At 48.2% G+C, this 72089-nt stretch overlaps 1 protein-coding gene across 2 annotated transcripts; it reads left to right on the forward strand.

The window, feature by feature from the left end:
• Positions 1–21929: 21929 nt before the first annotated feature.
• On the forward strand, positions 21930–57369 carry LOC142183329 (uncharacterized). 2 transcript variants are annotated; one of them, XM_075258375.1, is made up of 13 exons: positions 21958–22039; positions 26087–26610; positions 26721–26834; positions 27059–27247; positions 27321–27444; positions 27526–27617; positions 30279–30393; positions 32119–33054; positions 36078–36175; positions 36264–36375; positions 38248–39187; positions 40574–40600; positions 55773–57369. In XM_075258375.1, exons 2-13 carry the CDS (start codon positions 26098–26100, stop codon positions 56677–56679), a joined length of 4167 nt encoding a protein of 1388 aa, XP_075114476.1. In that variant the 5' UTR covers positions 21958–22039; positions 26087–26097; the 3' UTR covers positions 56680–57369. The 2 variants fall into 2 exon arrangements, with proteins under 2 accessions (XP_075114475.1, XP_075114476.1); XM_075258374.1 differs by lacking the exons at positions 40574–40600; positions 55773–57369 and having other exon boundaries at positions 21930–21965; positions 38248–39280.
• Positions 57370–72089: the final 14720 nt, after the last annotated feature.

Raw genomic sequence — 72089 nt, forward strand, 5'->3', positions numbered from 1 at the left:
AGAAGCCTTGCGGCCTTTATGGCCCCCTACATAATTTATTAACAAGTTCTCAGATCTCCTGAAAGCGCGTGTGCGCTGAAGGTAAATCTGCAGGTTCCGGACTAAATCTAGGGTATGCCACTTCTCCTCCTCAGGGGAAGTGGGCACGGGAAAAAAGGTTGGCAAGCAAATGAGCTGACTCACATTCGCCCTAGAAGAAACTTTCGGCCTGAATCCTGGCAGAAATCTCAACTGAACACGGTCTTCAAAGAAGGCAATGTAAGGAGCTTCCGATGAGAGTGCTTGAAGCTCCCCTACTCTTTTTGCCGAGGTGATAGCGAGGAGAAAAGATACCTTATAGGTCAGCCACTTTAGATCCACCTCCTCCAGAGGTTCGAATGGAGCAACACAAAGTGCCGTTAGGACCTTGCTGAGGTCCCATTGGTGGACAGGAGCAGAAACTGCTGGTCTCAGCCTAGTTGCCCCTTTGATAAAGGTGCTCACTAAAGGATCCTGAGACAACCGCCTCCCCAGATAGGCGGACAAAGCGGCTACATGTACCTTCAGGGTAGAAGCTGCAAGCCCTCTGTCTAGGCCGTCCTGCAGGAAATCCAGGATCGCCCTCACAGGGGGATCGGAGGAGTCCACTTCGTGTTCCGTGCACCAGGCCTGGAAAATATTACCGATCCTACGGTAATTCTTATTGGTCGAGGTGGCTCTGGCGCTGGCTAAAGTCCTTAGGACGCCTTGAGACAGTCCTCTATTCCTTAATAGGGACTGGTCAACCTCCAGGCTGTCAGATTGAATCTCCTCAGATCGTGGTGTCTCAGCTCTCCTTGTGTCACCAGATCTGGGAGGGGGGGAAGCCTCCAATACCTGCCTTGACTCATCCACATGAGCTGGGCAAACCAAGTCCTTTTCGGCCAGAACGGGATTATGGCAATTCCCGAGACTTGGTCCTGTCTGATTTTCATCAATACCTTGGGTATGATGGAAACTGGAGGGAAAATGTATATCAGCCTGAACCTCCATGGGATGGACAGGGCATCCACTGCCAAGGCATTGTCCTCCTGGTACAGAGAGCAGAAGGTTTCCACCTTGGCGTTGAGTCGGGTTGCCATGAGGTCGACATCCGGAAGGCCCCATGTTTGGACAATCTGATGGAATATGTCTTGATTGAGAGACCATTCTCCTGATACAGGGATACCCCGACTCAACTGATCCGCTACTATGTTCAGGGAGCCCTTGATGTGAACAGCGGATAGGTGGGTCAGATTCTTCTCTGCCCACGTGAAGATCAAGTTCGCCTCTCTCAGTAGGGCTGGAACCCTGGTGCCGCCCTGTTTGCTCAAGTATATTACCGTCGTCATATTGTCTGACCGGACCTTGACTGCCTTCCCTTCGAGAAAGGGGGCGAAGTACTTCAGCGCCAGATACACTGCTTTTAGCTCCTTCAGGTTGGAGGTTCCTACCTCTGGATTCCTCCACAGACCCTGGACAGTCCTGCCGTCCAGGTGGGCTCCCCATCCCGAATGGGACGCATCTGTTGTCAACAGGGTCCAACGAGGTTGAACCGAGGACCTTCCGTCTTTCAGGTGTCTCCACCATCTGAGGGAAAGACGGGTACCGGGAGAAAGGCAGATCTTCCTGTGCAGTCCCCGTGGAGATCCGTTCCAGGCTCTCAACACTTCCATCTGAAGGGGACGCAAGTGCCATAAAGCCCAAGGGACCGCCTTGGCTGAAGAAGACATCAGGCCTAGGACCCGCATGGCGGTGCGAATGGTGATCCATCGGGACCTGAGGAGGCCCCGAACCGAAGCTTCTATTTTTGCTCGCCTTGGACGAGATAGGAAAATCTGCATGCTCTGGGAATCCAGAACAAACCCTAGGAATTTCTTCCGGGTGGATGGCACTATTTCTGACGTCTCCCAATTGATCAGCCAACCTAACTCCTGGAGGAAGGCGATGGCTATCTGGAGGTGGTGATGGAGAATTGAAGTAGACTGAGCTTTTATAAGCCAGTCGTCGAGGTAGGGAACCACGAAGAGGCCTTGAAGTCTGAGAGCGGCGGCAACTGGTGCGACCATCTTGGTGAATACATACGGAGCTGACGATATGCCGAATGGCAGAGCAGTGAACTGTAGGTGCTCTCTGTGACCAGCCATAAGAACGGCTATACGTAGATATTTCCTGTGTGGCGGGAAGATGGGGATATGTAAGTAGGCATCCTTCAGGTCCAGGGTGACCATGACCTCGTTGCGCAATAGGAAACTGGTTACTGAGTCTATGAACTCCATCCTGAAAGGTTTTTTCTTTATGAAGAGGTTGAGGAACCGAAGATCTATAATCATCCGCCACCCTCCTGTGGACTTTGGAACCAAGAACACGGGTGAATAAACTCCTTGACCCACTTCGGGAGGAGGGACCCTTTCCAGGGCCCCCTTTAAGAGATATTCTGCGACGGAAGCCTCCAGGCAGTCTTGTTGTAGGGCTGGTAAGACCCGCGTAGTGATGAAACGATCCACCGGAGGATGGGAGAACTCTATTGCGTATCCTCGCTGAACAACTTGAAAGACCCATGGGTCCAGAATGTGAAGATGCCATGCCACAAGGAAATTCGAAAGGCGCCCTCCTACGGGAGAGCTGGTCACAGAGAGCGGCGTCTCCTCAAAACCCCTTCTTCTTAGGGTCCTCCTTGGGGATCCCGCGACCCGCCCCTTTCGGACGGTATCTGGGGCGTCTCTGGCTTCCTTGTTGAGGCCTGTATTGAGACGTGGAGCCTCGACCCCTAGAAGGGGGAGGCCTTCTTTCTCTGGTTGCTTGTGGTAGTGATCTCCCTCTACCATCAGCCAATCCCTCCATCAGATCGTCCAGCCCTTGGCCGAAAACCTTCCCAGGTTGAAAGGGGAGGGAACACAAAGAAAACTTGGAGGCGACATCAGCCCGCCAAGGTTTGAGCCACAAGGGCCTCCTGGCGGCGGTATTGAGGGCCATGGCCTTGGAAGCCAGCTTCACCTGCTGTCTTGCCGATTCTCTCAGGAAATCCGTAGCGAGACGGATCTCCCCCATGGATGCCAGGATGTCGTCCCTGTTAACCCCGGAGTCGATATCCCGTTCCAGGCGGTCCAGCCGGGCTTGAAGCTTATCAGCTACTTCCGTTGAGGCGATGCCCACCGTCACCTGGGCTGAAGCAGACGAATACGCCTTCTTGAGCGTTGAATCCACTCTTCTATCAAGCAAATCCTGAAGATTTGACCCGTCATCGATGGGCACGACAGTGCGACGGGAAAGCTTAGAGATGGCTAAATCCACCTTGGGTGGCGGACCCCAGCGATCCAGCTGGGAGGGATCAATCGGATACACTGCTTTGAAAGCTCTGGTGGTGACGTAAGCCTTCTCCGGCTGCTTCCATTCTTGTTCCATTAGGCTGGCCATGGAGGCGTCCACTTGGAAAACCCTCCGCTTCCCAGAGGTGGACGCAGAGGCTTCCCCCTCGCCAACCTGGTCCCACGACCGGATGGCCTTCAGCAGTTTATTAGTCTTTTCCCGATGGAAAATTGGTCTGCTGGTACAGGAGGACTGATCGTCCGATGATATGGACACCTCCTCCACCTGGAGGCGCTCCAGGGAGGGCAGTGAAGCAGAACGCCTTTCCACGCGCTGCTTCTTGGTGAGCTGAGCCAGTGAAGTACGGATATCCTTTAAAGAATCATCCTGCAAAAAACACAAGGATACTTAGAAGCCGGAGGGGACCCTTCCCCTCTTTGCGGCAACCGTACTCACCATGTACTCCTTGACCCATGCTACCATATCACTGGTAACGGGTTCCTCCCGCAGAGGTCCCCTGCATTGCTGGCAGCGTGACCAGTCATAGCCTAAAGGCAAAACAATGACATTCAGGATACTCCCACCATTGGGAGAATTAGCAGACGAAAAAACCGCACCTACCATCAGGTAGTGGAACGTCACAATCAATGCAAGCCAGGTGTCTCCTTTTAGAAGACTTCTTCCGTCTTACTTGATCCCCGGGAGGGGTAGAAGAGGAAGACATGACAAATAGAAGCTAGCTTTCAGCGATACCTAAGCATGGAATATGAAACATCAGAGGAGTACATTCAAGGAACCATATGAGGAGACTCACCCAGCTTCTGCAGGCCACTTACCAACCTTCAGCAGAGTTTGCAGTAGAATAAATGCAGATTGAAGCGGTAACCACAAGCCACAGCGGAGAAACCAGCTAGGGATTAGACTAGCAGGCAATGAGGGATGCAACCTGCCCCCTTTTTTACAGCCCCATATCCGGAAGGGGCGTGGCCTTAGTCAAAAGCTCCGTTCCTTTGCCCTTCATAACACTCCTAGCCCTTCAAGTCACGCTCCCCCTTTGAGCCAACTACATTGGCACGTACCTTAATCTCCTGAGGACCTCCAGTGTCCAACGCTGCTGTTCGCGTGGTCCCGGAGCGGCGAATGCCGAAAACCGGAAGTTGCCGGTGTTACACTTCTAAACGACCGGCCGGAACCCTCCTACACAGAGGAAAGGTTCCGCGAAAACCGGAAGTTCCCCTCATGGAGCCGCGCGAACACGCCGGCTGGCTGCGCGCGGCTCCGAAGCCCAGCAGGACTGGATGCCGGGGAACAGGAGGTAGGATTGCGTGAGGGAGGTGGGCAAAATAGGTAACTTTAATCTTACCTATTCTCTTTGCAGGACCGACAGAAGTCCAAAGGGGCAGAGTGCATCATTGAAGACACCTGAACAGGTCTGAGCAGGTAAGTACCTGAAACTTCTTCTTACTCTTTCTCTTTAGGAGGACACAGAGTCCTCCCCACCTGTCCGATCCTTTACACAGGACAGAAAAAAACGCACAGGGGGGAGGTATCTGTGCCCTCTTAAAGGGAACAAGCCATGTGAAATTAATACATGGCTAATTAAAATTCCGCCTGTCCTACCAGCACACAGGGGCACGAAATACCCCACATTGTGCCGCTGGTAGGGACGACAGGGAATCACAGTTTAGCATTCTCAATCCAGTACTTTCCAACTTCATCCTGGCTCTATCACTTTAACAAATCTTTCATATTCTTCTTCTAATCGGCCAGCATTAACATAGATGGTATCCCACATTGGCGTCTGCATTTTCTGGCTACGCAAATGCTTAAAAATGTACTGAATAATAACAGTCCAACAATTGTTAAAGCAAAACCTTCTAGACCGGGAACAAATAATGCATATTAGTGTGTTAGTGGCATGAGTTAATGTTGCTTCGACTTTAAACAGCAAGACATGAAATACAGACACAGACAAGCTGGACTGAGAGGAATCCTCCCCTCTTCTCCCCCTTTGCAGAAGTTAACTCTTCAACAAAGAGGTGAAGGAGACCCAGACAGGTCAGAAAAAGATAAAAACTGAATTTAATCAAAAAACAAATATTGGAGAGTGTTCTTAATGTCTTCGTGGCAAGTTTACCCACAAAATTTTCTTTTGGCCAGATGCCAAGAGACCACACCTAAATTCAGGCACCCACATACGCTCACATAGTCTCATTCAAGGAGTCTTTAATATCCATCAAACAAACAACATACGATCATACAATAAATAGAACAAGAAGTCAAGAAGATACCTTATCTTATACAATAGCAACAACTGATTTGGAGCCTGACTATTCCTACGCACTACTCAACTCAAGTCTGTAAGTAGAATCTTTACACCTTAAATCAAAACAGCAATAGCCAAATCAAACAGTTAACTCCTTCCTGCTGTCAAGACACGTTAATCAATCTACATAACATAACTCTTAAACCACTTCTGATCACATACAGTACATGCAACCACCGACCAGCAGACCTATCCCACAACCAAATAATTCCCCGCACTTCACACACCACTATCGGTAATCAAAATACCAAATCAGGGTAGGAGGAGGAAACAGAGAAGAACAAGGAAAGAGAGGAAACATACAAACCAGAATATAACAATCTATCTGGGTTATAACTGCCTTATAACTCCCCAGGTGAGACTGGCAGGACAAGAGTAATTTCCTGTGATGCAGGGAGTGCACCGTGGGGCATTGCCCTCACTACCTAGGATTATGTGCAGACCCTGCAGACAGAACACCACTCCCACCCCACCTGTACAATGCTCACCTGTACCGAGTTGATAGCGGCAGATCTCGCTGGGGCCTCCAAAAATGTTAGCGTAGAAATAAGTTCTCACCCAATAGATTGTATAATTGGTTATCACCGGTGAAGAAAGACAGAGAAATACAGACACTTGTAGATAAGTATCCGGTCAGATCTGCAAAGACCCACCCAGATTTGGTTTATTTTATAGTAATAATTGTCATTGAAAATTAACCAATAAAAGAGTATATTAGAAATTAACCAATCAGATTAGATCGAAATTCCACCAATCCAGTTATTGTCAACAATCCTAAATTGTCCAATCATAGTACATGTGACTGGTCAGGCGTCATGCATAACCTGGCCAAAAATACATTCTTTTCTCATGTGAAAAAGAAATGGTTGGGACTTTTTCCCTCCATATGGCATCCATCATAGTCTGCTAATTGGCCTGAAAATGATAACCTCTGGCAGCTATCTCCCTCACTTCTGGGAAACTTCTGGGAAGAGCAGAACATCTTGTTGGCCGCCATACGAATGACTAACTTGTTGTCCCTCCATACTTCTGGCAATCTCAACAGTACAAAAGGTTGAGTGCGGGTTAGACATGGATACTAGAAGACAATATGGCTATCTAACCATTACAGACACAAAGTAATATACCATGAGTACATGGGTAAAGAACTACTCTAACAGTCTTATAGTCTGAATGTGGGGGGAGGAGCGGATTTACAGCATGACTGCGCTACTGCCACCGCTGGTTTTCTGCAGCGGCAGGAGCGTGACAATACTGCAGGCCCCGGCAGCTAAGACACTCCCTGGCATCCGCCGGTCTATTACAGCAGATGCTGGGGACTGTCTTAGCTGCCGGGGCCTGCAGATTGCCACGCTCCTGCCGCTGAAGAAAACCAGCGGTGGCAGTAGCGCGGCCATGCTATAAATCCGCTCCTCCTCCGCAGGTCCCGGCAGTTAGTTAGCCTCCCCCCACCGGCCCCATACCTTTAGTGATGCAGCCCGGCTCCTGCACGGCGAGGCCGCAGGAGCCGACCTGTTCCGATGACAGCCGGGAGCCTAATGAAGGCTCCCAGGCCTGTCATAGATATATATTACTATCGCGGCTGGTCTATGACACTCCGCGATAGTAATGTATAGAATCTCCCATAGACGGCAATACACTTGTATTGCCGTCTATGGGACTTGCAATCAAATGATTGCAGGTTCAAGCCCCCTAGGCGGGGGATAATAAAATAGTAAAAAAAAAAAAAAGAAAAACACTTAAAAAAAATAAAATAAAAAATAAAATAAATAAAAGTTCACCTCCTTTCCCTAGAATACATATAAAAGTATAACATTACTGTGAAACATACACATTAGGTATCCCTGTGTCTGAAAATGCCCGGTCTACTAATATTTTTATGTACAGTGAACGTCAAAATCAAAAGTGCTAAACTGCTGGGTTTTTCTCTCTGTTTTGTCTCTGAATTAAATAAAAGGTGATCTAAGCAATAAACATTTCCCAAAATGGTATAACTAAAAAGTACACCTGGCCCCACAAAAAAAACGCCCTATACATCCCCGTACAGCTGCAGGGTCACCTGTCAATGTGGCCTTGCAGCTGTTCCAAAACTACAACTCCCATACATTAAATATTTTACCATTTTTTGCCTGAAATTTTTTTTCCCTATTTTTCTCCTCTAAAACCTGGGTGCGTCTTATAGTCCGAAAAATACGGTAAGCCCCTAAGAATAATCTCATCCAGTAATGATAGCTGACATGTCTGGGGTTGTCTGGTGCAGTCATTGTGAGAAGAGGAACCAGAGCTATAACTAAGACAATAGTGACTATATCTCTGTATATAACCTCTCTGGTTCTTGCTATTCCATCTTTTTTGTTAAGTATGTTTACAAGCGTTTTTGTTAAGCAATACAGAACTGCCATTTTCACTGCAAAAATCCAAGTTGATCTTCACACAGTATGTTTTATTTTAATATTCACTGCCCAGGACACCCTTTGATTTCTTTGATATTTTTTGTTTTTAAATAGAGATTTAAAAAAGAAAAGGTGTCAGTATTGTCATCAGTCATTAGTAAACTGTATAAACAGTGCATTAACATGAAAAAAAACAGGGCAGGGTAAAGGAGAGGGAGGAGGAAACACACATGCTACCATCACACTATCCACAACTGCAAGTACTAACAATAAGAATGTGGGAGGCAACAGCAACACTACCACCAGTGACTGCAGGATTATTGTACTTTCTGAGAATTAAGATGAAGTTTTAGATTATGTAGCTCGCTCATTTCAGTCACAGACAGGACTGTTTTAATCAGGGGGCACCTGGACTAGGCCCCTTTAAGTTGCATCATGTGACCACTTAGTTTGTCTGTTCCCATTACATGGTAGTGAGATCTAGAGTGGATGTGATGTGGGGACGCTATTACCTATGTGGGGGTGGGATGTTGAAAACTGGACTGGATGATATGTGATGTAGGTACTGTTAACTTTGTGAGGGTGGAATACCAAACAGTTCTACTTTAGTTTCTTATGACTATATGACATTCTCCCAATACTCTTCTGGATCATATAAATGCTCTCTAGCAAATTTCAGACAGGCCTGGATATGTACTGGTTTAAGCAGTGGGACACGTCTGGCACTGGAGGATCTGAGTCCCTGGCGGCGTAGTGTGTTACTGATGGTAGGCTTTGTTACATTGGTCCCAGCTCTCTGCAGTTCATTCACTAGGACCCCCGTTTGGTTCTGGGATTTTTGCTCACCGTTCTGGTGATCATTTTGACCCCACGGGGTGAGATTTTGCGTGGAGCCCCAAATCGAGGAGATTATCAGTGGTCTTGTATGTCTTCCATTTTCTAATTATTGCTTCCACGGTTGATTTCTTCAATCCAAGCTGGTTGCCTATTGCAGATTCAGTCTTCCCAGCCTGGTGCAGGGCTACAATTTTGTTTCTGGTGTCCTTCGCCAGCTCTTTGGTCTTCACCATAATGGAGTTTGGGAGTGTGACTGTTTTAGGTTGTGGACAGGTGTCTTTTATACAGGTGCCATTACTACAGGTAATGATTGGAGGACAGAGGAGCCTCTTAAAGAAGAAGTCACAGGTCTGTGAGAGCCAGAAATCTCGCTTGTTTGTAGGTGACCAAATACTTATTTCCCACCATAATTTGCAAATAAATTCTTTCCAAATCAATGTGATTTTCTGGATTTGTTTTCTCATTTTGTCTCTCATAGTTGAGATCTACCCATGATATCAATTACAGGACAACCTCATCTTTTTAAGTCGGAGAACTTGCACAATTGATTGCTGACTAAATACTCCCCCCCCCCCCCACTGTAAGTGATTTATTTATTGGGATACTCTCTCTTGTGTAAAGTGTGGAGTGACAGGTAGCAGTCCTGGGAAAGAAGCTGACCTTAACTTCTGGCTACACCCGCCCTCTGTAAAATATATTTTGCACAGGACTGCTATAGCTAGGAACCTAGACCTCTTTATTTCCTTACATAGGACTGCTGCAACCGGCTCGTCTTCATTCCTTACACATATAAGGGATAAAGAGAGTATGGCAGTCCTATGTAAGAGATAGAAGCGTGCAAATTTTTGACAGTGATGGTTACAAGTGCTGCAGCGGTATCACAGATTCTTAAAAGGGATACAGCTGTAATACCCAAATTGCAAGAATCAAGAATATGATGAGTGAGCAGCGCCTGGCATACAACACTGGGAGCTACGTGCTATGGGAAACAGCTAATCTGCAGGGTTCTAACAGTTTAAGAGATGTAAGTGATCAGTGAGGGTCCAACACCTGGGGCCCCTGCTGATCGATTCTTTGAAGTTACTGTGGTGCTTTTGTGAGCGCCCTAACACCTTCCCTAATTCCATTGCACAGCATCAGTTTTATAATCACCAAACAATGTTATTACAGCCTGTAATAATAGTGTAAAGCTGCTATAAAACAGATGACAGGTGTTATGAATAGTGAAGGGGCCCCACACAGTATTATATGCTCCAGAGTGGTCCTAGGACTATATTGTATTTTCCAGAGTGACCGCCACACAGTATTATATGCTCCAGAGTGGCCCCAGGACATTATTATATGCTCCAGAATGGCCCCCACGCAGTATTATATACAGTACAGTGGCTCCAACACAGTATTACATGCTCCAGAGTGGTCCTAGGACAATACTATATTTTCCAGAGTGACCCCCACACAGTATTATATGCTCCAGAGTGGCCCCCAGGACATTATTATATGATCCAGAGTGCCCCCCCCTAATATTGTATACAGTACAGTGGCTCTCACACAATATTATATGCTCCAGAGTGGCCCCAGGACATTATTATTTACTCCACAGTGGCCCCCACATAATATTATATAATGCACAGTGGTCCCCACACACAGTATTATATACTCCAGAGTGGTTCCCATAACGTATTATATACCCAGCAATAGCCCACACACACAGTATTGTATGCCCAGCAATAGCCCACACACAGTATTATATGCCCAGAAGTGGCCCCCACACAGTATTATATGGCCAGCAGTGGCCCACACACAGTATTATATGCCCAGCAGTGGCCCCCACACACAGTATTAAATGCTCTCAACAGCCACCTTCAGCTCCAGTGCTATGATTATACTCTGGGGTCTCCTCAGACCCCAGACTATAATAATCGGAGGTCCAGGGAAGCTACCGTAAATAGAAATAACAAACCCTGATACTCACCTTGGCTCACCTTTTCTGGGCATCCTCACTTCTTCCTTCTGTCTCCAGCATTTTTGGCCATCTTCAGACGTCCCTGCTGAGGCCTGTGATTGGTCCTCAGCAGTCATTGACGTTATTACACCGCTGCGCCCCATGAGAATGCTGGGGCCTAATCACAGGCCTCATTCCAGTCACGTGACGGAAAAGCACCGGAGAGGCTAGCACCTATTGAAAAGGGGCCCGGCGACATGAGAGTCCCTTTTCATTTACAGTATGTATAGTGTTCGGGGAACCAGGCTTTCCTTGACCGCTATCATAGTGGTCTGAGGCTTCAGCCATGTCCACTTGCCCGTAATCCCCATACCACACTGGGCGCGGTCGCTCCCCGTGCATTAGGCCAGCTTCACAGGGCTGCAATACTGACATACTGATGATGTGTATTACAGCCGTAAGTACTATGATATAACGTCCATTTAGGGAATCTTTCAGTTATTGCACGGCAAACTGACTACCTCATCTTCCATTTTATTTTTTAATTCGCCTTGCTGTACAAAAAGCTTGCCTAGTCCCAGGGCTGGTTTTAGCCAAACTGTGGCCCTGGGCAAAATTAAAAGGAGGCCCCGAATAATCAGTGAATTCAGAAGGCAAATGCAATACTTCCAGTAACAGCCCCCTTAATAAGACCCTCTTTCTGTCCCCATATACTGATAATGGGAGCTATTATTTATGAGAGGGATATTACTTATAAGGGGGGGGGGAGATTATGAGAGGGCTATTACTAATAAGGGAGAACTATACATAAGTGAACACTTATTTGTAAGGGGCTATTAAGGATGAGGGGAACTATTTATAAACAGGGACTATTATTTATAGGGAGGCGCTACAGCAGGGTTGGGCAATTAATTTTCCCATGGGGCCGCATAAGAAATTGAAGCTATGCTAGAGGGCCGCGCCATGGCAAATTTAGCTCCACCCACTTCTACGTTGACTCCGCCCATTCCCAATCATCTTTCCATGTGCCCCCACACAGTATAATCCTCCTACAGTCACCCGTACACTATATGTCCCCACATTATAATGTTCCCTTCCAACTGCCCCACAGTATTAAGTCCCTCTCCTGGTGCCCCAGTATAAACTGGTGGAAACTAGAGGGGACATGAAGCTGGGACAGCTGGAGGGGGACACTAAACAGTGGGGGTAGTTGGAGGGGGGCAATAAATTGACGGCTGGAGTGGGACATGAAACTGGGGGCAACTAGAGGGGGACATTAAAATCGGGACGCTGGAAGCAGACATTAAACCGTAGGGGTAGCTGGAGGGTGACATTAAACTGGGGGCAACTAGAGGCAGACAGGTCCCCCTACAGCTTCCTCCACGGTTTAATGCCCCCTCCAGTTGTCCCCATTTTAATGTCCCCCAAGTTTAAGTGCCCTCTTCATCTACCCCCAGTTTCATGTCCCCCTTCCATGTCTCCCTCAGTTTCATATCCCCTTCATTTGCCCCATTTCATGTCCTCCCTCCATCTCTCCCCCAGTTTCATGTCCCCCCTTCCGTCTGAAATCTCTGCCATAGTATAACATTCCCCTTCCATCTCTGCCCCTAGGTTACTGAGACACACAGACACATATAGACAGACACACACACATACAGACACAGACAGACAGACACATATAGACACAGACAGACAGACACATATAGACAGACACACACACATACAGACACAGACAGACAGACACATATAGACAGACACAGACAGACAGACACATATAGACACAGACAGACAGACACATATAGACACAGACAGACACATATAGACACAGACAGACAGACACATATAGACAGACACACACACATACAGACACAGACAGACAGACACATATAGACACAGACAGACAGACACATATAGACAGACACACACACATACAGACACAGACAGACAGACACATATAGACACAGACAGACAGACACATATAGACACAGACAGACAGACACATATAGACAGACACACACACATACAGACACAGACAGACAGACACATATAGACACAGACAGACACATATAGACAGACACACACACATACAGACACAGACAGACAGACACATATAGACACAGACAGACAGACACATATAGACACAGACAGACAGACACATATAGACAGACACACACACATACAGACACAGACAGACACATATAGACACAGACAGACAGACACATATAGACAGACACACACACATACAGACACAGACAGACAGACACATATAGACAGACACAGACAGACAGACACATATAGACACAGACAGACAGACACATATAGACACAGACAGACACATATAGACACAGACAGACAGACACATATAGACAGACACACACACATACAGACACAGACAGACAGACACATATAGACACAGACAGACAGACACATATAGACAGACACACACACATACAGACACAGACAGACAGACACATATAGACACAGACAGACAGACACATATAGACACAGACAGACAGACACATATAGACAGACACACACACATACAGACACAGACAGACAGACACATATAGACACAGACAGACACATATAGACAGACACACACACATACAGACACAGACAGACAGACACATATAGACACAGACAGACAGACACATATAGACACAGACAGACAGACACATATAGACAGACACACACACATACAGACACAGACAGACAGACACATATAGACACAGACAGACAGACACATATAGACAGACACACACACATACAGACACAGACAGACAGACACATATAGACACAGACAGACAGACACATATAGACAGACACACACTCCCCCCTGCATCTCACATTCCCCAGTACCTTATGACACACACCATGTCTCCATCTTCCTGCACTGTCCTGCCGGCACTAAGACACGCCCCCCTAGACACGCCCCCTAGACAAGCTGTGCGGGCCGGTCTGAATCAGTCAGAGGGCCGGATATGGCCCGGGGGTCGTGCTTTGCCCAGGTCTGCGCTACAGTAACTGATGAGGTGTTTTGCTCTCAATCAGATTTAAGCATGTCTTGAACAAAATGTGATCCCAGGTCTCTTCTACATGTTCCCAGTGTTGGTGCATACTGGTCGACTTGGGTACAAATAAAGCTTTTTTTTTTCAACTCTATCGAAGTGTTCGATTTGGTTGAGGTCTGGAGACTGTGGCACCTCAACTTCATTGTCATTGAACCATTTCTTTGCTAATATCGACTGTCACGGGATGGTTAGAGTCTATACTATAGGCAATGTGTAATATATATTTCATTTGGAATGTATTCTCTAACCTGTTGTAAACATCAGTGTGTAGTTGGCTGATTAGGGTCTAGTGTGTTAGCACATTGTATGCAAATCCCTCTAACTAGTGAGGACCAGTGAGGACAATGGGTGGAGATAATCTGATCCGTGTCTCCAAGAAGATGTTGGACTGTGCATTGTTCAAAAGAGACAGGGAGTCTGCTCTCCTTGGCATAGGTGAGGGGGGAAGGATCTGTGACTCAGCCCTTCCCACCCCCAGGTATAGGAAGTAACAGTTTAGTATATAGATGTAGCTAGCAGTTAGTATGAGTTAGCCGGCCTGTGCACAGCTCTGTAGAGAGCCAGGATTTAGTTACAGGACCAAGGAGCCAAAGCTATCATTGGATTGTGACTTCTGTGGACTTATTGTTATTACGGTTGATGTGACCGCCGCCGGCTACTAACTTTGTGGATTACAATAAATTGCTGTTGTCTCCCGACCTCTTGCGTCCGTGTTGATTCAAAAGACCTTCCGGAGGAAGACATATACCTTTGCTCCGTTACAACTGGTTGGCAGTGGTGGGATCAACAGCGGACAGCGAGATGGACTACAGCAGCCCAGCGATTAATGGAGCCACAACCTCAGAATACAGGAACTGGACTATGGCAAGTCTAAAATTAAGGGCCCGGGAACTAAACCTGAGTTACCAGGGAAGAACGAAAGAGCAACTGATCGAGGCACTGGAGGAGATGACCCTGCAAAGCAACCATGAGGAGGGCTGCCCCCAGGAGACTGGAGAGATACAGGAGTGGCAGGTACAGACCCAAAAGAGCAGATGGGTTGTTTTGTATGAGGAGGAATTGGCAGTGCTGGGGCTAGAAGCAACTGCAGAGCAAAGGAGTAGAGCATTACAGAGGGCTCAGGAAACGGAGAAGGAGGAACAGAGAATGGCGCATGAAAAGGAAAGAATGGCGCATGAAATGCGAATGGCTGAGATAACTATGAGGAATTATAATCAAACGTCGACCCCCAGCCCAACAGTGAGAGAACCACCATATGTCTCCCATAAACACTTCAAGACCTTTGAGGAAGCGGCTGGGGATGTTGATGGATATTTTCAGGACTTCGAACACCAGTGCCGCCTGATGGAAGTCCCAGAGAAGGATTGGGTCCGGTATCTGGTGGGACACCTACGAGATGGGGCTGCGGAAGCTCTCAGAGCCATGGACCCTAGTGATCAGCGGGACTATGAGGCCATTAAAAGAGCGGTGCAGAAGTATTATGCAGTCACTCCAGAGACCTACCGAGTTCAGTTCCGCTCTTTGTCTTACAATGGGGGAAGCTCCTTCCACATGTTCGCCCACAAGTTGAAGCAAGCATGCAAGCGCTGGCTAGAAGGAGAGGAGGCTGTCACAGTCGATAAGATCCTCCAAGTCATACTTAAGGAACAGTTCTTTTCCCAGTGCCCCGCTGAGATCCGTGAGTGGGTGCTGGAAAGGAACCCAGCCACAGTTGAGCAAGCTGCTTCTCTTGCAGATGAGGGCCTGACCATCAAGCCGCAGTGGAAGAGGTTGTTTGCAGAGGAGCGGAAAACTACCACAGTCCGCCAGACACCCTTCAGCCAGCCACCCACCTTTCGTGTCCGGCCTCAGGATTACAATTCCCCCTCTACCCCTGCCCCAGCCCATCGGCCTCCAGCTATGAACAACCCTGTCCCTAGACAACGACCCACTGGAAGAATGCTAGAGCGCAGATGTTTTGGGTGCGGGCGGCCTGGACATTTGCAAGCTAGTTGCCCTGCTAACATGGGGGCACGGGCCACCGTGGCATCCCGGCCTATTCACTACCTGGGAACCACTCCTAGGACAGAAAGTTTGGCCCCATTTCCAGATGACTCCATCAATGACACATCTGTTCCACCTCCAGGGGTCTATGGGATTCAGCCTTCCGCCACACATCCCGCAAACCTTCAGAGGAAGCACTTGCAGGAGGTCCTACTGGATGGCCGAACAGTTGTTGGATTCCGGGACTCGGGAGCTTTCCTAACGGTAGCGGACCCCCGAGTTGTGCGACCCGAGGCCCTAGAGGAGGGCCCTGGCATTTCTATCAAGTTGGCAGGGGGTACTCAAAGACGTATTCCTAAAGCTACCGTGGAACTCGACTATGGTTATGGACCAAAACGATGCACAATTGGTGTGATGAGCGGGCTGCCGGCCGATGTTCTGTTAGGCAACGATGTTGGAAATCTACAGTGCCACTTTGTGGGAGCAGTGACCCGAAGCCAAGCTCAGGGAGAAGCCAACATGGATCCACCGGATTTTCTGACAGATGCCAGCCCTTCAACCCTACAACTTTACCATTCAGTACCGCCGAGGGAACCAACACCAGAACACAGATGGGTTATCCCGGCAGGAGGAAATATGAGCTATAGAGACTGATGTGCATTCCCCAATTTACCTGTGTAGGCCAATTGTGTCATGCACATGTTTTGAGAGGGGGAGGGGTTGTCACGGGATGGTTAGAGTCTATACTATAGGCAATGTGTAATATATATTTCATTTGGAATGTATTCTCTAACCTGTTGTAAACATCAGTGTGTAGTTGGCTGATTAGGGTCTAGTGTGTTAGCACATTGTATGCAAATCCCTCTAACTAGTGAGGACCAGTGAGGACAATGGGTGGAGATAATCTGATCCGTGTCTCCAAGAAGATGTTGGACTGTGCATTGTTCAAAAGAGACAGGGAGTCTGCTCTCCTTGGCATAGGTGAGGGGGGAAGGATCTGTGACTCAGCCCTTCCCACCCCCAGGTATAGGAAGTAACAGTTTAGTATATAGATGTAGCTAGCAGTTAGTATGAGTTAGCCGGCCTGTGCACAGCTCTGTAGAGAGCCAGGATTTAGTTACAGGACCAAGGAGCCAAAGCTATCATTGGATTGTGACTTCTGTGGACTTATTGTTATTACGGTTGATGTGACCGCCGCCGGCTACTAACTTTGTGGATTACAATAAATTGCTGTTGTCTCCCGACCTCTTGCGTCCGTGTTGATTCAAAAGACCTTCCGGAGGAAGACATATACCTTTGCTCCGTTACATCGACATATGTTTCAGGTCATTGTTCTGTTCAGTGGCGTAACTACCGCCATAGCAGCAGAGGCAGCTGCCACAGGGCCCGGGAAATTAGAGGAAAAAACATGTTACTTACCTCTCCACAATCCTGCCAGGCCTCCTTACTGACGTCACATGAACCCGGCCTGCGTCCTGTGACGTCCGACGTCATTGAACAAGGACAGCAGCAGAGAAGACAGCGTAGGAGCCGGGAGACAGGTAAGTAACAGTAGTTTTTTATGTTTTTATTCCACCGGGTCTCCGATTATTATACTCTGGGGTCTGAAAAGATATATAGAGTATAATAATTGTTTATGAGTGTCCACAGTGGGACATAATACTGTGTGCAGGGGCCACTATGGGGCATAATACTGTGTGCAGGGGCCACTATGGGGGATAATACTGTGTGCAGGAGCCACTGTGGGGCATAATACTGTGTGCAGGGACCACTGTGGGGCATAATATCCTTTGCAGGGGCCACTATGGGACATAATACTGTGTGCAGGGGCCACTATGGGGGATAATACTGTGTGCAGGGGCCACTATGGGGGATAATACTGTGTGCAGGGGCCACTATGGGGGATAATACTGTTTTCAGGGGCCACTAAGGGACATAATACTGTGTGCAGGGGCCACTAAGGGACATAATATTGTGTGCAGGGGCCACTGTGGGGCATAATACTGTGTGCAGGGGCCACTGTGGGGCATAATACTGTGTGCAGGGGCCACTGTGGGGCATAATACTGTGTGCAGGGGCCACTGTGGGGCATAATACTGTGTGCAGGGGCCACTGTGGGGCATAATACCCTTTGCAGGGGCCACTATGGGACATAATACTGTGTGCAGGGGCCACAATGGGGGATAATACTGTGTGCAGGGGCCACTATGGGGGATAATACTATGCGCAGGGGCCACTAAGGGACATAATATTGTGTGCAGGGACCACTATGGGACATAATACTGTTTGCAGGGGCCACTAAGGGACATAATACTGTGTGCAGGGGCCACTATGGGGGATAATACCGTGTGCAGGGGCCACTAAGGGACACAATATTGTGTGCAATGACCACTATGGGGGGATAATACTGTGTTAAGGGGCCACCATGGAGCATAATAGAACGTGCAGAAATGCGTAGGAGGGGGTCGGTCGAGGTCGTCGGTGTCGGTCGGGCGGGGGGGGGGGGGGCATGTCAAAAGTTCACCATGGGGCCCCGCCATTCCTAGTTACGCCACTGGTTCTGTTGGAACATTATGTCATGCCTTTCATACCCATTGTACTCGACTGTACTAAGTAACTTGTCTTGAAGGATACATATAGCTCAGCTTCTTGTTTTCTGGACGTTTTTCCACTTGGCCTCCATTCTACTCCCCTCCATTTCACCACATCCGATATACTGAGAAAGGTCCGTGGGACCGAAACGTTTATATATAATTTTGGATGTAAAAAAATTCAACATTATTTTGGAAATCTAATTTGAGTGCCGGAAATGTCTTAGTCTCTAGTTATCAGTTAATAGTCCCCATATATTTGGGAGGACAGTATCCAGAATGGTATCTATTCTTTATTTTCTTGTATTAAATAGCTCCAGTCATCCATTTTTCATATTAACCTTTATCATACTTTCTCCTCACCATAGATTGTTCTTATGTCCATGGCATTCTAAGGTCGTATAGATTTTTCACCTAAATGTCTACGGATAAGCATGTATTAAAGGGGCTCTATCAGCAAAATTCTGCTGTATGAGCCCCACATATGCCTGAATAGGCTATTCAGCAGTGGCGGATCCAGGGTTTGCGGGGCCCTGGGCAATTGACTTTGGCGGGGCCCTACGCGCCGCAGCAAATTAGGCCCCGCCCACTTTTATGTTGACTCCGCCCATTCTCATTCATTTTTCATGTGATTCCACAAAGTATAATCCTCCTACAGTCACCCGTAAATTATATGTCCCCCCTCCATCTCTCCCCATTTTCATATACACCCTTCATCTACCCCTAGTTTCATGTCCCCTCCCCTCTATCTCTGTCCCCTGTTTCATGCCATTCTCCCCCTTTATCTGCCCACAGTTTCATGTCCCCCCCGTCTCTGCCCCAGTGTCATGCCGTTCTCCCCCCTTCATCTGCCCCAAAGTCATGCCATTCTCCCCCCCCTTCATCTGCCCCAGTGTCATGCCATTGTCCCCCCTTCATCTGCCTCAGTGTCATGCCGTTCTCCCCCCCCTTCATTTGCCCCAGTGTCATGCCGTTCTCGCCCCTTCATCTGCCCCAGTGTCATGCCGTTCTCCCCCCCTCCATCTGCCCCAGTGTCATGCTGTTCCCCCCTCCCCTTCATTTGCCCCCCCCCCCGTTTCATTGGGCCCCCTCCATCTTTGTCCCCAGTTTCATGCCGTTCTCTCCCCACCCCCTTCATCTTCCCCAGTGTCATGCCGTTCCCCCCCCTCCCCTTCATTTGCCCCCCAGTTTCATGGGCCCCCTTCATTATGTTCCACCTTAATATTTAATACAAAACAAACACTTACACTCACCTTCCATCACTCACCTTCCATCGTTCCCCCGACGCTCCTCTCTCCAGTCACATACGCGATGCAGGAGCTGTGACCTCAGCTCTTGCTTAGCTGCGGCCCGGCTTGCGTGTGTAAGCGTGATATGATGACGTCATCGCGCCTACACACGCAAGCCGGGCCGGAGCTTTAAAGCAGGAGCTGATCTCACAGCTCCTGCATCGCGTATGTATTCAGCTCATCGGCGGACGGACGCCGATGAGCTGAAATCGTGACAGGCAAGTGCCGGGGGGCCCCCAGAAGCTCTGTGGGCCCCGGCACTTGCCCGACTATGCCGAGGCTGACGGGACCATTTTGTTAGGGCCGGGCCGCGGGGCCCCGCTAAGCGCGGGGCCCCGGGCGGTTGCCCGGCTCGCCTGGCCCTGGATCCGCCCCTGCTATTCAGGCACTGCTAATCTTATTTTTACCCCTCCCCCGTTTTAAAATAATACCCTAAAAACGATTATTCAGATTATACTTATCGTGCACGCTGGGCAGTCGTTCTTCTCTTCGACGTCATCTGATGTCACGCCTTCCTCTTCTTTCTTCTTCCTGCGACGCCCTCCTGTCCTGGCTCTTCCCCACCTTGATCTTCTTTTCTTCCGGAATGAAGAAGTTCACGAGCGTTCTAAGGGGTACTTAGAACTACAACAAAAATGGCGCCAGAGCGTGCGTAGTAGCGCTAAGGAGGGAGCGAGACTGTGCACACGTGGGATTTAAACACAACCCGCCGGAAGAACAGAAGATCAAGGCGGGGAAGAGCGAGGACAGGAGGGGGTCACTGGAAGAAGAAAGGAGAGGAAGGTGTGACAGCAGATGACGTCGGACCGTGGAAGACCGCCCAGCGTGCACGATAGGTATAATTTGAATAATCGTTTTTAGGGGGGGAGTGTTAAAATAAGATTAGCAGTGCCTGAATAGCCTTTTTCTAAAGGCTATTCACGCATATGTGGGGCTCATTCAGCAGAATTTTGTTGATAGAGACCCTTTAACCCCTTCCCGACATCCACCATACTAGTACGGCGCATGTCGGGTGTTTAACTATGGCGGCTGCCTGGGATTCTGTGTTTCACACAGTAGACAACCAGCGCTAATGCCTCCGATCTGTCCCCGGACTGATCGGAGGCATTAACCCCTCCGGCACCTCAGTCAAAGGTGACAGAGGCGCCATTTTGCTGGTGATCGCCAGGCACCTGGAGCAAGCTCCAGGGCTGACGTCATGTTTTCATGTCAGCCAGGAGCCTTGTAAAGATTCCCCGGCCGGTCTGCAGTCTCTTTCTTTTGCAGGCTGGTCTATGCAGCCTGCAAAAGAAATGATGATTTTTTTTTTTGCAATGCTTTAGCATTGTAATAGAGTCTCGCTACCCATTAGCCTAAACATCGACTCATCCACATTGTAACTAATGTCTAGCTGACATGAGAGCGGAGTACCCCTAAACAATGTTAGTTACCACCACCCACCACAATAGTACCCAGTAATTGAGGACAGCTGCAGTCACTGGTTTCTGGACCGCCTACGGTGCAGTGATGTTTTGGTGAAGGGTGGAAGAGAATGAGACCCTGTTGAGTCTATTAAGGTCTCACTGCCTATTGTGTTCAGCTTTAGAGGGACTACAGTATGATAGTTACTAGTCTCTCGCTGCTCTAGAGGCACAATTCCGCTGTTAATGTAAAAAACCACCACCCCCAACTTGGAACTACCACAGTCTAGCAGTCATTCAAACTCCTGCCTATCACATCTAGGTTGCTGCCGGCTATATAAATCAATAGCTGCGCCCCTGATCCATAACGTAAGGGGGGTGCGTCACTGACATACATGCTATATAGTATATTTATTAGCTATTGTACACACTATCTGACAGGAGAGTAATAATAAACCAGTAATAGGAAGAATAATACGAATAATCTGACACTATAAATCATCTGATAATCTAATTATAATAATTACATTAATATTCTAATCATTATCATATAAATAATCATACTAATAATCTGATATACAAATAATAATCCGAATAATCTGATTATTATACTATAAATAACAATGCTACTAATAGAATAGGAATAATACTAATAACGGCCAGAATATACTACAGTTCCCAGCAGCCAGTGCGCGCTCTGCCGGCTCCGGTGTCATTCATGTGCGCGGCGAAGACGCGGGATGATGACGTCAGCAGGCGCCGCTGATAGGCTAGAAGACTGAAGAGGGCGGAGCATTGCCGAGGTCTGTGCTGGGGGCTGTTGTATGGTGAGAACCGCCACTGACCATGATATGTACAGCTCTGTACACACTGGGCCGGAGGGTGAGACTGCGGTAATGAGGTAGGGTACCTGTACACATTGCGCGGTAATGGCCACAGCTCTCCCTGTAGTAGTGACGTGCAGAGACCTCAAAGCTACTCATAATAATAATATCAGTCATATAGAAGAATAGTAGTCTTATCCTATTATTACTATGTATATTATCTGCAGATTAGTATTATTTATATTATCATATTATTGTCACAATCTCAGTGTTATTAGTCATTATTTTGTTACAGAATTCTCATTGTTACATCAGTCACTTTATTATAATCACTATATTATTATTATTTCTTAGCCGCTCTATGGCTGTCTCCGCACCTCCCATTACAGATTTGTGCCCTGAAAATCCCTAGGAGCCGCTCTCTCACCCTCTGCCCTCCTGAGCCGCTCTCTCTCCCTCTGCCCTCCTGAGCCGCTCTCTCTCCCTCTGCCCTCCTGAGCCGCTCTCTCACCCACTGCCCTCCTGAGTCGCTCTCTCTCCCTCTGCCCTCCTGAGCCGCTCTCTCACCCACTGCCCTCCTGAGTCGCTCTCTCTCCCTCTGCCCTCCTGAGCCGCTCTCTCACCCACTGCCCTCCTGAGCCGCTCTCTCTCCCTCTGCCCTCCTGAGCCGCTCTCTCTCCCTCTGCCCTCCTGAGCCGCTCTCTCACCCTCTGCCCTCCTGAGCCGCTCTCTCTCCCTCTGCCCTCCTGAGCCGCTCTCTCACCCTCTGCCCTCCTGAGCCGCTCTCTCACCCACTGCCCTCCTGAGCCGCTCTCTCTCCCTCTGCCCTCCTGAGCCGCTCTCTCTCCCTCTGCTCTCCTGAGCCGCTCTCTCACCCTCTGCCCTCCTGAGCCGCTCTCTCACCCTCTGCCCTCCTGAGCCGCTCTCTCACCCTCTGCCCTCCTGAGCCGCTCTCTCACCCTCTGCTCTCCTGAGCCGCTCTCTCACCCTCTGCCCTCCTGAGCCGCTCTCTCACCCGGGGTCCCTAGGAGCCGCTCTCTCACCCGGGGTCCCTAGGAGCCGCTTTCTCACCCGGCGTCCCTAGGAGTCGCTCTCTCACCCGGGGTCCCTAGAGGCCGCTTTCTCACCCGGGGTCCCTAGTAGCCGCTCTCTCACCCCGGGTCCCTAGGAGCTGCTCTCTAACCCGGGGTCCCTAGGAGCCGCTCTCTCACCCGGGGTCCCTAGGAGCCGCTCTCTCACCTGGGGTCCCTAGAGGCCGCTCTTTCACCTGGGGTCCCTAGAGGCCGCTCTTTCACCTGGGGTCCCTAGAGGCCGCTTTCTCACCCGGGGTCCCTAGGAGCCGCTTTCTCACCCGGGGTCCCTAGGAGCCGCTTTCTCACCCGGGGTCCCTAGGAGCCGCTTTCTCACCCGGGGTCCCTAGGAGCCGCTTTCTCACCCGGGGTCCCTAGGAGCCGCTTTCTCACCCGGGGTCCCTAGGAGCCGCTTTCTCACCCGGGGTCCCTAGGAGCCGCTTTCTCACCCGGGGTCCCTAGGAGCCGCTTTCTCACCCGGGGTCCCTAGGAGCCGCTTTCTCACCCGGGGTCCCTAGGAGCCGCTTTCTCACCCTGGGTCCCTAGGAGTCGCTCTCTCACCCGGGGTCCCTAGGAGATGCTTTCTCACCCGGGGTCCCTAGGAGTCGCTCTCTCACCCGGGGTCCCTAGGAGCCGCTCTCTCACCCGGGGTCCCTAGGAGTCGCTCTCTCACCCGGGGTCCCTAGGAGCCGCTTTCTCACCCGGGGTCCCTAGGAGCCGCTTTCTCACCCGGGGTCCCTAGGAGCCGCTTTCTCACCCGGGGTCCCTAGGAGCCGCTCTCTCACCCGGGGTCCCTAGAGGCCACTCTTTCACCTGGGGTCCCTAGAGGCCGCTTTCTCACCCGGGGTCCCTAGGAGCCGCTTTCTCACCCGGGGTCCCTAGGAGCCGCTTTCTCACCCGGGGTCCCTAGGAGCCGCTTTCTCACCCGGGGTCCCTAGGAGCCGCTTTCTCACCCGGGGTCCCTAGGAGCCGCTTTCTCACCCGGGGTCCCTAGGAGCCGCTTTCTCACCCGGGGTCCCTAGGAGCCGCTTTCTCACCCGGGGTCCCTAGGAGCCGCTTTCTCACCCGGGGTCCCTAGGAGCCGCTTTCTCACCCGGGGTCCCTAGGAGCCGCTTTCTCACCCGGGGTCCCTAGGAGCCGCTTTCTCACCCGGGGTCCCTAGGAGCCGCTTTCTCACCCTGGGTCCCTAGGAGTCGCTCTCTCACCCGGGGTCCCTAGAGGCCGCTTTCTCACCCGGGGTCCCTAGGAGATGCTTTCTCACCCGGGGTCCCTAGGAGTCGCTCTCTCACCCGGGGTCCCTAGGAGCCGCTCTCTCACCCGGGGTCCCTAGGAGTCGCTCTCTCACCCGGGGTCCCTAGGAGCCGCTTTCTCACCCGGGGTCCCTAGGAGCCGCTCTCTCACCCGGGGTCCCTAGAGGCCGCTCTTTCACCTGGGGTCCCTAGAGGCCGCTTTCTCACCCGGGGTCCCTAGGAGCTGCTCTCTCACCCGGGGTCCCTAGGAGCTGCTCTCTCACCTGGGGTCCCTAGTAGCCGCTCTCTCACCCCGGGTCCCTAGGAGCCGCTCTCTCACCCGGGGTCCCTAGGAGCCGCTCTCTCACCCGGGGTCCCTAGGAGCCGCTCTCTCACCCGGGGTCCCTAGGAGCCGCTCTCTCACCCGGGGTCCCTAGGAGCCGCTCTCTCACCCGGGGTCCCTAGGAGCCGCTCTCTCACCCGGGGTCCCTAGGAGCCGCTCTCTCACCCGGGGTCCCTAGGAGCCGCTCTCTCACCCAAGGTCCCTAGGAGCCGCTCTCTCACCCGGGGTCCCTAGGAGCCGCTCTCTCACCCGGGGTCCCTAGGAGCCGCTCTCTCACCCAAGGTCCCTAGGAGCCGCTCTCTCACCCGGGGTCCCTAGGAGCCGCTCTCTCACCCGGGGTCCCTAGGAGCCGCTCTCTCACCCGGGGTCCCTAGGAGCCGCTCTCTCACCCGGGGTCCCTAGGAGCCGCTCTCTCACCCGGGGTCCCTAGGAGCCGCTCTCTCACCCAAGGTCCCTAGGAGCCGCTCTCTCACCCGGGGTCCCTAGGAGCTGCTCTCTCACCCAAGGTCCCTAGGAGCCGCTCTCTCACCCGGGGTCCCTAGGAGTCGCTCTCTCACCTGGGGTCCCTAGAGGCCGCTCTTTCACCTGGGGTCCCTAGAGGCCGCTTTCTCACCCGGGGTCCCTAGGAGCTGCTCTCTCACCCGGGGTCCCTAGGAGCTGTTCTCTCACCCTGGGTCCCTAGGAGCTGCTCTCTCACCCTGGGTCCCTAGGAGCTGCTCTCTCACCCGGGGTCCCTAGGAGCCGCTCTCTCACCCAAGGTCCCTAGGAGCCGCTCTCTCACCCGGGGTCCCTAGGAGCCACTCTTTCTGTGTCATTTTTATTTCAATTTCATTTTGTTCAATCTCGATCCAGAGGTTTTGTGCATGGAAGGCAAGAACAGAACAAGCCAATGGAGCTCAAGCCATTATCTACAGAACTTTACTGAGCCAAAGCCTCAATAGGCCGTTTCCCTGTATAATAAACTGGTACATAGAGAGATCTCTAAATGTCAATACATTGTATACTCTGAAAAATAAAATAAATGTTATTTTTGTGTTTTTTTTTTGTTGTTTTTTTTTATTCATAGAATGTGCCGGCATATAGAGATATATTTCTATGCACCAGTATATTATGCAAGGGAACACCCCTTGGCTGCCTAAAATTCTTGCATTGACAATGGCTGGAGTTGTGATGCAGTTATGTTTAGAGATGAGTGAGTGCTATTCGAAATGGCAGTTTCGAATAGCATGCACCCATAGGAATGAATGGAAGTGGCCGGCAAGCAGACATTGCCGGCCCCCGGCCAGTTAGCCCCCTGCTGCATCCATTCATTCCTATGGGTGCGTGCTATTCGAAACAGGAGTTTGGAATAGTACTCGCTCATCTCTAGATGATGTTTCTGTCCTGCTGCTGAACTTGTTCCTAGCATCGTGCCTGTATGTGTATCTGTATGTACCGTCTATAAAATCCTCTTCCTTCTATACTGTCTTTTCCTTATTGCAGAGTTGGTAGCCATGTCCTCTTGTCTTATGAAGGATTGTTACGGCCAGTGCACCAAGAAAGAGGATTTGTCCGGTGTCCTCCTGCACATCTTCCCGAAGAGCATTGAAAGAATAAAGCAATGGCTTCAGCAGTGTATTAGCGAACTAGCAGAGAGTATCCTGCAGGCCCAGGACAGCGGTGAGTATTGTCTGTGCTCGCAACACTTCTCAGAAGACTGTTACCTGGTAGATGGAGACCGACGCCACCTAAAGCCCGACGCCGTGCCAAGCATCTTCCCAGCCTGCAAAGCGAAGGATGTTTTCAAGGAGGATCTTCAGAAACCCAATCTCAACCACCAAAGAACAGAGGACGAGGCTGTACAGTGTTCATGTAAATGTACGATGCCAAGACAGAACGCCAGGACGCAGACTGAAGCAACGTGGATCAGACCTGGAAACTTCTCACCAGCCAGTGTCAGCCCAGTGGAGAACCACAAGTGCAGTCGTAGGCTAGACAATGGTTGTTATAGACCAGAAAAAATGGAGGTAGGTGAACAACTGACTGCAGCGAATTCAGTTCACCTTACTGTTCTCCTCCATGGACGTTGTAAGCCTTGTTTGGTGACCTCATTCGGTGTTTCTGATTGTTTTTGCAGACGTCATCCCCACACCAAAAAGAAGCCTTCAAAAGGACGGGAACGGACCAACATCACCAGACTGAGGAGATAGTCAGACTTGCCCTGAAGATCATCTGTCTGCTGACTGGAGAGGTAATGGCTTCTGGCGGTTTTATCCGATGACATCATCAGAGTTAAATATTGATGACCTATCCTTGAGGTCTCTTCAGTCAACTGACCCCCACCAGTCAGATATTGATGACCAATCCCAATTTAACTATTGGAAATCCCTTTAACCCTTCTCCCACCTTGACCTAATAGTACATCAGGGGCTTGTGTATATGGTCATATTTACCAGGGTCTCTCTATATACACAGGATTACATGGTAGTGAAGAAGACATCTGGGAAATTGGTGAGCCCCAGCAGACCCCCCCATGTATCAGGAGGATGGAGCCAATCCCAGAAGTCTGTCGCAGAGTCCCCACCTCACTCCCTGATACAAGAGAGAAACGGCGAGAAGATCCTGGACCTCACCAACAAGATCATTGAGCTGCTGACTGGAGAGGTGAGCGCTGCGGGGACATTAGACAGAAGGGAGGATGGGTCTGGATGATGTGACGGTATCATTGTGTTGTCAGGTTCCTATAAGGTGTCAGGATGTCACCGTCTACTTCTCCATGGAGGAGTGGGAGTACATAGAAGGACACAAGGACCTGTACAAGGACATTATGATGGAGGACCACCAGACCCTAAAATCACCAGGTAAGAGGAGACCTTTAGAATGGTTTTGCAGGTCACCTGATCACTGCATATAAATAATGTCGCCATATATATTTCCATCAGATGGATCCAATATCGAAAATACTCCAGAGAGTTGCCCCGGTCCTCTTTGTACCCAAATATGTCCAGAGGAATATCCTGATGAAGATCAGCAGGTAGATCTACATGAGACCTCAGTATACATATACACGACCCTAGAACTTGTTAGAAGTATCTGTAAGTCATTAGGACGTCTGGCTAGAATCCTCAGCTGGCTCACTAGTGCGGTTTAACCCTTTATCATCCAATATCATTACAACTGAACTCACTGGCGTACACCAAATTACGTGTCCTACAGAGCACAGGCGGTTCACAGCAATACGGATTGAAGGATCTCCTGCAGTAAGAAAAGTAGTTGTGGCGCCCACAGTAGATCAAGTCAAGCATTGCAACATCTTTTTTGTTTTTCTTTCCCTTCATAGTGGCCCTGATGGGTCACATTTAGCGTGGATTTCCTGTTCTTTCTGGTCTTAACCCCTTACCAACATTCACTGCACTTGTAGGCAGATGGTGCCCATTCAGGTGCTGGAGCTACCATGTCTATGCTGTCTTATAGAAAACAGAGAGAGGACACCAAGCGCACTAAGGGTAGTATTATTTGAAGACAAGTACCGTATTTTTCGGACTATAAGATGCACTTTTTTTCCCCAAAATTTTGGGGGAAAAGAAGGGTGCGTCTTATAGTCCGAATGTGGCGCCTGGCATCCGCTGTACTAGAGAGACGGATGCCGGCAAGGGATAGATGCAGGTGCCGGGGCCTGAGACATCGCTGCGCTCCTCTGCCCTGCATGAAGCCAGCAGCGGCGATGCTATTCCGCTCCTCTGTCCCCCCGCCGCTGGCTTCATGCAGGGCAGAGGAGCGCAGCGATGTCTCAGACCCCGGAACCTGTGATGGCGTCTATCCCTCGGGTCAGTATCGGTGGCCCCTTCTCCCCCGGGGCCGGTCCCCACCGGCCCCGTACCTGTAAAGTTGCAGGCCGGCTCCTGCGCGGCGATATCGCAGGAGCCGACCTGTTCGGGTGACAGCCGGGAGTCTAATGAGGCTCCCAGGCCTGTCACTGCTGTATTAGTATTGCGGCTGGGTCTATGTAATACTAATATACAGAATGTCCCATAGTCATGGGACTATGCAATCAAGTGACCGCAGGTTCAAGCCCCCGGGGGGGAATAAAATAGTAAAAAAAAAAAAAAAAGCTTAAAAAATATATAATAAAAATATGAAATAAATAAAAGTTCTAAATCACCTCCTGTCCCTAGAATATATATATAAAAGTAGAAAATCATATATCATAAACCACCGGTTTTTTTTTCAATACAAGGCGATCTAAGCAATAGATATTCCCCAAAATGGTAGAACTAAAAAGTACATCTGGCCCCGCAAAAAAAAACACTCTATGCATCCCCGTACAGCTGCAGGGTCACCTGTCAATGTGGCCTTGCAGCTGTTGCAAAACTACAACTCCCATATATTAAATATTTTACCATTTTTTGCTTCAAAATTTTTTTTCCCTATTTTCCTCCCAAAAAACCTAGGTGCGTCTTATAGTCCGAAAAATACGGTAGATGTTGTCATAGACCAGATGGTCTCTCACCTTACGAGGTTGCGAACAGTCACAACACTTGAAGAGCGTATTGGGGTGAGAGTGGCAGCAGTTCAATCCGTCACCGCAGGACCGGGGAAGCAAGGATAGGAGTAGAGGACCAAAGGTCCGTTCTGGAGGAACCGCAGTCTCTGGTATATAGAATAGGATGCAAACCAGGATCCAAACTAGAACAGTTTATTGAATTTTAAGCAGTACAGCATACAGCACGACGCGTTTCGGGCCTTATACTGGCCCTTTCTCAAGTGCAAAAAGGAAAGGCTGTTGAATCTCAATGGCCGCCACACCAGCAGATGAATTCCTTGCAGGGTGGAATTTCCAATTTGGAGTCTTCTTGAGGAAGCGTGTCCAATGCTGTGAGGCTCTACTCCTCTCCTACGCCTTCTTATAGTGTAGGAACCCGGCAGCACAGTTTGTGATCAGAGACCTCCCTAGATCTCTCCGATACTGTGATCAGATGTGACCGCACCCGAGAGGTTATTTTTACTTTCATGTTCAATACATCCAACCGAATCAGCAGGCGTTCTGATTATTTTTTTTCGAGCTGCCCAGTACCTTGTCCTGCACAACACAAGCCCTCAGACAACTCTGAACAGAAAAGTCAGGAAGTCGTGGCTTTTGGGAGGTGGAAAGTAGAGATTGAAACCACTGAAAGGAAAAATGACTAAGGGGGAGGGGTTAAGGAGGGTCTCCGAAACTTTATCAAATTTGTATTTTATCAAATATGTCATTTATCTACTGATGAGTGGCACAATCTGATTTCTTACTGCTGAAGGTAATGCTACGTTACAGTAATGATGCTACATTGTGTTGCTCCTCTGTTATTCCTCCTGGAAATGTGTGACTAAGTTATCAACTGGAAGTTAACAGTCCCCTTGTCAGTACCCCCCGACACTGTCCTGTGGGTGCTAATAGTGTCAGAGTGTGCAGAGACACACATTGTGGACACAGGGGATGGTACTGCCATTTTATACATTTCCAGGAGGAATAACAGAGGTAAGAAATGCAGGTGTCAGTTCTGTGCATAGATATCTCTGTAAATGGTGATCTGGATTCACTATTCAATAACTTACCAGAGTTATTCTATACGACTTATAAAATATGAATATATGTATGTGTTGTACCTCTGTTATTCCTCCTGGAAATGTATAAATAAGCTTATATTCTTACATTTAGGCTGAAGAAGAGGACAATGTGAAAGCTGAAGTTGCAGAGAGAGAAGAGGCTTGCCTTATGGATGGTCAGCAGTGTCCAGAGGAGGGACTCCCTATAGATATGGGTACCTATGGAGGTATTTTATTTTTGCACTTACCGGTTTGTTGTAAAAGGAATCTGCCAGAATTCAGTCTCTTTTGCTTATCCCTATGGTATGTCGGTCATATGTGATCAACCACCTTGCCATGACCCCTATTCTGACACAGTAACTTCAGTATCCATAACCACTCCTGTCCATGATCAGAGGTGGTCCGGGGTTGGACCCTCACCTTTTACACACTGATGGGGTTTTCTAAGGAGCAATTCACACTGCAGAATCTGGCGCTGATTTTGAAGCAGATTCTGCTTCAAAAATCAGCGGCATAATCCTCCCTGAATCCTTCCCATTGTATGGAGATAGAGGTTGGAGCAGGACTCTGAGAAAATAAGTGTCCTGCTCGATCTTGTCGCAGAGTCCTCGGCTCGAGACCTCCCACTGACTAGGCCCATTCTTCTGAATTCTTATTCCCACCATCTGAATTTAGCCTAAGGATCTGAGAAAACCATTCTTAAGGCTAAGGCCACACTTGGTGAAAATACTGCCGAATGTCCACTGGGAAATTCAGCAGCGTTTTCCTCTCTGTAAAACTTCTGTAGCATAAAACATAATAGATCATCAGTACCCAAAATACGTGAGGTCTTGGACAGTCCCTTAAAGGGATTCTACCATTAATAACCTTTTTTCTGTGGATAAGACGTCGGAATAGCCTTTAGAAAGGCTATTCATCTCTTACCTTTAGATGGGATCTCCGCCGTGCCGTTCCTTAGAAATACTGGTTTTTATCGGTATGTAAATTAGTTCTCTGGCAGCGATGGGGGCGGGCCCCAGCGCTGAAAATGCGATGGGGGCATCCCCACCGCTGCCCGAGAACACAATCCAGCGACGCCTCTATCTTCTGCTGGATCCTCCCCTTCTTTCTTCGGCGGCTTCACCTCTGTCGGCTCTGACACTAGTAGAGCTGACTGCGCATGCGCGCAATTGCGGCCTCGGAACTATGGCCGCGCATGCGCAGTCAGCTCTACTAGTGTCCCACTGGCAGGAGCCAACTGCGTAGGCGTCCGACGTGACGCCGAAAAAAGACGAAGAAGGAAGGGGAGGATCCAGCAGAAGATAGAGGCGTCGCTGGAGCCGGTTTTCCAGCAGCAGTGGGGACGCCCCCATCGCATTTCCAGCGCTGGGGCCCGCCCCCATCGCTGCCAGAGAACTAATTAGCATACCGGTAAAAAACGGTATTTCTAACGAACAGCGCGGCAGAGATCACATCTAAAGGTAGGTGACCTTTCTAAAGGCTATTCCGACGTGTTATCTAGAAAAAAAAAGTTTTTTAATGGTAGAATCCCTTTAAATTAAAAAAGGTGTGCTGGTCATTAAAGGGATAGTCCACCCAAAACTACAGTTTCTTGTGTTCTCTGATATGTCGCTCCATGTGTCAGTCTCTGACCTCTTTTCCTTGCTGCCTCCTATCTCTATATAGCAGACTGGGGCTGTTGCTTGACAGCAGTGTGAATGGGCTCTAGACTCATGACACTAGAAGTCTATGGAGATCTATGTGTAACTTCTTGTATGATTAAATTGCATGGACTGTACCACAAAAGTGGTCCACAGGGGAGGATAGAAGCCCCTCACAGCTGCTGCTGATTATTAGATAGATTCCTATCACACAGTTATAGTGAAGGAGATGTTCAGCCAAGTAATATAAACCAATGGATAAAGATGGAATAAGAATATTGTATTGAGGTATGAATATTTTCTGACCTACAGATGGACACACTAGCGGGACCATCTTGAAAGAACAGCTTGTTTGGTCTCCGGACAGTGTAATAGACCAAAACATCACAGACCAAGATTCTTCCGGAAAGAATTTTACTACTCAAGATCTATCCCCAGATCCTGACAAAGAAGATCCAACATCTAAGACCTCTAATGATACGGAAGCTTCAGATATTCTAGCACAATCCCTCATTACCAAAAATCTATCCTCGGCCGTGTGCCCCGGAGATCTACCATCCATTCCCTCCAATCATCTGGAACGTTCTGATGAGAGGACCCATCTTTATACAGAAAACACAGATCACAAAGGAGGAAAGAGGTTTTCATGCCCAGTATGTGGGAAAGGTTTCACACAGAAATCCAATCTGATTGTCCATCAGAGAATCCACACAAGAGAGAAGCCCTTCTCATGTCTGGACTGCGGGAAGTGTTTTAGTCACAAGTCAAATCTGGTTCAGCATCGGAGAATTCACACAGGACAGAGGCCGCATGCATGTCCAGAGTGTGGCAAAAACTTCATCAAAAAGTCAGACCTTGCCAAGCACCAGAGAACACATGGGCTCCTGCGGCCATTCTCATGTTCAGAATGTGGGAAATGTTTCACGCTAAAATCGGACATGGTCAGACATCAGAGAAACCACACGGGGCAGAAGCCATTTACGTGTTCAGAGTGCGGGAAGTGTTTTTCCTTGAAGTCCGATCTTGGCAGACATGAGAGGATCCACTCGGGCCACAAGCCCTTCTCGTGTTCCTACTGTGGAAAGTCTTTTACCCTTAAATCCAATCTCCTCACCCATCAGAGAATCCACACAGGGGAGAAGCCATTTTCCTGTCCGGAGTGTGATAAATCTTTTACGCACAAATCAAATCTAGTCCAACATCAGAGAATCCACAGGGGAGAGAGACAGGTTACTCGCACCGAATCTGGTAATTGTAGTAGTCGCTCTTCTATAGGTATATGGCAGACTGAGGTGTTTACTTTCTAATGGCGGTCAGTCAATACTTCATACATAAGAAGTTGTGGAGAACACACATATGAAGTCTCGTGTATATAAAGTATACATAGTGTTTGTGTGTGTGACATATTGGGGCAAATTCTTCCTAAATGTTCTGGCATAGCAGGATGAGATTGAAGCACACATTTGGCACAAGACCCTTTATTGTACAGAAAGTGCGCCTCAAGGCCCGATCTACTGAATTGTGTGAATGTGGGTGGTTCAGGGATGGGCGGGGCCAAGGTGACTTATCATAGCTCATGCCAGTCTTCTGCCTTAGGGCTAGTCTCACATGGGGGCAAAGAGACTGATTTTGATGGCGGATTTCGCCTCAAAATCCTCCTCCATACAATGGTGGTCTATGTAGACTGCTAGCAGAAAAAAAGAAGCAACATGACCCTTCTTCAGGTGTTTCCGCCTGAAGAAATCAATAGAAGTGAATTGGAGGCGAAAAACGCACGTTTTTTCCTCAAAAAAAGCGACGTGTTTTTTGTGGCCCATTCATTTTACGGGAGGGGAAAACCGCCTGAAAAACGCTCCAAAAAGCACAGCAAGGTCCAAAAAACGCTTCCTAATTAGGAAGCCTTTTTTTTCAGGACCAAAATAAGCCACACGTAATTTACGTGTGAACTAGCCCTAAAGCTGAATTTTTCAGGTTGGAAAAATTCCTGAAGCTGAATTTTCAGCTAGGAAAATTTCTGCCACACACGTAAAAACCTCGTGGCTTATTTTGGTCCTGAAAAAAAAAAAAAACACTTCCTAATTAGGAAGTGGTTTTTTGACCTTGAGACGTTTTTTGGAGCGTTTTCTGGAGCAGTTTTTGGTAAAAACTGCTTCAGAAAACTCCAGGTGGTTTTCCCCTCCCCTAAAGTGAATGGACTGTAAAAAAAAAAAACACTAGGCATTTTTCGCCTCCCATTCACTTCTATTGCTTTCCTCAGGTGTAATCCACCTGAAGAAAGGTCATGTCGCTTCTTTTTTCTGCTAGCAGTCTCCATAGACCACCATTGTATGGAGGCAGATTTTGAGGCAAAATCTGCTGTCAAAATCTGTCTCATTGCATCCGTGTGAACTAGCCCTTAGGAATTTGAAGCTGATTTTTCCATTTGTCCGAATTTCACACCAAACTCCCATTTTTTGCCATTTGGTATTTTCTGCCTTCCATTCACTTCAATCGGAGGTAACAGGCGGAAACTCCCGGAAGATGGAGTATATGGTGCTGTTCACATGTAGAATTTTGACACTGATTTGGGGTCAGAAACAATTGGAGGCAGAGATCGCAGCAGGATTATTGCAGTTGATTTTGCTGAGGAGCCCGCAGCTCGAGACTCCCTGATTATTAAGCTTATTCAGTCTTAGTTGGAAAACGAAGGGCAAATCCTCTTCATTTTCCTCCATGTGAACGTCTCCTGATGCTTACTTTTCCGCTCGCTGAAAAAAATCTGTTAGAGGAAAAATCTGCATCTGACACCCATTGCAATCAGTGGAGGCTGGTGGCATTCTTTCGTGACTTTCTGCCTCTCATTAGGCCCAACTACCATGCCACAGCATGCATGGCAAGATCGAGTAAGACGCAAAGGGAGGAAGACTCTGGATGGAATCTGACATTGATTTAAGAGCAGAATACGCCCCCAAATCAGCATCAAATTTCTACGTGTGAGCAACCCCTTTAGGGTTATTAATAGAGTTATCCAGTTTCTACAATTGATGGCCTAACCTTAGGATAGAATACTCAGTGCTGTGTTAGTTTCCACAATCCAGACAGACTTCATTCGGATGTGGGCTTGATATAAGACAATACGAACAGCGACAGTGTATCTTATGTCTGTATACATTTTTGTCTAGGGTGGGAGCTCCGATAGTGGCGTGTTTACCCAGGACTATTCTGAGTGTTAGGAGTTGATTGCACAGGATACATACTAAACCGCCAGGCGTCCTAGATAGATTCGGGCATTAACCCTTTAAACCCCACTGGACAGTGTTCATATTGACACTATCCATTGCATTTTTTTATATATGGTAGGGGCCGCATCACTGCCCGGAGATTTTATACAATTTTATTAAAAGTTAAGTTTTATATCCTCTTTTTTTTTTTTGTATCCTCTTCTTTTCCTAGATCCAGTGACAGTAACCTTAGGATAGACCACCAATATTAGACCTGAGGGGACACCCGAGACCCCCACAGATCAGCTGTACTAAGCCAGTGTCGCTTCTGGTAATATTTATATTCCATGAGCTGCGCTGCACACACAGTAGCACGTGTAGGTATTGCAGCACTGACTTCAGTAGCGCAGCATGGCAGTACCTACACCCACTGCTATAGTTTGTAAGACTAGAGTGTGGCTGATCTGCAGGGGTTGCGGGTATCAGACCCTCACAGATCTAATATTGATGGTTTATCCTAAGGATAGGCCCTCGGTAGTAGAAACTGGGTAACCCTTTTAAGTTTGTCAAACATGAACTTTAGACTTAACTACAACTGTAAGAGGCACGAGCCTTTTGCATTTTAGGTTGTAGACTTGAAGTTCTTACTCCGCTTGCTCTTGGAGGCGCTCAGGATCATCTAACCTTGGAACTCTACATGTTCTCCACACAAACTAATCCCTTTCATTGCCCTAACCTTTCTACTTACCTGACTTTTGTACTCTTTGCTCCGGCTTCAGTGTGTGTGTGCGGGACCACAGGTGTATGCGCAGTGAGGTGGCAGTGCGCTCCCTCGGCTCCACTGAACGACTGTAAAGACACTGAAAGCAACAGAGATAACTCTGATGAGATTCTTCTTTATGTTTTTGATAACATTAAGAGAAGTGTATTAGGACAACTAAGAACCCCATAAGGAGCTTTGGGTGCTTTAGTGTCCCAAATAGCCCTGACAGGTTCTTTCTAAATTTCATGCCATGACCTGATCATCAGCTTCATGTATTCAGTCACATTATGTGTGTCCATTTCCTACAGATGGAAACAGTAAGAGAGCCACACCAGAGCGATGCCCCAGTCCTCTATACCTCCAGCGTGGATCAGAGGAAAATCCCAACAGCCTACAGGATTATCAGGTAGTTGGAGTTGATGTGTCAGTATATACTGCCATCGTGTGTGAGTAAGCTGTGTGACTCATGTACACTGTTATATATCTGCATTTAGGAAGAAGGTTTTCTTAATATTAAAGTAGAAGATCTAGATGATGAAGTAGGCTCGTTCATGATGCGTGATCCTCACTTCATGGAGATGGTACATCCTGGTGATGTCAACAAAGGTGAGGAACAAAATACTGGAAATAACTACAATCCTCATGTCTAGCCACCCGCGTGACTAGAACATGTCAACCTCCTAACAGGCACATTAACCCCTTCCCGACATGCGCCGTAATAGTACGGCGCGTGTCGGGTCTGTAACTATGGCGACCGCCCGGGAGCCGGGCGGCCGTCATAGCCGCCGGGTGTCTACTGCTTTAAGCAGTAGACAACCGGCTCTAATGCCTCCGATCGGTCCCCGGACCGATCGGAGGCATTAACCCCTCCGGCGCTGCTGTCAAAGGCGCCGGAGGCGCCATTTTCCCGGCAGCGCATGGGCGCCGCCATTTTGGCAGGGATCGCCGGCTCCTGCAGCCTGCAAAAGAGATTATGATTTTTTGCAATGCATTAGCATTGTAATGCATTGCATTAGTGATCAGACCCCCTGGGGTTCAACACCCCTAGGGGGTCTAATAAATGCAAAAAAAAAATTAAAAAAAAAAAAAAGTAAAAACAAATATAAAAAAATATAAAAAGTATTAAAAGTTCAAATCACCCCCCTTTCTCTAGAACAAATATAAAAGTAGTTAAATACTGTGAAACATATACATGTTAGGTATCCCCGCGTCCGAAATCGCCCGCTCTACAAATCTATAAAAATATCTTCCCTGTTCGGTAAACGCCGTAGCAGGAAAAATAGTCAAAAGTGACAAACCGCTGTTTTTTCACTGTTTTGATTCTGATAAAAATTTGAATAAAAAGTGATCAAAGCAATAACATTTCCCGAAAATGGTAGAACTAAAAAGTACACCCGGCCCCGCAAAAAAAGACGCCCTATGCATCCCCGTACACCTATGTATAAAAAAGTTACGGCCGTCGGAATATGGCGACTTTTAGAAAAAAAAATTTTTAACACAGTTTTGGAATTTTTTTAGGGGTCAAAATGTAAATAAAACCATAGAAATTTGGTATCCCTGGAACCGTACCGAAACACAGAATACAGGGGACATGTCATTTTGGCTGCACAGTGAACGCCGTAAAACCAAAGCCCGTAAGAAAGTCGCAGAAATGCATTTTTTCTTCAAATCCACCCCATTCTGAATTTTTTTCCTGCTTCCCAGTACATTATATAGAATAATTAATGGCGGCATCATGAAGAAAAATTTGTCCCGCAAAAATTAAGACCTCATATGGCTCTGGGAGTGGAGAAATAAAAAAAAGTTATGGGGTTTAGAAGGAGGGGAGTCAAAAACGAAAATCAAAAAATGCCATCGGCGGGAAGGGGTTAAAATTCCAAAAAAACACTCACTTTTTTTTATTGCAGACTTTGTATGTATGGCTCAGATAACGATTCCTGGCACATAACTCTGCTGGCGTATGCACATTTTTACCCTTAAACCAGTAACATTTTACCCCTCTCTACATTCCCATGTTTATAACTTTTTCCATTTTATTTAAATGTGGCTTTACCAGACCTTGTTTTTTACTTTTTTCTGTAAAACAATGTGGATGCTGAGGTCAGCATTGACTACAGCATATAAGGGGTTAAAGGGAAAGTATGCTTCTGATTGATAATGTGGGGGGAAGTGGGTGATATCATGAACTAAAGTCCATGGTGCCTTCTCCCCTGGGGTCATAAGAAGTGACACGGGTAGGAAAACAATAAAATCATGTTGTTCTCTCCCAGCATTGTCAGCGGCTATTGTTTTCTATACACTGGTAGAAGTGACGCTCCAAGTATATGCAGCTCCACTTTAACCACTTTAAGTGATATGTCAACTCTAAGTGGGCTACGGGTAGGGTCTTGGATCTTATTTTAACCCTTCAGATTGGTGGGGGTCAAATACTTTAACTGTAGGGTATTGTGCAAATCATTATTTATTTTGTGTTCACAGGTGAACCTTTCAATGGCAATGTCCCAAAAAGACACATCTGGTCTCAAAACGATGGAACAGAACACAGAGTCATTGGACAAGTTTTTCCAAGAGAAAACATACCCCTAGTCCTCGAGAGTAAAGATCTCTCACCTGATGTCTCGCAAAACTTTATGGCCCACAACGTAACCCCAGTCCTGTATAGTGAAAATCCGAGTAGTCACTTGGAGACTTCTGAAGCTTCACATATCCTGACACAAAACTTCAGCATCCCCCCAGCCCTTTATGGCGGAGATTTATCCTCTGAACACTCAGATCCATCCCATATTTATATCCAAAGTACAGGTCTTATGGGGGGCGAAATGTTTCCCTGTTTAGAATGTGGCAATTGTTTTACCAGGAGATCAGATCTCATTATGCACCAGAGGATTCACACAAGCCAGAAGCCATTTCTCTGCTCAGAATGTGGGAAATGTTTTAGTCATCAGCAACATCTTGTCGAGCATTGTAGAAGTCACACAGACCAAAAACCGCATTCATGTCCAGAGTGCGGTAAAAGTTTCACATTAAAATCGGACATGGTCAGACATCAGAGAACCCACACGGGTCAGAGGCCGTTTTCTTGTTCGGTGTGCGGGAAATGTTTTTCCTTGAAGTCAGATCTTGGCAGACATGAGAGGATCCACTCGGGCCACAAGCCCTTCCCGTGTTCCTACTGTGGAAAGTGTTTTACTCTCAAATCCAATCTCCTCACCCATCAGAGAATCCACACAGGGGAGAAGCCATATTCCTGTCCGGAGTGTGATAAATGTTTTACGCACAAATCGAATCTAGTCCAACATCAGAGAATCCACGGGGGAGATAGAATGTTTCCCTGTGACCAATGTGGTAAATGTTTTAGTCAAAAATCGGGTCTGATCCAACATCAGAAGAGACACATGGAGGAGAGCGCCACCTTGCTGTATTCTGACTACAGAGACTATTTTTTACAGAGGTCAGATCACACTTTTATGGAAAACTCTTAGCAAGTGGACGAAGCTCAGATGATATGACCCAAATAAATAGCAATTCATTCCTCTCTTCTTTCCTTGTCTGAAATTTTGCAAACACAAAATAGAATTAACATAATGTCATAAACATAACAAATTAATACATAGGTGCAAAGGATGGCTACAGCGGTGACTGCGGAGGCTAGCAACAGCACAGGAGACGAGCCATCTGAGCAGAGGACTTTGGATAGGTGAGGCCCTGTTCACATCTGCACATGGGTTTCCGTTCAGGGACCCTTTGAATGCAAACCTAATCCGCATTAAAAAAAAAAAGTGGTTACGTAAGGAAACTGGTGGCCCCCATAGACTATAATGGGGTCCGTGTGGCTTCGGCACGAAAAATGCCGCAACACTTTTCATGTGGAGAGGAGAACGGAATGGCCTGAATGCAGATGTGAACTGGGCCTAAGTATCAGGTCTTGAGTTATTTTACACCTCCCAGGGGGGTAAAATTGGAAAAGAAGTGATCCTCATCTATTTATGGTTGCATGTATCCTGTTCCCTTCTGTGCAGAGGCTGACCCAGGCTGTCACGTGTGGGGTACCGGTGTTTTACCATGAGACCAACAGCACTTATGGCCTGGCATTGTGGGAAACAGGACATGCCACCCAAACAGTTAAATGGTAGGTGAATACCAAAGATCACTTATTTTCTAATTTTACTCCACCCCTGGGCTTTTTCTGTATCATGGAAAACCCGAGAATGGCCAGAGATGTTCAGGTGGTGTATCTCTTGTTCTCTTCTGTGAGGAGGCTAGAACCAGCAGTCACATGTGAGGTAGCAATGCTGTATTATGGGACCATGGGTACTTCTGGCCTGGCATCTGGGGGAACAGAATACGTGCCACCCAAACAGAGGATAAGGGGCAGATGATATATATATATTATTTTACACTACCGTTCGGTTTTACTGTTTACCTTGGGAGACCAAAGTATGGCCAGAGAGGTGTAAAATAAAACAAGATGACCTATCCAGGGTCCTCCGGTCAGGTGGTGCATCTCCCATTCCCTCCTGTGTTGTGGCGATCCCCAGCAGTCACATGTGGGGTAGCAGTGATGTATCAGCAGTGCTACATCACAAGACCCTCAGCATCTCTGGTCTAAAAACAAAGGACATACCACTCGAAAAGAGGTACGCATCAGTTTTATAATTTTTTTTGGTCAGAGCTGAGCCTGTTAATGTTAACACACTGAATTTCCCCATGGAGAGACTATTAAAGGATTATCTTATCTTAAATATTAAAGGGGTTGTCCCATCTCAAGGATCCTATCTATGCTGGTAGCTTCTAAAAATTGAAGCCTATATTGCTTTAGAAATTCTGCTTTGTTTGCCTGCTATGTGACCTTATTCCTCCCATGTTGCTATAACCACTGACCTATAGGAAAAGTGACGTCACTCACTCACTGCTCTTGACAACTTCAGCTAATTGCAGTCTGCTGATAAAGCCGAGTCTGTTATCTCTCTATGGAAACACACAGATAACACTGAGTCCCTTCTGTACAAGAATTTGCATAAATATCTGACCTGCATAAGTTGTTCAGCAGGAGGGGGCGAAATACAGGAAGTGAGAAGCAGACGCTGCATGCAGCCTGGCTGAAAGACTAAGATGGGAGAATCCATTTACATTGTCATTTTTCCAAGAATACATCATTTCAATGCTCAATAGGTTGTACGTAGTCATGCAAAAAGAGAGTAGATCCGCATCTCTTGACCTTTGTAAAAATTAGCTTTTAATTTATCATATTAAAACCATAATGTGTAGCTAAACTCTAAGCTGGGATTGGTCCATTTAGGTCACGTGACCGGAGTGGAAACCTGAATGGAGCCCCTAATGGGACACGTGACCGGGGTTGAAACTTGAATGATTCAAAGGGGGGAGTAGTCATATGGTAGGACATAACATGTGATAAGTCGAATATGTGACTAGTTACAGCGAGGGTCCGAGAAGCTCGTGGTAAGTTGGATGCTTATTAGGAGAATAGACGTGGTCCCATTTTTTAACCCCAGGGTTTGATGGGTTATATTTTGCCTCCTAGGTAAGATCAAGGGGGTTTGATTCATTCATTGATAAAATTAGGTAAATACTCGTACGTCCAAAGCTTAGCGTCTGGGAATGGGTGCCTCAATTTGGTATAATTTAGAACACTTGAGGAGGGTATGGTGCTAAAAATACAAAAGGAAGGTAAGCGTCACTTGTTTAGAACCTGCTGAAGAGGCCATGATTAACCCCTTCCCTTGATTTTCGTTTTTGACTCCCTTCCTTCTAAAACCCATAACTTTTTTATTTCTCCGCTCCCAGAGCCATATGAGGTCTTAATCTTTGAGGGACAATTTTTTCTTCCTGATGCCGCCATTAATTATTCTGTATAATGTACTGGGAAGCTGGAAAAAAATTCAGAATGGGGTGGATTTGAAGAAAAAATTCATTTCTGCGACTTTCTTACGGGCTTTGGTTTTACGGCGTTCAATGACCTGTCCCCTGTATTCTGTGTTTCGTTACGATTCCGGTGATACCAAATTTATAGGGTTTTATTTACATTTTAACCCCTTAAAAAAATCCAAAACTGTGTTAAATTTTTTTTTTTAGAAAAGTCGCCATATTCTGACAGCGGTAACTTTTTTATACGTGCGTGTACGGGGATGTATAGGGCGTCTTTTTTTGTGGGGCCGGGTGTACTTTTTAGTTCTGCTATTTTCGGGAAATGTTATTGCTTTGATTACTTTTTATTCAAATTTTTATCCGAATCAAAACAGTGACAAAACAGCGGTTTGGCACTTTTGACTATTTTTCCCGCTACGGCGTTTACCGTACAGGAAAAATATTTGTATAGATTTGTAGAGCGGGCGATTTCGGACGCGGGGATACCTAACATGTATGTGTTACACAGTATTTAACTACTTTTATATGTGTTCTAGGGAAAGGGGGGATTTGAATTTTTAATACTTTTTTAAAAAATTTATATATACTTTTTTTTTTTTTTGCATTTATTAGACCCCTTAGGGCTCTTGAGCCCCAGGAAGTCTGATCACTAATGCGATGCATTACAATGCTAATGCAAAAAAATCATCATTTCTTTAGCAGGCTGCATAGACCAGCCTGCAAAAGAAAGAGAATGCAGACCGGCCGGGAGCCTTTAACAAGACTCCCGGCTGTCATGGCAATGTGACGTCAGCCCTGGAGCATGCTTGCTTGCCATGCGCTGCCGGGAAAATGGCGCCTCCGGTGCCTTTGACTGTGACGCCAGAGGGGTTAATGCCTCCGATCGGTCTGGGACCGATTGGATAAACACCCAGCGGTTATGGCAGCCGCCTGGCTCCCGGGCGGCCGCCATAGTTACACACCCGGCATGCGCTGTACTATTACGGCGGATGTCGGGAAGGGGTTAAGGGACATTCTAGTCCTGAATCGCGTCAGCCAGCCATGCAGCAATAGCGGTTTTTTAGCTACACATTATTTTTCTATCTTTTCACTTCTTTATTTTAGTTTTTTGTATGGTTTTAATATGATAAAAGCTAATTTTTACGACGGTGAAGAGATGCGGTTCTACTCTCTTTTTGCATGAATACGTACAAATACAGTCTCAAGTCCAGAAGTCAAGATCGTGCACCTTGTACTGTGGGATGGTGAGCTAAAACATAAATTTTTTCTCTCAATATGTGGTGCCCGGCTTGTATCAAAGACTAATACTCCAACAGCCGTGGTGCCCGGAATACCGCTTAAGGCTGAGGCCCCACTGGGCGTAAACGCAGTGGAAAGAACCGTGGCGTGATCACATTGCAGTTCTTTCCGCAGCGCTTTTAAGAGAAAGTTTACAGGGTTTTCCTCCGCGGACTTTCTCTTAACATTATTTCTACGGGAAAGCTGCATTTCCATAGATATAATTGACATGCTGTGATTTACAAATCCGCAAAAGCTTTGCAATTCGCAGCATGTCCGCGCTGCGTTTTTTTCCACAAAGTGGGGATGGGATTCGCATGGAATCCACATCATAACCCGCGCCCTCACAATGGTGGTGTATGCATGCTGCCGCTCGTGGGAAATAGAAGCGAGCTGCTCTTTGTTCAGGCCGATTCCGCGGCGTCTGCAACCTCTGGTGTCGGCCCATTCATTTGAGCCGACTCTGGAGGGAGAAGCCGCGATTGTCGTATTTTGGCCCGAGAGTGATGTGAGTCCCCGTGTCACTCTCGGTGCCAAAATCCGCCCTAAGGCCGGGTTCACACGGAGTATTTTGGTCCGTAATGTGGAACGTAGAAGCCGTGGGAGCTTTTGCGAGCCGTATACGCTCCCATTGTTTTCAATGGGAGCCGGTACCGTATACGCGGCGCTATTTTACGGCCGTGATATAAAATAGCGCCGCGTATACGGTACCGGCTCCCTTTGAAAACAATGGGAGCGTATACGGCCCGCAAAAGCTCCCGCGGCGTCTATGTTCCACATTACGAACCAGAATACTCCATGTGAACCTGGCCTAACCCTCAATGTCACAAACCACTTCCTAATTCCTGAAGCGTTTTTCTGGGACCAAATTCGGACACTCCCCAGTCACATGTGAACTAGCCCGTCCTGAGGTGTCCTGAGGTATTCTGAGGTGTCCTGAGGTGTCCTGAGGTATTCTGAGAGGTATTCTGAGGTGTTCTGAGAGGTATTCTGAGGTGTCCTGAGGTATTCTGAGAGGTATTCTGAGGTGTCCTGAGGTATTCTGAGGTGTCCTGAGGTATTCTGAGGTGTCCTGAGGTATTCTGAGGTGTCCTGAGGTATTCTGAGGTGTCCTGAGAGGTATTCTGAGGTGTCCTGAGGTATTCTGAGGTGTCCTGAGGTGTCCTGAGGTATCCTGAGGTGTCCTGAGGTGTTCTGAGGTGTCCTGAGGTATCCTGAGGTGTCCTGAGGTGTCCTGAGGTGTCCTGAGGTATTCTGAGGTGTCCTGAGGTATTCTGAGGTGTCCTGAGGTGTCCTGAGGTATTCTGAGGTGTCCTGAGGTATTCTGAGAGGTATTCTGAGGTATCCTGAGGTGTCCTGAGGTATTCTGAGAGGTATTCTGAGGTGTCCTGAGGTATTCTGAGAGGTATTCTGAGGTGTCCTGAGGTATTCTGAGGTGTCCTGAGGTATTCTGAGAGGTATTCTGAGGTGTCCTGAGGTATCCTGAGGTATTCTGAGGTGTCCTGAGGTATTCTGAGGTGTCCTGAGAGGTATTCTGAGGTGTCCTGAGGTGTTCTGAGGTGTCCTGAGGTATTCTGAGGTGTTCTGAGGTGTCCTGAGGTATTCTGAGGTGTTCTGAGGTGTCCTGAGGTATTCTGAGGTGTCCTGAGGTATTCTGAGGTGTCCTGAGGTATTCTGAGGTGTCCTGAGGTATTCTGAGGTGTCCTGCGGTATTCTGAGAGGTATTCTGAGGTGTCCTGAGGTATTCTGAGGTGTCCTGAGGTATTCTGAGGTGTCCTGAGGTGTCCTGAGGTATTCTGAGGTATTCTGAGGTGTCCTGAGGTATTCTGAGGTGTCCTGAGGTATTCTGAGGTGTCCTGAGGTATTCTGAGGTGTCCTGAGGTATTCTGAGGTGTCCTGAGGTATTCTGAGGTGTCCTGAGGTGTCCTGAGGTATTCTGAGGTGTCCTGAGGTATTCTGAGGTGTCCTGAGGTATTCTGAGGTGTCCTGAGGTATTCTGAGAGGTATTCTGAGGTGTCCTGAGGTATTCTGAGAGGTATTCTGAGGTGTCCTGAGGTATTCTGAGAGGTATTCTGAGGTATCCTGAGGTATTCTGAGGTATTCTGAGAGGTATTCTGAGGTGTCCTGAGGTATTCTGAGAGGTATTCTGAGGTGTCCTGAGGTATTCTGAGGTGTCCTGAGGTATTCTGAGAGGTATTCTGAGGTGTCCTGAGGTATCCTGAGGTATTCTGAGGTGTCCTGAGGTATTCTGAGGTGTCCTGAGGTATTCTGAGGTGTCCTGAGGTATTCTGAGGTGTCCTGAGGTATTCTGAGGTGTCCTGAGAGGTATTCTGAGGTGTCCTGAGGTGTTCTGAGGTGTCCTGAGGTGTTCTGAGGTGTCCTGAGGTATTCTGAGGTGTTCTGAGGTGTCCTGAGGTATTCTGAGGTGTCCTGAGGTGTCCTGAGGTGTCCTGAGGTGTCCTGAGGTATTCTGAGGTGTCCTGAGGTATTCTGAGGTGTCCTGAGGTATTCTGAGGTGTCCTGAGGTATTCTGAGGTGTCCTGAGGTATTCTGAGAGGTATTCTGAGGTATTCTGAGAGATATTCTGAGGTGTCCTGAGGTATTCTGAGGTGTCCTGAGGTGTCCTGAGGTATTCTGAGGTGTCCTGAGGTATTCTGAGGTGTCCTGAGGTATTCTGAGGTGTCCTGAGGTATTCTGAGGTGTCCTGAGGTATTCTGAGGTGTCCTGAGGTGTCCTGAGGTATTCTGAGGTGTCCTGAGGTATTCTGAGGTGTCCTGAGGTATTCTGAGGTGTCCTAAGGTATTCTGAGGTGTCCTGAGGTATTCTGAGGTGTCCTGAGGTATTCTGAGGTGTCCTGAGGTATTCTGAGAGGTATTCTGAGGTGTCCTGAGGTATTCTGAGAGGTATTCTGAGGTGTCCTGAGGTATTCTGAGGTGTCCTGAGGTGTCCTGAGGTATTCTGAGGTATTCTGAGGTGTCCTGAGGTATTCTGAGGTGTCCTGAGGTATTCTGAGGTGTCCTGAGGTATTCTGAGGTGTCCTGAGGTATTCTGAGGTGTCCTGAGGTATTCTGAGGTGTCCTGAGGTGTCCTGAGGTATTCTGAGGTGTCCTGAGGTATTCTGAGGTGTCCTGAGGTATTCTGAGGTGTCCTGAGGTATTCTGAGAGGTATTCTGAGGTGTCCTGAGGTATTCTGAGAGGTATTCTGAGGTGTCCTGAGGTATTCTGAGAGGTATTCTGAGGTATCCTGAGGTATTCTGAGGTATTCTGAGAGGTATTCTGAGGTGTCCTGAGGTATTCTGAGAGGTATTCTGAGGTGTCCTGAGGTATTCTGAGGTGTCCTGAGGTATTCTGAGAGGTATTCTGAGGTGTCCTGAGGTATCCTGAGGTATTCTGAGGTGTCCTGAGGTATTCTGAGGTGTCCTGAGGTATTCTGAGGTGTCCTGAGGTATTCTGAGGTGTCCTGAGGTATTCTGAGGTGTCCTGAGAGGTATTCTGAGGTGTCCTGAGGTGTTCTGAGGTGTCCTGAGGTGTTCTGAGGTGTCCTGAGGTATTCTGAGGTGTTCTGAGGTGTCCTGAGGTATTCTGAGGTGTCCTGAGGTGTCCTGAGGTGTCCTGAGGTGTCCTGAGGTATTCTGAGGTGTCCTGAGGTATTCTGAGGTGTCCTGAGGTATTCTGAGGTGTCCTGAGGTATTCTGAGGTGTCCTGAGGTATTCTGAGAGGTATTCTGAGGTGTCCTGAGGTATTCTGAGGTGTCCTGAGGTGTCCTGAGGTATTCTGAGGTGTCCTGAGGTATTCTGAGGTGTCCTGAGGTATTCTGAGGTGTCCTGAGGTATTCTGAGGTGTCCTGAGGTATTCTGAGGTGTCCTGAGGTGTCCTGAGGTATTCTGAGGTGTCCTGAGGTATTCTGAGGTGTCCTGAGGTATTCTGAGGTGTCCTAAGGTATTCTGAGGTGTCCTGAGGTATTCTGAGGTGTCCTGAGGTATTCTGAGGTGTCCTGAGGTATTCTGAGAGGTATTCTGAGGTGTCCTGAGGTATTCTGAGAGGTATTCTGAGGTGTCCTGAGGTATTCTGAGGTGTCCTGAGGTATTCTGAGGTGTCCTGAGGTATTCTGAGGTGTCCTGAGGTATTCTGAGGTGTCCTGAGGTATTCTGAGAGGTATTCTGAGGTGTCCTGAGGTATCCTGAGGTGTCCTGAGGTATTCTGAGGTGTCCTGAGGTATTCTGAGGTGTCCTGAGGTATTCTGAGATGTCCTGAGGTATTCTGAGGTGTCCTGAGGTGTCCTGAGGTATTCTGAGGTGTTCTGAGGTGTCCTGAGGTATTCTGAGGTGTTCTGAGGTGTCCTGAGGTATTCTGAGTTGTTCTGAGGTATTCTAAGGTGTCCTGAGGTGTTCTGAGGTGTCCTGAGGTGTCCTGAGGTGTTCTGAGGTGTCCTGAGGTATTCTGAGGTGTCCTGAGGTATTCTGAGGTGTCCTGAGGTATTCTGAGGTGTCCTGAGGTATTCTGAGAGGTATTCTGAGGTGTCCTGAGGTATTCTGAGAGGTATTCTGAGGTGTCCTGAGGTATTCTGAGGTGTCCTGAGGTATTCTGAGGTGTCCTGAGGTATTCTGAGGTGTCCTGAGGTATTCTGAGGTGTCCTGAGGTATTCTGAGGTGTCCTGAGGTATTCTGAGGTGTCCTGAGGTATCCTGAGGTGTCCTGAGGTATCCTGAGGTGTCCTGAGGTATCCTGAGGTGTCCTGAGGTATCCTGAGGTGTCCTGAGGTGTCCTGAGGTATTCTGAGGTGTCCTGAGGTATTCTGAGAGGTATTCTGAGAGGTATTCTGAGGTGTCCTGAGGTATTCTGAGAGGTATTCTGAGAGGTATTCTGAGGTGTCCTGAGGTATTCTGAGAGGTATTCTGAGGTGTCCTGAGGTATTCTGAGGTGTCCTGAGGTATTCTGAGGTGTCCTGAGGTATTCTGAGGTGTCCTGAGGTATTCTGAGGTGTCCTGAGGTATTCTGAGGTGTCCTGAGGTATTCTGAGGTGTCCTGAGGTATTCTGAGGTGTCCTGAGGTATTCTGAGGTGTCCTGAGGTATCCTGAGGTGTCCTGAGGTATCCTGAGGTGTCCTGAGGTATCCTGAGGTGTCCTGAGGTATCCTGAGGTGTCCTGAGGTATCCTGAGGTGTCCTGAGGTGTCCTGAGGTATTCTGAGGTGTCCTGAGGTATTCTGAGAGGTATTCTGAGAGGTATTCTGAGGTGTCCTGAGGTATTCTGAGAGGTATTCTGAGAGGTATTCTGAGGTGTCCTGAGGTATTCTGAGAGGTATTCTGAGAGGTATTCTGAGGTGTCCTGAGGTATTCTGAGGTGTCCTGAGGTATTCTGAGGTGTCCTGAGGTATTCTGAGGTGTCCTGAGGTATTCTGAGGTGTCCTGAGGTATTCTGAGGTGTCCTGAGGTATTCTGAGGTATTCTGAGGTGTCCTGAGGTATTCTGAGGTGTCCTGAGGTATTCTGAGGTATTCTGAGAGGTATTCTGTGGTGTCCTGAGGTATTCTGAGGTGTCCTGAGGTATTCTGAGGTGTCCTGAGGTATTCTGAGGTGTCCTGAGGTATTCTGAGGTGTCCTGAGAGGTATTCTGAGGTGTCCTGAGGTATTCTGAGGTGTCCTGAGGTGTCCTGAGGTATCCTGAGGTGTCCTGAGGTGTTCTGAGGTGTCCTGAGGTGTTCTGAGGTGTCCTGAGGTATCCTGAGGTGTCCTGAGGTGTCCTGAGGTGTCCTGAGGTATTCTGAGGTGTCCTGAGGTATTCTGAGGTGTCCTGAGGTGTCCTGAGGTATTCTGAGGTGTCCTGAGGTATTCTGAGAGGTATTCTGAGGTATCCTGAGGTGTCCTGAGGTATTCTGAGAGGTATTCTGAGGTGTCCTGAGGTATTCTGAGAGGTATTCTGAGGTGTCCTGAGGTATTCTGAGGTGTCCTGAGGTATTCTGAGAGGTATTCTGAGGTGTCCTGAGGTATCCTGAGGTATTCTGAGGTGTCCTGAGGTATTCTGAGGTGTCCTGAGAGGTATTCTGAGGTGTCCTGAGGTGTTCTGAGGTGTCCTGAGGTATTCTGAGGTGTTCTGAGGTGTCCTGAGGTATTCTGAGGTGTTCTGAGGTGTCCTGAGGTATTCTGAGGTGTCCTGAGGTATTCTGAGGTGTCCTGAGGTATTCTGAGGTGTCCTGAGGTATTCTGAGGTGTCCTGCGGTATTCTGAGAGGTATTCTGAGGTGTCCTGAGGTATTCTGAGGTGTCCTGAGGTATTCTGAGGTGTCCTGAGGTGTCCTGAGGTATTCTGAGGTATTCTGAGGTGTCCTGAGGTATTCTGAGGTGTCCTGAGGTATTCTGAGGTGTCCTGAGGTATTCTGAGGTGTCCTGAGGTATTCTGAGGTGTCCTGAGGTATTCTGAGGTGTCCTGAGGTGTCCTGAGGTATTCTGAGGTGTCCTGAGGTATTCTGAGGTGTCCTGAGGTATTCTGAGGTGTCCTGAGGTATTCTGAGAGGTATTCTGAGGTGTCCTGAGGTATTCTGAGAGGTATTCTGAGGTGTCCTGAGGTATTCTGAGAGGTATTCTGAGGTATCCTGAGGTATTCTGAGGTATTCTGAGAGGTATTCTGAGGTGTCCTGAGGTATTCTGAGAGGTATTCTGAGGTGTCCTGAGGTATTCTGAGGTGTCCTGAGGTATTCTGAGAGGTATTCTGAGGTGTCCTGAGGTATCCTGAGGTATTCTGAGGTGTCCTGAGGTATTCTGAGGTGTCCTGAGGTATTCTGAGGTGTCCTGAGGTATTCTGAGGTGTCCTGAGGTATTCTGAGGTGTCCTGAGAGGTATTCTGAGGTGTCCTGAGGTGTTCTGAGGTGTCCTGAGGTGTTCTGAGGTGTCCTGAGGTATTCTGAGGTGTTCTGAGGTGTCCTGAGGTATTCTGAGGTGTCCTGAGGTGTCCTGAGGTGTCCTGAGGTATTCTGAGGTGTCCTGAGGTATTCTGAGGTGTCCTGAGGTATTCTGAGGTGTCCTGAGGTATTCTGAGGTGTCCTGAGGTATTCTGAGAGGTATTCTGAGGTGTCCTGAGGTATTCTGAGAGATATTCTGAGGTGTCCTGAGGTATTCTGAGGTGTCCTGAGGTGTCCTGAGGTATTCTGAGGTGTCCTGAGGTATTCTGAGGTGTCCTGAGGTATTCTGAGGTGTCCTGAGGTATTCTGAGGTGTCCTGAGGTATTCTGAGGTGTCCTGAGGTGTCCTGAGGTATTCTGAGGTGTCCTGAGGTATTCTGAGGTGTCCTGAGGTATTCTGAGGTGTCCTAAGGTATTCTGAGGTGTCCTGAGGTATTCTGAGGTGTCCTGAGGTATTCTGAGGTGTCCTGAGGTATTCTGAGAGGTATTCTGAGGTGTCCTGAGGTATTCTGAGAGGTATTCTGAGGTGTCCTGAGGTATTCTGAGGTGTCCTGAGGTATTCTGAGGTGTCCTGAGGTATTCTGAGGTGTCCTGAGGTATTCTGAGGTGTCCTGAGGTATTCTGAGAGGTATTCTGAGGTGTCCTGAGGTATCCTGAGGTGTCCTGAGGTATTCTGAGGTGTCCTGAGGTATTCTGAGGTGTCCTGAGGTATTCTGAGATGTCCTGAGGTATTCTGAGGTGTCCTGAGGTGTCCTGAGGTATTCTGAGGTGTTCTGAGGTGTCCTGAGGTATTCTGAGGTGTTCTGAGGTGTCCTGAGGTATTCTGAGTTGTTCTGAGGTATTCTAAGGTGTCCTGAGGTGTTCTGAGGTGTCCTGAGGTGTCCTGAGGTGTTCTGAGGTGTCCTGAGGTATTCTGAGGTGTCCTGAGGTATTCTGAGGTGTCCTGAGGTATTCTGAGGTGTCCTGAGGTATTCTGAGAGGTATTCTGAGGTGTCCTGAGGTATTCTGAGAGGTATTCTGAGGTGTCCTGAGGTATTCTGAGGTGTCCTGAGGTATTCTGAGGTGTCCTGAGGTATTCTGAGGTGTCCTGAGGTATTCTGAGGTGTCCTGAGGTATTCTGAGGTGTCCTGAGGTATTCTGAGGTGTCCTGAGGTATCCTGAGGTGTCCTGAGGTATCCTGAGGTGTCCTGAGGTATCCTGAGGTGTCCTGAGGTATCCTGAGGTGTCCTGAGGTGTCCTGAGGTATTCTGAGGTGTCCTGAGGTATTCTGAGAGGTATTCTGAGAGGTATTCTGAGGTGTCCTGAGGTATTCTGAGAGGTATTCTGAGAGGTATTCTGAGGTGTCCTGAGGTATTCTGAGAGGTATTCTGAGAGGTATTCTGAGGTGTCCTGAGGTATTCTGAGGTGTCCTGAGGTATTCTGAGGTGTCCTGAGGTATTCTGAGGTGTCCTGAGGTATTCTGAGGTGTCCTGAGGTATTCTGAGGTATTCTGAGGTGTCCTGAGGTATTCTGAGGTGTCCTGAGGTATTCTGAGGTATTCTGAGAGGTATTCTGTGGTGTCCTGAGGTATTCTGAGGTGTCCTGAGGTATTCTGAGGTGTCCTGAGGTATTCTGAGGTATTCTGAGAGGTATTCTGAGGTGTCCTGAGGTGTTCTGTCACAATAGTCTCTGTTCTGTCACGATAGTCCCCTCAGCGCCCTCCACCTCTGCTCTGACAATCTTCCACTTTCCCGCGATAACTTGAAGGGCTCTGTTGCCAGGTGACCCTGTGAGACGCCGGAGCTTGCGTCACGTGATCCTTATCGGGACGGGAAACAGAACTCCAATACCCGGCATGCACCGTGCGCCTCCCACCCTGGGGCGGTGACTTCATCATCTTGCGGCGCCCGTGTCTGGGATGAGGAGGAGACGGTGAGCGGGGCAGGGGGGGGGGGACATGGCGGAGGATACAAGGTATGACCCCCCCCCCTTGTATAGGAGCGGTGGTACAGGCCGTCACGTGACCGCAGTCTGTGTTATCTCTGCCCGCACCCTGGTATTGTGGTTGGTGATGACGTCACTGCTGTGCTCAGGTGCTGCTGTGGGTGCTTGGTCTGTGCTCAGTATGGGGAGGGGGATGGTCATGGCTCTGTGACCCCAGCACCAGGCGATATACCTGTCCTATATACAGAAGTGACCCCAGCACCAGGCGATATACCTGTCCTATATACAGAAGTGACCCCAGCACCAGGCGATATACCTGTCCTATATACAGAAGTGACCCCAGCACCAGGCGATATACCTGTCCTATATACAGAAGTGACCCCAGCACCAGGCGATATACCTGTCCTATATACAGAAGTGACCCCAGCACCAGGCGATATACCTGTCCTATATACAGAAGTGACCCCAGCACCAGGCGATATACCTGTCCTATATACAGAAGTGACCCCAGCACCAGGCGATATACCTGTCCTATATACAGAAGTGACCCCAGCACCAGGCGATATACCTGTCCTATATACAGAAGTGACCCCAGCACCAGGCGATATACCTGTCCTATATACAGAAGTGACCCCAGCACCAGGCGATATACCTGTCCTATATACAGAAGTGACCCCAGCACCAGGCGATATACCTGTCCTATATACAGAAGTGACCCCAGCACCAGGCGATATACCTGTCCTATATACAGAAGTGACCCCAGCACCAGGCGATATACCTGTCCTATATACAGATATAGCAGCAGTTTGCACCGTTTGTGTAGTGCGGCCACTAAATGAGGAGATACGAGCGCTCCGCACAAAGCGCCGCCTCCATCTTTGCATCATATTAACCAAAGTTTTCTCGTCCACAGGGGTATAGTGCGTAAGAACCCCGTGAATGTGTGACCGCCTGCAAAGTGGGATCCAGATAGTATCCCGATCCATGAGAAACCATAAGTAATCACCTGAAGGAACTATAAAGCCTTAGATCTGTCCACAGCCGCCATAATGGAGGAGCGCAGCCCCCTCACATCACTGGGTAAGACCGGCTGTGATCATTGCTGTGGGAAACGGCCCTCGTGTTCATAAACCTGTCCTGATTGTGGTCCCTGACTGTCCTACAGATGGATCCAGTAATAGTAATACGCCGGAGAGATGTCAGAGCCCTTCTTATTCTGAAGACTGGATGGAGGAAGAGGAGGAGGAGCTGCAGGGACAGGAGGTATAGCGCTGTGTGAATAAGCGCGGAGGAGCCTGGACGGGAGACGCGCTGTAATCTTCTATCTATCTCTTCTAGGATAATAAGCTGGTGATTGTCAAAGTGGAAAATACAGAGGGCGATGAGGAATACCAGAGGGGCGACGTGAACTTCAATGAGGATTACACCACAGATATCAGCCAAGGTGAGTAATGGGGAATGGTACTACCACTTTATGTGGCCTGAGGTGACTGCGACCTGACTTTCCGCTTCACACTCCAATTTAGCTTCTGAAGAACGGCGAAACTTTAAAGGGATTCTACCATTAAAGGGATTCTACCATCAAAAACATTTTCTGTGGATAAGACGTCAGAATAGCCTTTAGAAAAGCTATTCATCTCTTATCTTTAGATGTGATCGCCGCCGCACCGTTCCTTAGAAATACCGTTTTTTACCGGTATGCAAATTAGTTCTCTCACAGCAATGGGGGTGGGCCCCAGTGCTGGAAATGCGATGGGCGCGTCCCCACTGCTGCTCGAAAACAGGCTCCAGCGACGCCTCTATCTTCTGCTGGATCCTCTCCTTCTTTCTTCAGCGTCACCTCCGACGCCTGCGCAGTTGGCTCTGCCAGTGAGACACTAGTAGAGCCAACTGCGCATGCGCATCACGCTGAAGAAAGAAGGGGAGGATCCAGCAGAAGATAGAGACATCGCTGGAGCCTGTTTTCGAGCAGCAGTGGGAACGCCCCCATCGCATTTCCAGCACTGGGGCCCGCCCCCAACTAATTTGCATACTGGTAAAAACCAGTATTTCTAAGGAACGTCGCGGCAGAGATCACATCTAAAGGTAAGAGACTAATAGAGATGAGCGAGTACTGTTGGGATCAGCCGATCCGAACAGCACGCTCCATAGAAATGAATGGATGCACCTGGTACTTCCGCTTTGACAGCGGCCGGGCGCTTAACCCCCCGCGTGCCAGCTACGTCCATTCATTTCTATGCGAGCGTGCTGTTTGGATCGGCTGATCCCAACAGTACTCACTCATCTCTAGAGACGAATAGCCTTTCTAAAGGCTATTCCAACGTCTTATCTACAAAAAAACAGTTTTTAATGGTAGAATCCCTTTAAGCAGGGGAAACGTGTAGGGATAAGAAATCTAGGATGGCATTCAGCTTTACTTAGTCCTTGAGCTAAGGATTTGATGTGGCTAATCATTAGCCTAATGAGTTGCATATCCCTGATTGTGATATAGAGGGAAAGCGTATATACTGCAAGCGTGTGTGTTTGACTGGCAAGGGGATCTGAATAATGAGTGTTCCTTTTCAGTTTTTAAAGGGGTTGTTCGTTACAAATGGAAATCCCTAAAACACTAATCTAAACACACTCCTACTTTCTAAATAACATAATTACACACATTTTTTTTTTTTGGCTTTTTTTCTCCCCCTCTCCATAGACTGATATAGTATATATTTGATCAATGTTAGTGGCAGATAATTGAATAAACAGGCACTTTTCTTCTCTAAAGTATACTACAAAGTTTACTATCTTTATCTCCATCTTTCAAGAATTGACGAAAAAAAATTAAGGTTTAGTTACATTTTAAGGGGGGGGGGGAAATTATTCACTATGAACATTTAAATTAGTAAACCTGATCCTATTTGTTACACTAAATATGGTGTCAGAGTAATCCTTGTGGGGCGCTGTAGGGGTTATCCACCCTTTAAGACGAGAGAGCTTTAGTACAAGTCTAGAGGCCCGTACTGCTCCTCTGATTTTATACAGAGGCGTATTATCCCCTACCGGTCCTTGTTGAACCTAGGGAGGGAGATGTTGGATGCTGTTTTCGGTTAAGTTAGGCTCGGTTCACTTCTGCGCTCAGGCCATTCTGTTCCCTTCTTCACATAAATTATGTGGAAAGATACATTCTGCAAGCAGCACTTTTTTTTTCGTGCAGAAACCACACGGACCCCATTATAGCCTATGGGGTCTGTCTGTTTTTAAAGGTTCCCCTTTTTTTTTTTTTTGCAGATTAGATTTCCATTCAGGGGATCTGCAAACGGACATCCCTGAACGCAGATGTGAACCTGACCTTAGAAATGTAGAGACTGTTTGGATATGTGTTAAGCAACTGGGTAAGGGCTCGTTCACATCTGCGCCCGGTCTCCGTTCTGCAGGTTTCCGTTTCCTGCACAAAACAGAGACAGGAGACGGAAACCTGCAGGACTCTTTCATACCAATTCATTTCAATGGGTTTGAAAGATGTCCGGCCGTGAGCGGTGCTGAGCGTTTTATGCTCTCCGCCGCAAAACCGTTTTTTTTAAAATCGGACACAGAGTCTGACATGCAGTACTCTGTGTCCGGTTTTTAAAAAAACGGTTTCGCGGCGGAGAGCATAAAACACTCACGGCCGGACCCGGTCTGCGCTTTCAGTCTTCTTCCTGCAGAAGACGGAAAGCTGAGAATGGAGTCCCGAACGCTAGATAAGGGAAATCGCAGCATCTTTTTCCATCCTTTACTTGTGACTGCCTTGGCTACTCCAAGTAGGTAGATAACAAGGCTCGTCTTGAGATGACCTTCATCTTACCTTGTCATTGATTCGTTAACAGATGAGGAAAGTAATGAAAAGACCTTAGACTTTAAGACCGAAGATCATGAGGAAGACTACAGCGGTGGCTTCGCAGACTACTCCAACCATGAAGAAGTTTGTCCGGATACACAAAAGTCTGAGGATGCCATGGACGCTTTCTATTCGTGCGCTGAATGCGGCAAGTGTTTTGGCCAAAGAATAAATCTCATGAGACATCAGAAGATCCACAAAGGAGAGAAACCGTTCCCTTGTTCTATATGCGGGAAGTGCTTTACTCACAAGTCAGATGTTGTTCGGCACCAAAGAATCCATACGGGGGAGCGGCCTTTTCCCTGTATGCAATGTGGAAAGTCGTTTTCGCAAAAATCCGTTCTCATCCAGCACCAGAGGATTCACAATGGTGAGAAGCCATTTTCCTGTTCTGAATGTGGCCGCTGCTTTACACAAAAGTCTATTCTCATTAAACATCAGAAAGTCCACACAGAGGAGCGGCCATTCTCCTGCCCCATGTGCGGGAAATGCTACACTCGGAAATCTGTTCTTCTCGAGCATCAGCGCAGCCACTTCACCGAGAATCCTTACCCGTGCTTTGATTGTGGCCAGTTCTTTCTGGAAAAATCTGATCTCGAAGAGCACCAGGTTGTTCACAATAGCGAGAAGCCCTTTTCCTGTCCTCAGTGCGACAAATACTTCAAATTCAAGTCCGATCTGGTGCGACATGAGAGAATCCACACTGGGGAGAAACCGTTTTCCTGCTCGGAATGCGGGAAGTGTTTTTCGCAGAAATCCGATGTCGTCATACACCAGAGAATCCATAAAGGCGAGAAGCCTTTCCCGTGCGAGGAGTGCGGAAAATCGTTTACACAGAAGTCCGTCCTCCTCAATCATCAGATCATGCACACGGGGCAGAAGCCCTTCTCCTGCGACGAATGCGGCAAGTTTTTCACTCGCAAATCCAATCTTATTAAGCATCAGTCCGTGCACACAGGCGTCAAGCCGTTCTCGTGTTCAGCTTGCAGTAAAAGCTTTACGCGGAGATCTCGTTTCCTTAAGCATCAGGAAATGCACTTAAAACCTATCGAGAGTCAGATACAGCAATTCTAGAATCGAAAAGGTCCAATTTCATTAATGGGAGCATGGGGTCTTAAAGGGATTTTTTCAGAGTTGAATATTGATTGATCCTTTAGGTGATCGTTGGGGCTTTGATACTTGGGACCCCCAGCTGTGCTGTGGTGACTGTTGCTTCTGCCTCACAGGCCAGGCCCCTCATGTTCTTAACAGCTTAGTCCTATTCAAGTCAATGGGCCTGAGCCGCAATACCGAGTGCAGCCATTATGCAATGTAGAGCGCTGTGTCTGCTATTCACTTCAGTGACTCTCACCGGTCAGATGTTAAGGACACTATCCTAAGGATTTCACTTTCAGAAAACCCCTTTAAGCTCTGTGTTGACTTGTCTTCCTCTGTATGATGTGCTCTTCTAGAACCTCTGGATTTGCCGAACTCGATCTTCTCTGCCTCGTCTTCGATTGTTCACATTTGTTTTAAAGACTAATTGATAACTTAATGAACTTCTTAGGAATCGACCGATGAAGATGATCCAGTCCTCCTATCCTTGACGCACACAGATTTTTACCAAGATTGTCACGCTGAGAGACTGTACAGTACACAAATCTTGTGGTCAGAAATTCGGAACGCTATCTACGCTGTTAACTTACGATCTGATTGTAGTGCTGATCATTGTATGTTCATATCTATATCATGTCAGATTAATTATACTGATTGGGTTCCACTGTACCCGTCTATCTTTAGTCCATTTATCATTTTGAGGGGGGGGGATTTATTAAGAGGGGCACTTTGTACACCAATCTAAATAATTTCCCAGGCTGGCAGAAAATGGTCCTGGATTAGGAGGCTCCATCTTCTTGTAATTTAGGTGAACTCCTGTGTGTTTAGAATCTGAGAACCGTATATACTCGAGTATAAGCCGAATTTTTCAGCACAGTTTTTGTGCTGAAAAAGCCTCCCTCGGCTTATACTCGAGTCAGCAGGAAAAGAAACAATTATTTTTTTTTATTTTTTTTTTTGGGGGGGGCAAGACCAGCCACAGTATCAATGTATAGAATCTCCCATAAAATAGTGCAAAAAAATTAAAAAAATAAAAGTTGTAAATCCCTCCTTTCCCTAGAATACATACAAAGTAGAAAATGACTGCGAAACACATACACATTAGGTATCCTGTGTCTGACAGTGCCCGGTCTACTGAATATAGGGGATCTTCAGTGCTCCTGTTCCGTCAGGAAGGGGTTAATAGGAGTACTGCAGATACCCTATATTCTCCAAGTGGGAGAAAAAAAAAACAGTCCTCAAGCTCAGGGAAGGGGCAGACAGACAACCAAAACACCCCCTCCCCTTCCCCAGCAACTACTGCACCCAAAACCTCCGACCATTTTATTTTTTGAAATTTTCCAGTAGCTGCTGCATTTCCCCCCCTCGGCTTATACTCGAGTCAATAAATTTTCCCAGTTTTTTGTGGTAAAATTAGGGGCCTCGGCTTATATTCGGGTCGGCTTATACTCGAGTATATACGGTAAGTTTCAGGTAGGCTTCTTCACCCACTTTCGCAAAAAGGCGTACAAACCTTGTCATCGTACCCAAGACGACTGGCGGCTCTAATCAACGCCAAGTACTTAGAACTTGTTAATTTAAGATTTTCGTTTTTCTTGTTTACTAAATTAGCAAAAATATAAGGCCGCACCATGACGTAATGTAAAAAAAAAATTAAGGGGGCCTGAAGACTTTCCGAGCGTATTGTACGCCACTGGCATGGATGGGTTACTAAATTCTGTACTTAGGAATCCACAGTGAACTCGAAACTGCTATAGACTAGCTTCTATAATGAACAAGGAACGTAGAGGAGAATCTCCTCCATAACGTTCTCTCTCGTTCAGAGCCATATAGGACATTACAAGGAAAGGCTGGGCTGTAATGATGTGAATAAAGTGTTTGCAGTGAGACACAAAACTTACTACTATCTACTCTGCAGCAGTCTGTCCTCGCTCAACCACCTCATAATCTTTGAGTCTACGCCATAATAGCAGTAATGTGAGGCAGGCAAATGGAGAAAGAAGCATTTTTCTTTGATAACTTTCATTACAAAGTTTCTTATATTCAGTTATACTATTGGCCTATGCAAAGCTTGTTGAATGGTTAAAGGGGTATTCCCATGACACTTGTTCACTAACCTGCAGGCTGTTGTGGTCTCTTCACTTCCTGCTTTTCTCAGCACATTGGTGGGCGGGGTTTCACTTGCACGGGACTGGTTGTAAATGAATTACCACAGTGTGAAGCTGATGTAGCAGAGCTGGATTTGAGTCAGTTTGCATTACATACAGACCTAACGGACTTCCTATCTCAGCCCTTATCAGCCAAATTCAATTAATAATAATTAAATTGAAATCCCAGAGCTCTCACCTCTAGAGATGAGCGAGTACAGTTCGGATCAGCCGATCCGAACAGCACGCTCGCATAGAAGTGAATGGACGTAGCCGGCACGCGGAGGGTTAAGCTTCCGGCCGCGTCAAAGCGGAAGTACCAGGTGCATCCATTCATTTCTATGGAGCGTGCTGTTCGGATCGGCTGATCCGAACAATACTCGCTCATCTCTACTCACCTCCCCTATCTGAGAAGATCCGCTACTTATCAGACACAAACAGCTCAGAGCTGCTCCCAGCCCCTCCCCTCCCTCCCCCCCCAGAGCAGGCAGCTACATCACTTGACAAATGAGCAGATAATCCCAAGGGCCATAGAAACGGAGTGTAAACAATGAAGTGAATAAATTAAGATAGCGGTCAAACAAAGCAGTTTTGATAAAGCAATGCATTTAGGAAAAGTCTTAAATCCACATAAACTAGCAGTATAGATGGGATCCTTGTGATGGGACAACCCCTTTAATTTGTGATTTGGAGAAAGTGTTCGCCTAAGTACTAAATGTCCCCGTCATCAATTACTTTGAAGTATGTGTGTCTGGAGCAAACCTGGTGAGATGTGGTTTTGTTCAGACCAAACTGTAACTGCTATTGTACTGTGGGGTCTCTTCAGACTCCAGAGTATAATTACCGGAGGAACATGGTAGGTGATGAAACAGGGTTACTCACCTTTCCTGGGCTCCAGTGTTGCCCCTGGTCCTCTACAAGGCTTGTAAAGACGTCAAGTACTGCTGAGACCTGTGATAGGGCCTCAGGAGTATGCAGCATCGTGACGCAAAGATACAAGCGTGACTCGCCATGACGCCATATGACTGCAGAGGCCCAAATGGTGAACAGACCCCAGAGTACAGTAATAGCAGTTCCGTTTCAGACGTTTTTAGTGTAAATGAAACTGCAGGTAAAGGCTCACATCTGCGTAGGTATTCCGTTCGGGCCCACACACAACAGACTACCAAAAACATTTGCAAGCGGTGTGCAGTGAAAGCACACAAACCCTATAGACTATAATGGGGTCTGTGTGCTTGCCGCGAGATCTCTGCAGGGGACATGCAGACAGGAGAGTGCTTCATGATTTACTTTCCTGTCTGCATGACTCGTGCAGAGATCTAGTGGTAAGCACATGAACCCCATTATAGTCTATGGGGTCCGTGTGCTTTTACTGCGGACTCCCCAAACGGATTACCGAACGCAGATGTGAATCAAGGGCAGGGGCATAACTACCATAGAGGCAGCGGAGGCGGCTGCCACAGGGCCCGGGCCATTAGGGGGCCTGGTGACAGCCGCTACCGCTGCGTTGCAGGGGCCACTAAGGGACATAATACTGTGTGCAGGGGCCACTATGGGACATAATACTGTGTGCAGGGGCCACTATGGGGGATAATACTGTGTGCAGGGGCCACTAAGGGACATAATACTGTGTTCAGGGGCCACTAATGGACATAATACTGTGTGCAGGGGCCACTATGGGGGATAATACTGTGTGCAGGGGCCACTATGGGACATAATACTGTGTGCAGGGGCCACTATGGGACATAATACTGTGCAGGGGCCACTATGGGACATAATACTGTGTGCAGGGGCCACTATGGGACATAATACTGTGTGCAGGGGCCACTATGGGGGATAATACTGTGTGCAGGGGCCACTAAGGGACATAATACTGTGTGCAGGGGCCACTATGGGACATAATACTGTGTTCAGGGGCCACTAAGGGACATAATACTGTGTGCAGGGGCCACTATGGGGGATAATACTGTGTGCAGGGGCCACTATGGGACATAATACTGTGTGCAGGGGCCACTATGGGACATAATGCTGTGTGCAGGGGCCACTATGGGACATAATACTGTGTGCAGGGGCCACTATGGGGGATAATACTGTGTGCAGGGGCCACTTTGGGACATAATACTGTGTGCAGGGGCCACTAAGGGACATAATAGAGTGCGGAGGAGGGGGGCATGTCAAATGTTCGCCACGGGGCCCCGCCATTCCTAGTTACGCCACTGATCAAGGGTAAATGAGTTGAAAAGTGCTTTGGGGGCGTGCCTTAGTTTTGGGGGGGTTTGCCTTGTCCCAGACACCAGCAGACAACTACCACGCTACAGTAGCACTTCCTTATAGGCTCGGACCACATGGCAAATTTGCCTCGCACTTCTGTTGCATGGTCAAAGATTGTTGTGTTGCCTTGCAACTCCTTTACCCAAACAAGTGAGCAGGGTGACGTTACGACACTGCGGCCGCTTTTTGTGAGAAGATCCAGCAGTGCTTAAAGTTACTGTGTCGCCTTAAAGCTTCCTAATGATTACAGATGCCTTTTAGGATAAGCTGCCATCTGTGTGTACATTAGGAGTAACTGCTGGATGTCAGTGCACCTGGAGACTGATAGAGGAGAGGGGGAGGGGGAAATGGCTGATAAGAGAAGAAAGAAGCATTTTTCTGTGATTAAGAGATATTGGAGAGTTTCTTGAAACACCAGTGAGACCATTTAGCTCCCTTAGGGGCCTAGTAGTGACCACAGTAATGGCAACCAGTGGCTTAGTGAAGTCCCCCAGGCTTGCCGCCTTTGCATTCCTATATAACGCTGGCAGACATAAGGAACAATACCATTCCCCAGGAGAAGAAAAAAAATGTATAAAGTGAATGAATATTTACCGTATTTTTCGGACTATAAGACGCACTTTTTTTCCCCAAAATTTTGGGGGAAAAGAAGGGTGCGTCTTATAGTCTGAAGGTGGCGCCTGGCATCCGCTGTAATAGAGAGGCGGAAGCCGGCAAGTGATAGACGCTATTACAGGTGCCGGGGCCTGAGACATCGCTGCGCTCCTGTGCCCTGCATGAAGCCAGCAGCGGGAGGAGTGATGCTATTCCGCTCCTCCGTGCCCCCGCCGCTGGCTTCATGCATGGCAGAGGATCGTAGCGATGTCTCAGGCCCCGGTGTCCATCCCTCGCCGGTATCCGCCTCTCTAGTACAGCAGATGCCGGGTCAGTATCCGTGGCCCCTTCTCCCCCGGGGCCGGTCCCCACCGGCCCCGTACCTGTAAAGTTGCAGGCCGGCTCCTGCGCGGCGATATCGCAGGAGCCGACCTGTTCGGGTGACAGTCGGGAGCCTAATGAGGCTCCCAGGCCTGTCACTGCTGTATTAGTATTACGGCTGGGTCTATGACCAGCCGTAATACTAATAGACAGAATGTCCCATAGACAGCAATACAGTTGTATTGCCGTCTATGGGACTTGCAATCAAGTGACCGCAGGTTCAAGCCCCCGGGGGGGAATAAAATAGTAAAAAAAAAAAAAAAGCTTTAAAAATATGAAATAAATAAAAGTTCTAAATCACCTCCTGGTTTTTTTTTCAATACAAGGTGATCTAAGCAATAGATATCCCCCAAAATGGTATAACTAAAAATTACAGCTGGCCCCGCAAAAAAAACGCCCTATACATCCCCGTACAGCTGCAGGGTCACCTGTCAATGTGGCCTTGCAGCTGTTGCAAAACTACAACTTCCATATATTAAATATTTTACCAGTTTTTGCTTCAAAATTTTTTTTCCCTATTTTCCTCCTCTAAAACCTAGGTGCGTCTTATAGTCTTATTAATAGGTACCGAAAAATGCGGTACCTATTAATATTTCCATGCGAATCCCATCCCCACTTTGCGGGGGGGAAAAAACGCAGTGCGGACACGCTGCGATTTGCAAAGCCATTGTCGGTTTGTAAATCGCAGCATGTCAATTATATCTACGGAAATGCCGGCGGCTTTCCCATAGATATAATGTTAAGAGAAAGTCTGCGGAGGAAAACTCTGTGAACTTTCTCTTCAAAGTGCTGCAGAAAGAACCGCAATGCTATCACGCTGCGGTTCTTTCTGCAGTGCTTTAGCGCTGGGTTTACACCCAGTGGGGCCTTAGCCTAAAGGAGTTCTCCAGGGAGTCACCACTTTTTGTATGCAATGAACCAAAGGGTTTCGGGCTGGTTCTAACCCCAGGTCATATGATCAAAACCGGCCCCTGATTCACTCTGCAGTGTTCACTGCTAGTTACCTGTATCATGGTTGAATACATGATCCTACTGTATGTTTGTGTTTGGATGTTTGTTCCTCAATCACACCTACACGGGCCAACGGATTTGTCTGAAATTGCGCACATACATACCTTGGATCCCGGATTGAACGATAGGCTACATGGAATTCCCGTACACCACCGCAATTCACTCCCGTGGCCAGTGCTTCTCACAGTTCAATTCGCTGCAGGACCTGGCACGCTGTAGGACCTGGGATGACGTCATCCCAGCCCTTTCAGCAGCTCACCTGATTGGGTGCCGCTTCTCTTTGTGGGCGGAGTTATCGTCCGGCCGCTGTCCACACCAACATGTCGTCTCTGAGAGGTGCGGAGCGTCCTGCACAAGGGCCTCTACTCTGGGGCAGCGACAAGTCCATATGCTGCCCCACCTGTGTGGCCTCACCATGGGACCGCAGTACTCTGCCGTGGCCGGACAGGGGTCGCCTCCGCTGTAACGCCGGTTCGGCCAGCTGTCCCGCAGCGTCTGCCGACTCTGGACACTACAAGTTGGAACATCGGTGCACGGGAAGCCCAGGGTGTGGTGAAGACGGGGCCACAGGTTGGTAGGGGGAAAGGGGACACACAGTCGGCAGGGTCTGGTGTGGGGAACAGGAGGCACGGGGTAGGTAAGACGGGGGAAGGGGGTAGGAGGAAGGAGTGACCACATGGGGAAGCGGGTAGGGAGAAAGGGAGGTGGCGGGCGCCAGGAGGGAGACCAGGATAAGAGTTCCAGCGGGCCGCAGGGTGGGGGGGCACGGCGTAGGTAAGACGGGGGAAGGGGGCATGGGGTAGGGGGAAAAAGAGGGCACGGAGTAGGTAACACGGGAGAAGGGGGCACGTTCCTGGGGGGCAAAGGGGCACGAGGTAGAAGAAAGGAGTGACCACATGGGGAAGCGGGTAGGGAGAAAGGAGGTTGGCGGGCACCAGGAGGAAGAGGAGGTAAACAGTTCCAGGGGGCCGCAGGGTGGGCCCCGAGGGTCCATGGACCCACAGGTGTAGGAAGGGCCTGCTGCGGACACAAGGCAAAGGAACAAGCCTGCGCACCGCTCCAGGTGGGTCCCGCAGGGGGTCGGGGTTCCACGGACGAAGTCGCGGGTAAAAGCTAGTAATATCATAATGCCAAAAACTGCTCCAGCCAACGCTCCAAAAAATGCTTCAAGGTCAAAAAAAACGCTTCCTAATTAGGAAGCGTTTTTTTTTTCAGGACCAAAATAAGCCAGGCGGTTTTTACGTCTGAACTAGCCCTTAGGGTCAGTTCCCACAGAGTTTTTCAGTGAGGATTTTGAAGCTGAATCCGCCTCAAAATCAGCCTCCAAAAAAAGCCCCCCAATAGAGTTCTACTGAGAGGTTATTTCAGGTGTGAAGGGTATTATCCTATCCTTGCTCCCCCTGTCTATCTACTGTACATGTTAAGCTGTCTATCCCCGCTAATACATTATTGCCAGGGCTTGGCGTGCTGTCATTGGACAGTTGTATCTTGCTATCCATATATGTCCCTTATATATTCCCTATGGATACACTATATATATAATACACTGTGTGCTGCAGAAACGTGTAGGGATAATGATTAACAGGGACTGGACCTGGTAGTGTATACATACAGCAGATAGAGAGGGAATCCAGAATCGGAGGTCACTATTGGATAATCCACCTGTGTTCTGCTAAAGATTAGCCTCATACCTGACATCTGGGGTAACCCATGCACGTTACAATATATCCTTTTAACAGGACGGTGACCCCCGTTCACTTTGTCTCGCTCACCGAGACGCACCCTTTAAACTAAAGCCTGTGACTACAGCGCGCAGTGAATTACGCCATATATATGACGCCATATACTGTATATCACTTACTGAGGTATAACTTTCTGGGGGAGGGTTATAGTCCCCTATGGATGAAGTCTGCTGGGACAGAAGCATTGCATTATGTTGCTGAGTTTTGCTGGTGTGTGGCCCTTGCCCTGCACCTACCAGATAAGCTTCCCTGCACATGTTATCACACCCCTGATAAGCAGTAATAATGGCTCCTGCCTGTTCCAGGCTCCTCAATGTTATCTCTAGATTTACATACAGAGATAACAGCCCTGCAGTAAGCTCAGTATCACAGCCCTGAAAGGCTCTCTAGCAATGTCTGCATTTAGAGGGCAGCTTCAGGGCATTACCCCTTCCCAGGGGCACTCCGATTCACTATAGGACTGGGCAGGGGGCTGCTGTGCCGCTTTATCAAAGTGCACGTCCAATAACCCCGCCAGCCTGTGCACTGCTGAACTGTAATAGTGGCCATAACCAAGGCTAGGGCAATGGAGTGGATCATTATAAAGAGGGTTTTTGGGCCCCCACCTCATCAGAATACAGTCACATGATATTTGAGGTGTTATAGGGGGGTTCCCGATCGATTCCAATGACATGGAGCAGGATAGGGCCTGCTCTACAATGATCCGTGGCATCAGAACAGATTTGAAGCCCCCATATACATGAATGTATGCCGACACTAACGTGACACTCCAAGGATCATGTGACTGACTTCCGCTGCAAACGTGGCCGCACATCACAAGCACACTGTATCATGTGCATAGGGGCTTAGTCTTAATATGACGCCAGAATTACCATTTCAAACATCCTTGACTAATGAAGCACATATCAGATACAGCCATGGCAGGTAAAGAGTTAACGTAATTACAGTATTCTCTATAGGGGGCGGGATCACACTACCCATACACTTCTGTATTAAAGCAGTACCTATATTCTCTATATGTGGTGCGTACTAGCAGAGCTGTGAACACAGAAAAGTCCCAAAAATGGGAGCGGGGGGAGCGGGGATGAAAAAGGTCTACCTAAATATATTCAGACCTCCTAGATTATTATAAGACTCCAGACCAGACACCCCCTCCCCATATAATTCTCCACACCTCCTAGAAAATATCCTAAGATATAATTATCAGATTCTGTAATAATATTCAGATCCCCTACATTACTATTAGACCCCAGACCAGTCCGCCTACAGTATTATCAGACCCAGTGGCGTAACTAGGAATGGCGGGGCCCCGTGGCGAACTTTTGACATGCCCCCCCCCCCCCGACCGACACCGAAGACCTCGACCGACCCCCTCCTACGCATTCCTGCGCGCTGTCCCTTAGTGGCCCCTGCACACAGTATTATGTCCATTAGTGGCCCCTGCACACAGTATCATCCCCCATAGTGGCCCCTGCACACAGTATTATCCCCCATAGTGGCCCCTGCACCCAGTATTATACCCCATAGTGGCCCCTGCATACAGTATTATGCCCCGTAGTGGCCCCTGTACACAGTATAATGTCCCTTAGTGGCCCCTGCACCCAGTATTATGTCTCTTAGTGGCCCGATAACTGAAAAGTACCTTTATTTATTTTGTTTTTTTAAACAGGGACTTGAACCTGCAATCATTTGATTGCAAGTCCCATAGACGGCAATACAAGTGTATTGTCGTCTATGGGAGATTCTATACATTACTATTGCGGATGGTCATAGAGACCAGCCGCAATAGTAATATAGCGATGACAGGCCTGGGAGCCTTCATTAGGCTCCCGGCTGTCATCTGAACAGGTCGGCTCCTGCAAGCTCGTCGCGCAGGAGCCAGCCTGCAACTTTAAAGGTATGGGGCTGGTGGGGGCCGGGGGCTAACTTGACCCTTTATTTTTTTTTTGGGGGGGGGGGAGAGGACATCTCCTGAGGCCAGGGCATCTCCGCTGTTAACTCTTACAGCGGAGATGCCGAAGCTCGCTATTACATACCCGGCATCCGGACCCTCCGACGCAGCATACAGACACGGGGGCAGGTCATGCTCGTCACGCTTCTGGCAGAGAACTGGAAAGCGAACTAGTGTACTCTGACTCGGAGGGTCCGGATGCCGGGTATGTAATAGCGAGCTTCGGCATCTCCGCTGTAAGAGTTAACAGCGGAGATGCCCTGGCCTCAGGAAATCTCTCCCACCCCCCCCCCCCCACCCCCCCCCCCCACCCCGTTAGCCCCCATTCTTGCAGAAGTTAAAAAAAAAAATTCAAATTGACACGTCGGGGGCCCGGGCCCCCTGACGTGTCGGGCCCTGTGGCAGCTGCCTCTGCTGCCTCAGCGGTAGTTGTGCCACTGATCAGACCCCAGACCAGACCTCCTATAGTATTATCAGACCCCAGACCAGTCCTCGTACAGTATTATCAGACCCCAAACCAGACCTCCTACAGTATTATCAGACCCCAGACCTCCTACAGTATTATCAGACCCCAGACCAGTCCTCATACAGTATTATCAGACCCCAAACCAGACCTCCTACAGTATTATCAGACCCCAGACCTCCTACAGTATTATCAGACCCCAGACCAGTCCTCGTACAGTATTATCAGACCCCAGACCAAACCTCCTACAGTATTATCAGACCCTAGACCCCAAACCAGACCTCCTACAGTATTATCAGACCCCAGACCTCCTACAGTATTATCAGACCCTAGACCAGACCTCCTACAGTATTATCAGACCCCAGACCAGACCTCCTACAGTATTATCAGACCCCAGACCAGTCCTCGTACAGTATTATCAGACCCCAGACCTCCTACAGTATTATCAGACCAGACCTCCTACAGTATTATCAGACCCCTGACCAGACCTCCTACAGTATTATCAGACCCCAGACCTCCTAAAGTATTATCAGACCCCAGACCTCCTACAGTATTATCAGACCAGACCTCCTACAGTATTATCAGACCCCTGACCAGACCTCCTACAGTATTATCAGACCCCAGACCTCCTAAAGTATTATCAGACCCCAGACCTCCTACAGTATTTTCAGACCCCAAACCAGACCTCCTACAGTATTATCAGACCCCAGACCAGACCTCCTATATTATCAGACCCCAGACCAGACCTCCTACAGTATTATCAGACCCCAGACCAGACCTCCTACAGTATTATCAGACCCCAGACCTCCTACAGTATTATCAGACCCCAGACCAGACCTCCTACAGTATTATCAAACCCCAGACCAGACCTCCTACAGTATTATAAGACCCCAGACCTCCTACAGTATTATCAGACCCCAGACCTCCTACAGTATTATCAGACCCCAGACCAGACCTCCTACAGTATTATCAAACCCCAGACCAGACCTCCTACAGTATTATAAGACCCCAGACCTCCTACAGTATTATCAGACCCCAGACCAGACCTACTACAGTATTATCAGACCCCAGACCTCCTACAGTATTATCAGACCAGACCTCCTACAGTATTATCAGACCCCTGACCAGACCTCCTACAGTATTATCAGACCAGACCTCCTACAGTATTATCAGACCCCAGACCAGACCTCCTACAGTATTATCAGACCCCAGACCAGACCTCCTACAGTATTATCAGACCAGACCTCCTACAGTATTATCAGACCCTAGACCAGACCTCCTACAGTATTATCAGACCCCAGACCAGACCTACTACAGTATTATCAGACCCCAGACATCCTACAGTATTATCAGACCAGACCTCCTACAGTATTATCAGACCCCTGACCAGACCTCCTACAGTATTATCAGACCCCTGACCAGACCTCCTACAGAATTTTCAGACCCCAAACCAAACCTCCTACAGTATTATCAGACCCCAGACCAGACCTCCTACAGTATTATCAGACCCCAGACCAGACCTCCTATATTATCAAACCCCAGACCAGACCTCCTACAGTATTATAAGACCCCAGACCTCCTACAGTATTATCAGACCCCAGACCTCCTACAGTATTATCAGACCCCAGACCTCCTACAATATTATCAGACCCCAGACCAGACCTCCTATAGTATTATCAGACCCCAGACCAGACCTCCTACAGTATTATAAGACCCCAGACCTCCTACAGTATTATCAGACCCCAGACCTCCTACAGTATTATCAGACCCCAGACCAGACCTCCTACAGTATTATCAGACCCCAGACCAGACCTCCTATATTATCAAACCCCAGACCAGACCTCCTACAGTATTATCAAACCCCAGACCTCCTACAGTATTATAAGACCCCAGACCTCCTACAGTATTATCAGACCCCAGACCAGACCTCCTACAGTATTATCAAACCCCAGACCAGACCTCCTACAGTATTATAAGACCCCAGACCTCCTACAGTATTATCAGACCCTAGACCAGACCTCCTACAGTATTATCAGACCCCAGACCAAACCTACTACAGTATTATCAGACCCCAGACCTCCTACAGTATTATCAGACCAGACCTCCTACAGTATTATCAGAGCCCAGACCTCCTACAGTATTATCAGACCCCAGACCAGACCTCCTATAGAATTATCAGACCCCAGACCTCCTACAGTATTATCAGACCCCAGACCTCCTACAGTACTATCAGACCCTAGACCTCCTACAGTATTATCAGACCCCAGACCAGTCCTCGTACAGTATTATCAGACCTCCTACAGTATTATCAGACCCCAGACCAGACCTCCTACAGTATTATCAGACCCCAGACCAGACCTCCTACAGTATTATCAGACCCCAGACCTCCTACAATATTATCAGACCCCAGACCAGACCTCCTATAGTATTATCAGACCCCAGACCAGACCTCCTACAGTATTATAAGACCCCAGACCTCCTACAGTATTATCAGACCCCAGACCTCCTACAGTATTATCAGACCCCAGACCAGACCTCCTACAGTATTATCAGACCCCAGACCAGACCTCCTATATTATCAAACCCCAGACCAGACCTCCTACAGTATTATCAAACCCCAGACCAGACCTCCTACAGTATTATAAGACCCCAGACCTCCTACAGTATTATCAGACCCCAGACCAGACCTCCTACAGTATTATCAAACCCCAGACCAGACCTCCTACAGTATTATAAGACCCCAGACCTCCTACAGTATTATCAGACCCTAGACCAGACCTCCTACAGTATTATCAGACCCCAGACCAAACCTACTACAGTATTATCAGACCCCAGACCTCCTACAGTATTATCAGACCAGACCTCCTACAGTATTATCAGACCCCAGACCAGACCTCCTACAGTATTATCAGACCCCAGACCAGACCTCCTACAGTATTATCAGACCCCAGACCTCCTACAGTATTATCAGACCCCAGACCAGACCTCCTACAGTATTATCAGACCCCAGACCTCCTACAGTATTATCAGACCAGACCTCCTACAGTATTATCAGACCCCAGACCTCCTACAGTATTATCAGACCCCAGACCTCCTACAGTATTATCAGACCCCAGACCTCATACAGTATTATCAGACCCTAGACCAGACCTCCTACAGTATTATCAGACCCCTGACCATACCTCCTACAGTATTATCAGACCCCAGACCTCATACAGTATTATCAGACCCCAGACCAGACCTCCTACAGTATTATCAGACCCCAGACCTCCTACAGTATTATCAGACCAGACCTCCTACAGTATTATCAGACCCCAGACCTCCTACAGTATTACCAGACCCCAGACCTCCTACAGTATTATCAGACCCCAGACCTCCTACAGTATTATCAGACCCCAGACCAGACCTCCTACAGTATTATCAGACCCCAGACCTCCTACAGTATTATCAGACCCCAGACCTCCTACAGTATTATCAGACCCCAGACCAGACCTCCTACAGTATTATCAGACCCTAGACCAGACCTCCTACAGTATTATCAGACCCCAGACCAGACCGCCTATATTATCAGACCCCAGACCAGACCTCCTACAGTATTATCAGACCCCAGACCTCCTACAGTATTATCAGACCCCAGACCAGACCACCTACAGTATTATCAGACCCCAGACCAGACCTCCTACAGTATTATCAGACCCCAGACCTCCTACAGTATTATCAGACCCCAGACCTCCTATAGTATTATCAGACCCCAGACCTCCTACAGTATTATCAGACCCCTGACCAGACCTCCTACAGTATTATCAGACCCCAGACCAGACCTCCTACAGTATTATCAGACCCCAGACCTCCTACAGTATTATCAGACCCCAGACCTCCTACAGTATTATCAGAGCCCAGACCTCCTACAGTATTATCAGACCCCAGACCAGACCTCCTATAGAATTATCAGACCCCAGACCTCCTACAGTATTATCAGACCCCAGACCTCCTACAGTACTATCAGACCCTAGACCTCCTACAGTATTATCAGACCCCAGACCAGTCCTCGTACAGTATTATCAGACCTCCTACAGTATTATCAGACCCCAGACCAGACCTCCTACAGTATTATCAGACCCCAGACCAGACCTCCTACAGTATTATCAGACCCCAGACCTCCTAAAGTATTATCAGACCCCAGACCTCCTACAGTATTATCAGACCCCAGACCAGACCTCCTACAGTATTATCAGACCCTAGACCAGACCTCCTACAGTATTATCAGACCCCAGACCAGACCTCCTACAGTATTATCAGACCCCAGACCAGTCCTCGTACAGTATTATCAGACCCCAGACCTCCTACAGTATTATCAGACCCCTGACCAGACCTCCTACAGTATTATCAGACCCCAGACCTCCTACAGTATTATCAGACCCCAGACCTCCTAAAGTATTATCAGACCCCAGACCTCCTACAGTATTTTCAGACCCCAAACCAGACCTCCTACAGTATTATCAGACCCCAGACCAGACCTCCTATATTATCAGACCCCAGACCAGACCTCCTACAGTATTATCAGACCCTAGACCAGACCTCCTACAGTATTATCAGACCCCAGACCAGACCTCCTACAGTATTATCAGACCCCAGACCAGACCTCCTACAGTATTATCAAACCCCAGACCAGACCTCCTACAGTATTATAAGACCCCAGACCTCCTACAGTATTATCAGACCCCAGACCTCCTACAGTATTATCAGACCCCAGACCAGACCTCCTACAGAATTATCAAACCCCAGACCAGACCTCCTACAGTATTATAAGACCCCAGACCTCCTACAGT

This window comes from Leptodactylus fuscus, chromosome 10 (assembly GCF_031893055.1).
Source record: "Leptodactylus fuscus isolate aLepFus1 chromosome 10, aLepFus1.hap2, whole genome shotgun sequence".
In the NCBI taxonomy this organism is placed as follows: domain Eukaryota; kingdom Metazoa; phylum Chordata; class Amphibia; order Anura; family Leptodactylidae; genus Leptodactylus; species Leptodactylus fuscus.

Excerpts from the sequence above, each read along its gene's own strand:
- LOC142183329 (XM_075258375.1), top strand. The coding sequence starts at position 26,098 with ATGTCCTCTTGTCTTATGAAGGATTGTTACGGCCAGTGCACCAAGAAA. Across the intron at positions 33,055-36,077 it reads GGTTACTCGCACCGAATCTG|ATGGAAACAGTAAGAGAGCC; the intron begins GTAATTGTAGTA and ends CATTTCCTACAG. Across the intron at positions 40,601-55,772 it reads TGCTTTAGAAATTCTGCTTT|AATAAATCTCATGAGACATC; the intron begins GTTTGCCTGCTA and ends TTTTGGCCAAAG.